The sequence below is a fragment of the Apium graveolens genome, chromosome 11, assembly GCF_009905375.1.
Source record: "Apium graveolens cultivar Ventura chromosome 11, ASM990537v1, whole genome shotgun sequence".
NCBI classification, from domain to species: domain Eukaryota; kingdom Viridiplantae; phylum Streptophyta; class Magnoliopsida; order Apiales; family Apiaceae; genus Apium; species Apium graveolens.
Window position 1 is genome coordinate 140,649,159 of NC_133657.1, and position 72,089 is coordinate 140,721,247.

Genomic DNA, 72,089 nt, shown 5'->3' on the forward strand with positions numbered 1-72,089 from the left:
AGAGAGATATCTCAAACTCATCCTTTTTAGTTTTTATTTACCTTCATTTGTTTTTACAGCACGGAAGCAACCTCGCTCGGTCTATTATTTACAGTCAGTTAGAGCAAAAAAAAATGCCTAAAAGCATCTTGAATGATTGTTGGGCATAATGGTGGCTAGATAATTAAATTAGTGATCATCTAAAACTTTGGACATGTAAAAGATTATATTTCAATGGAATTAATTATAATTGGCTATATTTTAAAAATAATATGTAACTAATATTTAATTTGTTATAAATCGAGTGGTTTATTTAAAATGATAATCAAATAATTTGACATATTGCTATAAATTTTAAGAGATTGTACTATTGAAGATGCACCAAAACCGTTTCATTTACATTATCTCCGTTTCTTCCCCAATATCCACTCATCCCCATCTCCCAGACCCCAGCAGCTCTCACCCCCTGGAAAGATGTATCTGCTCAACATCTTTACCTACAATCATAGTTGTAAAAATCGATAATCCGCACTAATCGGTTTAGGTACCAAATAGGGGATTAATCGGAACAAAAATCGGATATATTTAAATATTTTAATAATATTTAATATATTTATCTTATTTATAATGAAATATATAATTCAAAAATAATTTATAAATATTAATCAGATTTCAAAAAATAGATCGGCCAAATAATTTTTAAGGATTAATAGTAAATTAATCGGACATTTTTTTAAAAATCAGGGATTTTTAAAACCTACAATCCATGAGAAAAGACATCTCTTACAGAAATTTCCTCCTAGATTTTTGGTCAAGAAAGAAAATACTGATAGGAGCCACAGATAACCACTTCCCCAAACCTCAGTATTTTCACCAACATTCAAAGCTGTCAAAGCCTCTACTCAACAATTCCATTAAGAAATAATAGAAATAATGACAAAAATAACATTTTTTTGGGACTAAGTGACAAGAATACCTATTTTCAATATTTTGGCCATTTTTACCAATCAAATACCCCTTCTCAGATTGGGTATCTCAATTTTTTTATTTTTTTTGTAAAAAAACATTTTAAAAAAAAAACAAAAAAAAAATAGTTGAAATACCCAATCTGAGAATGGGTATTCGGGCATATATCCAATCTGAAAAGCGTATTTCATATAACCAATCTCAAAAAGCGTATTTCAACTTTAAAAAAATAAAAAAAAATTGGTTGAAATACCCAGTCTGAGAATGGGTAATCGGGCATATACCAAATCTGAGAAAGCATATTCCAACTACCCAATCTGAGAATGGGTATTCCGTCAGTATTTTTGGCCGCATTTCTCAAATTTGGTATTTTGGTCACAAATTTAAAAAAAAAGTGGTATTTTTTTGCCATTATCCGAAATAATACTCGGCTGCCAATTCTCTCATGTACAACAGCAACATCTCTTTCTAATTTCCAACATTGACCAGGAGTTGATTTGGGTAGTTGGAGATATTCATAGTCACATTTAAAATCAAATCAGTATATATACCCTCCTGAATGAATGTCCCATACTTTAATTGATGTTTTAGCAGTTGACCAAATACCACAAATTTTAAACTCAAAGAAGGTTGGTTAACTGGAAATCGTAATCCTCACTCCTATGACTATAGGAGTATAGATGACTACAGTGTAAACGGCTAAAATGAAACCGTTACTCTAGACCTTGCATAAAGAAATAGAAAGAGTTGAAAACAACAGAAACACTTCCCCAAGCAAAACTGTAGTCCACCAGTACCTATTTGCCCGATATTCACTCAAGCAGTGCAAGATATCATTTAATTGAGAAATCAAGATAATTGACTACAAACATCAGGTGAAGACCAGCCACCACTAGTAAACCCTAATATCATGATCATTTGATAGGTATGAATATTCAAATAGGACAACATCTAAGAAGAGTAAGAAGGTCGTGCCATAGTGAAGAACTCATTACTCTAGATATATGTATGCAAAGTTTCCAAAGGATAGTAGAACAATCTTGTACTCCATGCTACTAATCTATTGAAAAACAGTAGGCATGCAAGAGAGCATCTGAAATATTTTGAAAAATCTAACTGAAGTAGATGGATATCTGAGGAATGTCAATATCATTGTCATCGTCGTCCTCGCAGGCTACCACAACATCAAAGTGTCGACGGTAAGGTGGGAGCTCCATTTTTGCCACTTCCCTTGCCAAATCCACAACCTTCTTATCCATTCGATCTTTGTGACGAGGAAACATGCTGTTATAGAGAAGACAACTTCCACATGAAATGCTATAGGCATTCAGACCCTTATCCGATAGCCATTTAAGAAGCTCCCTCAATGTTGGATTCCCATCAACGATCCACCTGTCCCACACAGTCCACTTCATGTCCCGGTGGTTAAAGACTTTAGGGGGGACTGGCTCAGCAATTGAAAACAAAGGTAGAGCCAAGTTTGCAAATGTGTTCCTATAGTCTTCCACTGTGTGCCCTCCATTCAGAACCTTGTAAAGCTCAAGGCAAACAAGACCTGTAGCCATCGCGGTGGAGGTTGCAATTGCAGGGATGATCCTTCCAGCAATAAATTTAGCTTTCAGCTTATCAACTTCAGGAATGCTATAATTTCTCGCCCTCATGTTGGCCAATGCAGCAATCATATCCATGTGGTGGTTAGTATCATCATCCTGAAAATGTCAAAAGGAAATTGTTATGTAAATTAACCAACTTGACTCATTCTCAGTCGCATCTTGCTAAAGTGAACTATTTACTTTTGAAGTTTTAATGATAAATATACCCTCTTCATTGCATACTAAACTATGATAAACACGACAAATAATTCCAAACTATAAAACACACTCTTATACTTAAAGGAGAGACCTTTTCAAACTGAATTGGTTTCATCTTAAACCCTGATGACAAACTCTTTCGACACTGCTCTAGCTTCATGATCAGTTCATTGATAACTGCACTGTCATCTATAGAAGAAGCAGAGAGGTTTGTGGCTTTCTCATCTGTTTCAATTTTGACACCTTTCTTTGGTTGAAATTCAGGAACCATCACTCTATCAACAGCTTCTGCCAATGCTTTGGGCTGCACGGCCCAATCAGGAATAGGAATGCCAAACGTCTCAGCTCGTAAAATGGAAGCAGCCATGACAAAATGCAAGTGAGTTGGATCAGAAGTAGTAAACTGCAGTGGTTGGGGAAACCGTTTAGGAGCTGACCAAAATGGAGCTCCAGTACTTGTTGAGGCATCTTCTGGAAAAGTAAAAATCAGCTGCTTTACACGGTTGGAGAAATAGTCTTCAAACCTGATGCCAAGAAACAATGTAAAAACAATGCAAACATAGGAGAGCAGCTTTTACATGAGGGAAAATATTGAAAACCTAAACAAAGCTGAACCTTATGCGTGCCCATGTAATGCAGTCCTGGAATGCGTCACATCTGTCCTTATCAAGGCACTCGAGAACACGTTCCAACTTGTCCCTGGCCTGAGCATCACCTGCATTCACTATAGCAGTGGTATATTCAGTTGTATTGAAAAGATAGGCATTTACTTCAGCAGGTGTTTTCTCTAGCAGGCCTTCGAACTCGGACCTGGCCCATGTCAGACAATGGTCAATGTTGTGAGGAAATGAGTGCACTGTACACATAGGTGCCTGTTTCTCTGGTGGATCTCTCGAGGCACCATAATTCTCTGTCAGATGAGGAATAACCATCTGAGTGTTACACTTGGCCCCCAAAGTTCCAGATTCCAAAAGTGGCTTTTGGAAATACAAGCATCTTTGATCAACATACAACCTAGCATTGACATTGTCAAGGGCATTCACAACTACACTCAGATTTTCCCAGTAGGCATCGTCAAAGACATTTTCAGTTTCGGGTCCCACACGATTCTGCAAAGCTTCAATATGTAGAGCAGGATTTATAAATGCAGCAGCAGTAGCAGCGACAGTTGATTTTGCCTGCCCAATATTCCAGTCACGAAACAGAAACTGCCTACTCAAATTACTCTTCTCTATTACATCATCATCGGTGACTGTTAGTTTTCCTTGTTTTCCGCAAGAAACACCCATCAAAGCCAAGTTTTTTAAAAACTCACAGCCCAATGCACCAGATCCAACAACAAAAACTTGAGCATCTTCGAGTTTCTTTTGCAGTTTGGCCCCTAAGACAGATATTTGTGCATCATAACGGCTATTCAGTGGTTGAAATTCACTATTTTCCAGTGGTTCAGTAGGAAGTGATTCAACCGAGTCAAAGTAGAAGAACTGTCAGAAAATAGCAGAAACACAACAGTAAAAAAACAAATTAAATATTACAAAATGAGAAATGCAATGAATAAGGTGCCAACAGATTACTAATATAATGGTACAGACCCAAAAAATAGATCTAACGTACACGTATGGTAATAAAACCATATCTACCCAATATCAAAAGTTAAAAGTATAAATGAAGCAATTAAGATAACCTGAAAAAGTGGATGAAACTTTCCCGAACATGCCTTCATAACCTCCTGACCAACAATTCCACCAAACATAGCCGCCATGGGATTCAGAACAGCACGAGCACCGAAAGAAAACTGTCGCAGAAGTTTTGGATTAATATTGTCTACTTTCCCATCCCCAAAGCCCTCATTAAGGGTACCAGCCATGGATATGAGCTTCTGAGCATCTTCTTCAGAACCAGCAACTGGAAAGCGTCCTACTTCAGATACAAACTTGTCGAGAGCTTGAAAAGCCAAGTGCAAAAGTGGTGGCCGGTCAAATTTGGAGAAATCACTCAGAAGATATTCTCCTGGATCTTTAAGTGCTTCCTTCAATGGCTTGAAATTCAAGACCTTGGGCTGCTTCACCTGAGTTACAATACCTCCTCTCTCATACTGTCCAAAATTTGTTGTGTCCTCTTCAAGGTTGAAAGAGTAGGGTCTTGCATTAATTATCTTTCGAGGCTTTCCATCATTGAGTTCTGTCATTCCTTTAACCTCTGAGAACACAACAAGGTCTCCATCCTGGAATTCTAGTCTTTCATCATCGACACATGATATAAGAGCAGGTTTATCGTTACTGATAGATGCAATAATGCCAGTGTGAGGTTCCTCTCCATCAACATCAAACACGGTAAACTCTGGGCCAAAATCACAGAACACATTACCAAATAGACCTCTCACTTCGGTCTTTATGAATGCAATAGGAGGTAGATGAGTATGACAGTAATCATTGAATTCAATTGCATCCTCCAAGTTGGAATCAGTAAAAACAACAGCCTGCTAGTCATTAAAAATAGTATTACTTCCAAAGTTATGAAGTAATTTTTTTCTTAATAATACACAAAATTTTACATTTATCAAATGCCTGGAGTGAATTTTACAATACATGTAAAGTTGAAATTACTACTGTAACACGTCATCATTCAACAGTCATCCTATGCAACCATCAAATACAGAGAGTTCTATGCACATAGATTTTAGATAAATTTTATCCATTAAAACGAACTTGACAGTGCAGAAGTTTGTATAGGCTGAAAAGGTAAGTTACTTCAAACAAGGTTTGTAAAATGTGAACTTGGTAATTTGTTTGACCTTGCAGATGACTGAATTGAAAATTACAAGGAGTCGACCATCACCCACGGAATAGATTATGTCGGCCACACTGTTTTGTAATTTGAATAGGGAGATGTAATATGGTAAGATCACGTTTACATTCACATTAAGGCTTGACATAGTATATAGGAGTACTACCAAGTACCTAGAATAGCACAAACAAAAACCCAACATTATGTAAATCAGAACATAAAAAAATCTTGAAATTATAAAATACAATGCCTGTGCTTGCTAGCAAACTCTATATGGTTACTAAATTAATCTAACAATCAATAAAACTTACTGAAAACTCGCTAAATTCCATTTAAATGTTTTTCCTAAGAATGTGCTGCTATTTCAGGCCAGAGGCCCACAGCATAGCATGAAACTGATATAATATATTTTTCAAATCATCTTGTGCTTATTATGCAGTAGCATTACTAGTGTCCAAACCTTAACATAGTTCTCCTCTACAGAGTAATTACACTTCCACTTGCAAATTCCACTAAAACAAGGTGTGATCTTTTGGTTTGATCCTTCAAATATCTTAATAAAATATTAAAATCAATTAACCATATGCAAAATCTCACAATTTTGGACCAACCAGCTGTTATAAACTAAAAGTATCCAGGCACCAGTTTATTAAGATGATACGCAATATCCATCCTTCAACTAAGATCTTCCGAGAAGTGATAGTAAGGTTTGTACAAATAGGTGATCTAGCTTGACATGTTTTACTAGCCATTCATTAAAATTGAATATTCATTTGCATTTGTGGCCTGAATCATCAATGTTTAAGCTATATTTTGATTACTCTTCTTCAGTATCAGTTACAAAGGTTGTATTTCTAAATAAGAGAAAGATGAGAACACGAGTAATGATAAAAGACAATTACACTCGATAAATAAAACTTGAAGTAATGCTTGATTATTTGATTTTATACATTTGTCTCTAGCAAAGCACTGTAAAGGCATTTCTCTTTACTAAAGATAAAATCCAGAGCAGAAGCAGCTATTTTAGTACTTGGACGTGACAACATCAGGTCACTATCAAAACTAAGTTCAATGAAGCACAAAGCATCAGTATCTGATCTCTTAAGAGTTAAGATTCTTCTACAAGACAGGAGCTAATACTTTTTCTTAATGACAAAGGCTTCTGTCGATACACAAAACAGTCAGAGGACTTCTGCTCAACGTAAAAATAAATTATCTTCACAACAGAGGCAACTATTAGGTTCTATAACTAGAAGATGTACTGGAATCCATTCGTGTCAATATATCAATACCTAATTATTCACAAGACCGTCTACACAATAGGAAATTTTAATATTTCATCATAACTACATCCAATAAGCAAGTTATATTTGACAAACTAGTTCAGTCACTTAAAATAATTACAGTTAAGAAACATCTTTAAGGTTGAAAAAACAACAAAGCTCATTTTCCATATATTCAAGAAAAATAAGAAATAACAAAGATATATTGTTTAGGTAAATATTGTCCAACATTTAACCTACAGATACAAATAATTCCAATTAATGAACTGTCAATTGCTCTTCAAAAAAGTTACCTGAAAGTCGGAGAGTTGCTCTTTAGTCAATTTATCAGTCAAAGTTGTAACGACAACGGCATTGTTAAGCTCCTGCAGCTTTTGAACAGAAGCAAGCGCCCTGTTCTTACCAACATCATTCTCTGTGAAAATAAAATTGCTAGACAAATCCCACAATTCAACATTGCCTTCATCATGCAAAGTCACTGACTTGACACCAGCAAGTATGAGATTCTTTGCTGCAAGAGATTTAAAGGAGACATTAAAGTTAACCATCTTATCCTCTTTCCGTTAAATAACAAGAAAATTATATAGCCTGTAAAAATAAATAATAAATCAAATCAAACTGAAATGATATTCATCCGAAAAAAAAAGTCTCAGAAATTTTTTCAGTAGGATATAGTAAACATACTCTAATAGCAACACAGGACCCGTAATCATGACACGTTGCACCATCACACAAACCTCCAAGTCATAGATAACAAAACTCAAAACCATACCACAATAATCTCCATTTAAACAATTGTCAGAACTCAGAAGTATAATAAGGATACACATCTCCATTAATACAATTGTCAGAAGTATAATAAGGACACATTATCTCCATTAAAGCAACTGTCAGAAGTATATTAAGGATACATTCATACAGTCAGATTTGAGCACCTAAAGGTAAATTCAATTGAAGTCTCGGCCCTAACCCACTGTTAACATAAACAATAACAACTGAAGTTTTGTTTTTTGTTGCAACTAAAAAAACACAAGGCAACATTCAACTACTACACCTCAAGGGGGACAATGAAGTTGAACACTATTAAGTTCATAAAATTCCTACAAAATGAGGACAACTGACATTAGCTAATTTATGAAAGTAAATGAAATGTTCCAAAACGTAGATACCACATGGTCAAAAACCCAATACAGTTTTGTTATGACATCCGTTCAAGCAATTCAACCATCAGTCACATGATAAGAATAAATTTATAAAAATAACAATGAGTAAACAAAAATAAATACAATTCAAATCTTTGCCATAACTTTAATAGCATACACTATGAACAAACAATCCATCTTAGGAAACAGCTTGTTTTAACTACTAAAACGGAAGTATACTAACATCACAACATAACAGCACTCAAGGCAAATAAGTTCAGCTACTAGAACTTACAGTTAAAAAAATACAGTTGAGCCCAAAGATTCAAAAAAAAATATCAATGTAATAAAATATGAATGCTATTAACCACCTCCTGAACAAAATGCATACCTATTTCAGCACCAAGACCATTCATGCCTGAAACAAGCACATTTGAAGCAAACAGACGCCTCATTGTCTCTCGTCCATACACAGCAAGCTGCCTACTATGAAGATCCTCATCAATCTCCTGTTGATTTCCATCATCCATTGTTACACTCGGTTTGTTAACGCTACTGCCTCCTCCTGTGTTACTGCCTTTGCCATTCTCCATACCTCCGTCCCCGCTCTTTGTTGTAGTTGTGTTAGTGCACGAAAACAAACAGGCCTTCTTAAGTAAACTATCTGATTCACTACCAGCGTTGACGTTATCACCGCCTACAACTGCTGCTTCAACCGGTCTCTTTCTAGGAAGCATATAGTGCAACAAACTGTTCAAATCACCATCAAAACAACAAGATATCATAATAGCATACATAAAATGCATATCAGACTTACAAATTAACACCAAAAACCAAAACCTAGCTTCGACAATCACAATTATAAACTAATTACATGTTTTTATATAATTGCATTTGTACTAATAACTACTCAAAACACCACAAATCACCATTCGATAACACATTATCACAATTGCACAGACGCACCAACGCACACACAGATATAAGATCAGACTATGAATCAACACAGTAAACCTAAACCGAACTTCAATATAGGCAGTGATAAGACACTTGTTACACATGTACACACTTGTTAGCAAGTGAAGCATATCAAAGTTCAATAAATTATTAAAAACACCAGATATCACCTTCGAAACAACACAAAATCACCTTCGCATACGAAAATGAAGATCAGACTACTAATTAACAAGATAAAACAAAACCTAAGTTCGATAATTGTAATTAGACACTTCGTCTATATTTGTACTAATACACACTTCTATTAATACACTCATAAACTTATAAACAAATCATATAGTTAAACAAACTACTAAAAACACCACAAATCACCATCAAAACAACACAAAATCATTTACTCATACGAAAAATGAAGATCGGACTACTAATTAACAAGATAAAACAATAACTAAGTTCGAAAATTACAATTACACACTTCTTCTATACTCGTACTACTACACACTTCAGTCATTACACTCATAAACTTATAAGCAAAGCATACAGTTCAATAAACTACTAAAATTCTAAAAACACCACAAATCCACATCAAAACAACACAAAATCATTTTCGCATACAAAAAATGATCATGCTACTAATTAACACGGACACGATAAACCAAAACCTAGGTTCAATAATCACATTAAGACACTTCTTCTATATTCATAGTCATACTAACACACACTTCTGTTAATACACACATAAACTTGTAAGTAGAGCATATAGTTCAATACTAAATCACCATCAAAACAGCACAAAATCACAATCGTCCACATAAAATAAGATCAGACTGCTAATAAACACAATAAACCTAATCCTAGCTCCGATAATCGCGGTTATATACACATATACACACAGTACAGCTCAACCTAGCTTTGATATTTGCAATTAGACACTTCATACACTCATACCAAGGCACACTTCTGTTAATACACACATAAACTTGTAAGTAGGCATATACTTCAATAAACTACTAAATTACTATCAAACAGCACATAATCACAATTGCAGACATAAAAATAAGGATCGGACTGCTACGAAACACAATAACCTAATCCTAGCTACGATATTCGCGATTAGATACACATATAAACACAGTACAGCTCAACCTAGCTTCAATAATTGCAATTAGACACTTCATATACTCATACTATGGCACACTTCTGTTAATACACACACAAACTTGTAAATAAAACATATAGTTCAATAAACTAATAAATCACCATCAAAACAACAAAAAATCACAATCGCACTTACAAAAATGAAGAACAGACTGCTAATTATCAAAATAAACGCGATTAGATACACAGATACGCACAGTATAGCTCAACCTAGCTTCGATAATCGCGATTAGATACTTGAAATAAACATACACGCACTTATGTTGATATATACATACATGTTTGTATATGAAATAGATAGAGGATGAGAAACGTACCGATCGGAGCTGCGAAGAGTAAGAGGAGAGAGATTGAGAGAGAGAAATTAGGGCGAGATGAAATAAAAGAAGCGGAGAGAGATGAGGAGAGGAGGTATTTATAGATGAATTTGGTTCGGGTCTAGGGTTTTGGGCCATAGTTATATGGAGTATTGTGTGTTCATTTTTAGAGAGAGAAAGGCCGAGAAAGGGAAAGTTCCAGAAGATGGGGAGAGAGAAAGTAGTGTGGTGGACTGTTTAGGTGAGATGGGAAGGGAAATGTTTGTACCGGCTGTAAATTACTTGCCTAATTTCGAAAACTAATACTAATTTTTTAAGATTAAATAATAATTACAAATATGTTAGAAATATATTATGATAACTATATAATAGATATGTGAGAAAGAGAGAGATTAAAAAGAGAATATTGTATTCATTCAAGTGTGTATCTTACAAGATGAGACTTGAGTCCTATTTATAGGCTCACTAGAACATAGGTAGAGAAATCCAAATGCCAAATACATGAACATAGGTAGAGAAATCCAAAGGTCAAATACATGAACATAGGTAGAGAAATTCAAAGGCCAAATACATGAACTTGAAAAACCAAAAGTCAAGAGTTATGACTTTGGAAAGTCAAGAGGTTGTTCTGGAGTATTCTAGAGACATCCATATTCTAACACTCCACCTTGGATGTCCAATTTTCAATAATCGTGCCTCGTTAAAACCTTTCTAGGAAAAAACTCATTGGGAAAAAAATCCTAGTAAAGGAAAAAGAGTACATCGATTTTGAAAAGTTTATTTCAAGTTCTTAAGTCGACGCATGCCAATCTTATGTACCAAGCTTTCAAAAACTGATGGGGGTAGCGACTTCGTGAATAGATCTGCAAGGTTGTCTCTTGAGCGTATCTGTTGGACTTCAATTTCTCCATTTTCTTGAAGGTCATGTGTGAAGAAAAACTTGGGCGAGATATGTTTAGTATTATCGCCTTTGATACAACCTTTCTTTAGCTGCTCGATACATGCTGCATTATCTTCGAACATTACTGTTGGTGTCATGTCATGATGCATGCCACATGACTCCCGAATGTGCTGACATATTGATCTCAACCAGACACATTCTCGACTAGCTTCATGGATTGCAAGAATCTCTGCATGATTAGAAGAGGTAGCAACTAGAGATTGTTTTACAGATCGCCATGAGATGGTTGTATCCCCATAAGTGAACAAATAACCTGTCTGTGATCGAGCTTTATCTGGATCAAATAAATATCCTGCATCTGCATAACCCGTTAGCACTGCTTTGGATTTATTAGAATAAAATAAACTCATATCAGTTGTGCCTCGAAGGTACCGAAAAATATGTTTAACACCATACCAATGCCTCCAAGTTGGGGCGTTACTGTGTCTTGCTAATAGATTCACAGAATATGCTATATCGGGTCGTGTATTATTAGCAAGATACATAGCGCGCCTATAACACTGAGATAGGGTAATTCAGGGCCGAGTATCTCTTCATTTTCCTCCTTTGGTCGGAACACGTCATTTTTCTTATCAAGTGATCGAACGACCATTGGAGAGTTAAATGGATGTGATTTGTCCATGTAAAACCGTTTCAAGATCTTTTCTATGTATGATGATTGATGCACAAAAATTCCATTTGGAAGATGTTCAATTTGTAATCCAAGGCAAAGATTTGTTCTCCCAAGATCTTTCATTTCAAATTCTGCTTTTAAGTAATCAACTGTTTTCTGGAGCTCTTCAGGAGTTCCGATGATATTCAAATCATCAACATACACAGCCACTATAGAAAATGAAGATTCTGTTTTCTTTATAAAAATACATGGACAGATAGGGTCATTCTTGTAATTTTCCCTTAGTAAATATTCGCTTAACCTCTTATACCACATTCGACCAGATTGCTTTAATCCATATATGGATCTTTGTAACTTAATAGAATAAAGATCACGAGAGTATAATTTAGATGCTTCAGGCATTCGAAATCCTTCAGGAATCCTCATATAAATATCTTTCTCAAGGGAACCATACAAGTATGCTGTCACAAAATCCATTAATAGCATTTCTAATTTTTCAATAACTGTCTGGCTAATAAGATAACGAAAAGTTGTAGCATCCATTACAGGGGAATATGTTTCCTCATAATCTATGCCTGGTCTTTGTGAAAATCCTTGAGCAACTAAACGTGCTTTATATCTCACAATTTCATTTTTATCATTTCTTTTTCGCACAAATACCCATTTATAACCAACGGGTTTAGTCCCTTCAGGGGTTCGGACTACAGGTCCAAAAACTTCATGCTTGTTAAGTGAGCTCAATTCATTTTCAATTGCTTCTTTCCATTTTGGCCAATCTTCCCTACGTCGACATTCTTCGACAGATTTTGGTTCAAGATCCTCGTCTTCCATCATTATATCAAGCGCTACGTTATATGCAAAATTTTCATCGATGATGATGTTATTTCGGTTCCATTTCTTTCCCGTGACAACATAATTTATAGAGATCTCTTTTATTTCAACATTTTCAGGTACCTGGTCCTCTTCTGGGGTTTGGTTATTCATGTCACGGGTCTCTTCTGGGGTCTCTCCTTGAGATTTTATTTCATCTATTTGGGCATCATCATATTTTGCTCCTTTTCTTTTCCGAGGATTTTTATCTTTGGAACCGATTGGTCTACCTCGCTTCATGCGAGGTCTTGACTTATTTGCCTTGTTAGTCCCTTAACAATATAGCAAGAATTACAGAAGGGGGGTTGAATGGAATTCTTGAACCTTTTTCTTGAAATAAAAATGTTCAACTCGATTATGGATATATTTGTTTTGATTAGCACAATGCGGAATGTAAACTTGAATGAATCAAAACATAAGTAATTAAAAATAAGAGTCTTTAAAAACTTTCTGGTGGATTTAAACAATTCCACCAGAGATATATATAATATATCGAGAGGACTCTGTGTGCAGAAATGCTCACAGCTGCTTACGAAATAGAACTGCTGAGAATACAGGAAATGCTAAAGATTGTGCTTACAAAGATTTCTCTGTTTTTATGTTTCTCAGCTATCTCAGTTATTTTTCTATTTGCTACTCTCTTGGTTTATATATTACCAAGATTACAAAGTCAAAAGAACTGAACAAATATAAAATCTAACAGTCTTGATCTTTACTGCTTTTCGTCCTCTATTACCCAGTTAATGGGCTTCCACAGTGTGTTTGTATCCAACTCGACGACTGTGTGTCAGCTTTCACTGTTCAACTGATGTTTGAATCTTGATATGATCATCCGTCGACTTTCAGATCATCCGTCGATGACTTAATTGATCATCTGTCGACTGCTATGTTAAACATCCGTTGATAGTCATTTGATCCTCCGTCGAAGCTTTGTTAATCATCCGTCGGTAGCTATTTTGGCACTTGACTTCATTTCACTTATACAGAATTACAAGACATTGCTTATGTACAGTTAATCAACCTATTCTGCATATCTAATTAAAGTCAACATGACTTATATGCTACTACAGATTCTATACAAAGGTGTATACATCACTGTGCTACAAACTTATTATTACATAAGCTACTCACTCGATGGATAATAAGTTAATCATCCGTCGGGACTATAATGAGTTATCCGTCGGGACTAAAACTCTTATCCGTCGAGTGCTACATAATTTCACTAAGTAAAATCTACTTAGATATTTTGTTTAAGTGATCATCAAGTACACAACATATTCACAACAATCTCCCCCAATTTATGTCTACTAGAATTGTAGCCATAAATTAAGAGACACTTGATGATTACAAAACATCCTTAACATATATCTTTAAAGATAAGTAGATAAAACTGAAATTGCTTCAATTTAAACAAAATGTACAAGGTTTGGCTCACAGTCAGTTCAAGATGCTCCTCTAGCCTGAGCAGATTTTTCTAGTTTCTTGAAGGTCTGGATCTTCTTCCAAGCTTTCTGTTGTTTTCTTCAATTTGATTCTGGAGCTGCCTGTGGAATTCTAATTCATCAGATTCTGAGAGATCTAACATTTCTTGCATCTCCAAGAGAGTCTCATTGATAGAGATACTCAATTGGTCTTCTAATCTGAAGAATCTTCTCACACCCTTGTCATCCATGAATTCCATCAGCCAGTAGGGCCTTAGATGCACTCTTCTCCCTGTGTAAGGGATGATAAGAGTCTTGGGAAGTGCATCTTTGGCTCTAACACTCCTTAGCTCTTCAATCTTCTTCAATACTAATCTTCTTGCAGTTACATTGAACCCAAAGTTTTTCTTGAAGGATGAATAAACTTTGATCAACACAGCTTGGCTTTCTTGAAGTATCCTGTGAAGAGGCCACTGCATCTCCCTTCCTCCTTTGTACTTGAACACCAACCTTTCAGGTAGGTTTCTGTATGCATCAATTGCCCTTACCTCATCCAGCTCATCTAGATAAAGGTTTAGATCTGAGAATTCTTTGATGTCACATAAGTACAAGTAGTCTCCCCTGTTGACCTTGGGTTGAGCTTTGACTACTGACTTGGATTTGAGAGGTGACAACTTCACTTTCTTGACTGCCCTTGACTTTGTCCTTCTTGGCTTAGTAAGAATTGGCAAGTTGAAGTCAGGAATTGGTAATTTATCCTACTCTATTGGCTCATCCTTTGGCACAATAGGCTCTCCATGTATGTTCCTGTAGGGGTCCACCACCCTTATATTTTCAAATACCACAGAGGGCTTGGATGATTGAGTTTTAGCTTGAGTGGATTCCTTAGGAAATTGATCTTCCAATTCCTTGTCAATAACATCCAATTTCCTTTTTGTTCTTTTAGCCAGTTCTTTCTTTCTTGGGGATTTCTTCTGTTCTTCAATCTTCTTCTTTGATTCAGTAGCTTGAGATGGTTGAGAGGGAATTTGTTGAGAAGAATTCACAGCCTGTAGCTTGGCCAAGATAGCAAACTGTTCTTTTTTTTTGTTTAGACTTCTTTGCATCTAGAGCAACTTGCCTTTTTTCCTGCTTCAATCTGGCTTTTTCTTCTTTCTTTGCATGAGCAAATTGTGGATGTCCAGCTACCACACAAATTTCCTTCCCATTTCTGAATATCTTTGCAATTCTCTTTCTTGAGGCTGAATCAGCTGGATCTTTGTAGAAGACAATAGATCTTGACATAAGCTTCTTTTCATCAAGCTTGGGTGTCTCATACACAGTATCCATAGGGTTCTTCAAAGATGACTTTGGATAGTTTGCCCTTGGTTTAAGAATTATCTCAGCCTTTGTAGTCTTGATGCAGGAAGATTGTCCTTTCTCCAGATAGTTCATGCTCATCTCATTCACACTGATTGGCTTGACATGAGAGTGATGGATGGCTGACTGAACTGGTTCCTTGACTAATTCAAACTTTTTCTGTATGTCCTCATCAATCTTTTTCCAGTTGATCAGAGTCAACTTTCCTTTATCAGCATCTTTCAAATTTTCTGCTGCTGCATTGATAAGATTTATACCATCTGCAACTGGTGGCTTGGAGATAGTAATTGAAGGTACAATTACTTTGCTGATTTGAACTAGAAGATTCTCCCCCTCAGTTGGTCCTTTCTCCCCCTTACTTGATTCTCTCCCCCCCTTTTTGTTATTATCAAGTGGAGGAGTTAGGCCTTGTGCTTTAGCCAGTTGCATAAGAAGATTTGTCTGAGTCTGTTGATTTTGAAGAAGTAGAGCCACTGAATTCTCAATAACTTGAACTCTGTTCTCCAACTTGGCTATCTTCTTGTCAGAATCTGATTCTCTCCTTAATCTCAGTAATAGATCTTGCATGGTACCATATGGCATTACTGAATCCACCTTCTCAGAGTTATAGGTCTTCAAGTCAGCTATATCCCTTTTCAATTCATCCACACTGAGATTCTGTCTTAAATGCTGGATCTTCATTAGATGTAGAGAGTCCAGGTGAGCTTGAAGAACATCCTTGGTACCAGCATCTGAAGTTTCCTGAAGGGCCTGTTGAATAGCTATTACTTGTTTGACCAAAGACACCTCAAATTATCCTGGTGTAGATTCCTTTGCCCATGCCCATTCAGGTAAACTTTAAGCAGAACTTGGGCCTTCAGCTCCCCCTAAGTTCAAGCTTTCATCCAAAGAACCAGAGTCATCATCATCAGAATCTACTCCAAATTCTTCAGATGGCTCTCCAGCTTGAGAAGGCATTCTGTTCACAGCAGCTTTGTCTCTTTGAAGAGATTCTGTGGTGTGCACTAAATTCAAAGTCTGCTCTGCCTCCACATTGCTCTGAGCAGCCAACAATTGATAGGCTGAAACAGGGTGAGTAAAAGTGTCAGCATCCAAGGAAATGTTATCAATTACAGCTTTGTAATGTTGCCGAAATTGTCTTTCCTTTTCAGCATCATCCACAATCATTGACTCACTAGCAATGGCTGGTTCCATCCTTATTTCTCCAGTACCTGCCTTTCTCTCATATTCTCTCTTTTGTTGCATCAGGGTCTCACCCTGGCTCCCCACCCTCACACCCTCACCTTCACCTACTAAGGTGGGACTCCTCTCACTTACTTTTGCCAATCCTGAATGAATGGATTGCTGAGATTCACTCTTTTCCCCTCCTTTTGCCTGGGAGCAACCCAGCCTCTCACTCAATGCACTCTCCTCTCTCAGTCCTAAGAGTGATTGTATTACCACTAAATCTTCTGCACTTGAAATTATTGAAGTTTGAAGTTGTGCAGAGACACTCGACGGATAAGTGATATCCGTCGGGTGAGTGGTAAAACTATCCGACGGATAACTGCTGTTACGCTTATCCGTCGGGATACAATCACTACTCGACGGATGAGCAATATCCATCGAGAGAGTAGAAATGAATGAGGTGGGAAGAGAAACTATTGTTGACTCTGTGTTGATTGAAGTTATTTGAGGCACAGATGTCACAATAGAATCTGAAAGAATTGGCAAGTGAGCCAACAAATCATCTAAAAGATGATGCTCACTTGCACTAGATTTTGGCTTCCCCAACAGAGTTAAAGAAGGGGAATCAGGAATTGAAGTGTTTATCATGTCCACTTCCAGTGAGTTAGTTGGTGAGTATTGTGTTTCAGTGGCTTCTATAATGAGAGATTTTGGTTGTGACTCCACATTTATTGGAGCCACATCAATCTGAATTTGAGAAGGTACAGGGACTGTGTCTTTAGCACCAGTTTGCACTAAGTGTGTGCCCTGTGCATCCCAGTTGTTTTGGATTTCTTCTTTCTAGTGTAAGTTTGGGGTGAGCTTGTGTCCCTAACCCTCTTGGCCTGTTCTCTTGGATGAGAGCTTTGTTCAATAGCCACATCCTTTTGGGAGGATACATCTAGAAGTGAGCTTTTGTCCTTTTTAAGCACTGCAGTTTGTTGGGAAACTGCAGTGTGGCTAGGCTGGGATTCACTCAACTCTCCAACCTTATCCTTGGGGTTTCTTTGATGTTCACCCCTTCCCTCACCTATCTTACCCTCCTTCACACTCCCCTCTTTGGCTTTGGTAGATTTTTCAACTGGTACCTTTTGAGAGATACCAAAGGGGGTTTTCTTTGATTTGGATTTAGAAATTGCAGTTGTTTTAGCAGCTTTGGTAGGCAACTGTTTGGTCATTGTCATAGTTGCCATAACTATGCCTGAAGTCAAAGAAATAGAAGAGATTGGAATAGTTGAGGGTATGGATGAACTTACCTCACTTACCTTAGGTGTCAGCATTACAGGAAAATAGAACATTGGCACATCCCTGTGATGGTTGGCTGTGTTCAAGTCTGCAATGATTCTTCTCTCTTGAACCCAACAAGCTAATTTGTTGTTTGGGTTCTCAAGCACAATCTCTTGACAAAGATGGTTAGCCAAAAGCATAAAAAATATAGCATAGTAAACATTATTTCCTCTTTTGGCTAAGTCACCTAATTTAAAACCTAACTCATACACAATAAGGTCACTGAAATTGTAAAATTTATCTGTAACTAGCATGTATAGCATGTTAAGCATGGAAATGTTCACAGAATCAAAATTACTGATTTTTCCAGAAAAGACTTTAGTTACAACATCACACAAATAACTCCATTCCTTCCTAAGACCTAGTCTTCTAATCTCACTTAGCTTATTAGTAGGAAGTGCATAATGCATGGAATTAAGCATATTGATCAAATCAGTGTCAGTGTGTGGTGAAGTTACATTATTATCAGGAATCTTGAAACATGCTTTTATCACATCACTATTGATACAGAATTCATTACCTTTGATGGTCAGAGTGATGGTTTTGTCAGTAGAGTTGTAGATTGCTGTTGTCCACATCTCTTCAACAACTTCACAATAAATTGTGGGTGATTCCAGCATGGCAAAACTTAACTTGCAGTTCTTCACGAGGTCCATCATCTTGTGATAGTCCTCTGATTGCTGAATACCCTTATTGACCAAAGCAGTGAAGTTGTTCTTCTCATAGATGAACCCAGTCTGTGACATGATCTTTACTACGGGTGCGATTGTTAGAGAAGAAAAGCTTGAAGAGAAAGAGGATTTTTGCTTGAGAGAGAATGAAATAAACACAGTTGAATTTGAGAATGATAAAAGAAAATGATTAGAATGAAATAAGCTTTTATACTTTGCACAAAAACAACGGATAAAAATAATAAAGAGAAGTAAATTATCCAATAGAAATTGCCTAAATTAGCCGTTTTAAAATAAACTGTAAAAATTTCACCCATTATCCATCGTGTAATGCTTACAAACTGTAAGTATACTCGATGGATAATGTTCAGGAAATTAACGGTTAAGATTTAGACACTTCGACGGATGAGGATAAACTGTTATCCGTCGAGTTTTAAAAGATTCCAGAAAAATAATTGATTTTATTATTTACAATTTGTATATCGACGGATGACTCAACTCGATGGATAACGGTCATCCGTCGAGATGCAAATTTTGACTTAGCCAAAATTTCATCCAAGACTAAAAAATCAGTTAAATTTCTGGCTACTTTTTAACTTGCAAAATAGTTCAGATAAATTCAAGAGTAATTAAGCATACCTAACTCACTTACCAACCTAGAAAAGGTGGATTCATCTAGTGGCTTGGTAAAAATATCTGCAAGTTGCTTCTCACTTGGAACAAAATGTAACTCTACAGTACCATTCATTACATGTTCCCTTATGAAATGGTACTTGATGTCTATATGCTTTGTCTTTGAATGTTGCACTGGATTTTCAGTGATGGCAATTGCACTTATGTTGTCACAGAAAATAGGAATCCTTTCAACTTGCAAACCATAGTCTAGCAATTGTTTTTTTATCCATAAAATTTGTGCACAGCAACTGCCAGCAGCAATATATTCAGCTTCAGCTGTAGAAGTAGAAACTGAATTTTGCTTTTTACTGAACCAGGACACAAGCTTGTCTCCTAAAAATTGACAGGTTCCTGTTGTGCTTTTTCTATCAATTCTGCAACCTGCATAATCTGCATCTGAATAACCAGTTAGATCAAAACCAGAATCTCTAGGATACCAAATGCCAAATTTTGGTGTTCCTGTGAGATATCTGAAAATTCTCTTAATAGCTATCAAGTGAGACTCTCTAGGATCAGCCTGAAATCTAGCACACAAATATGTAGCAAACATTATATCTGGCCTACTAGCTGTTAAGTACATAAGTGAGCCAACCATGCCTCTATAACTTGAAATATCCACAGACTTTTCAGTAGTATTTAGTTCAAGCTTAGTTGCAGTAGCCATAGGAGTTTTTGCAGATGTGCAATCCATTAGATCAAACTTCTTTAAAAGATCAAAAATATATTTAGTTTGACTAATGAATATTCCATCACTAGCTTGCTTAACTTGTAAACCAAGAAAGTAAGTTAGTTCTCCCATCATACTCATTTCATACTTGCTTTGCATCAGTTTGGCAAACTTTTTACAAAGTTTCTCATCTGTAGAGCCAAAAATAATATCATCTACATAAATTTGAACAAGTATGCTAGAGCTATTAACATTTCTGAAAAATAAAGTTTTATCTACAGTACCTCTTGTGAAGTGATTTTCCAAAAGGAACTTTGATAAAGTGTCATACCAGGCTCTAGGTGGTTGCTTCAGTCCATAAAGTGCTTTCAGTAGATAATAGACATACTCTGGGAAATTTGGATCTTCAAAGCCAGGAGGTTGACTTACATACACTTCTTCCTCCAAATCTCCATTCAAAAAGGCACTTTTGACATCCATTTGATAGACCTTGAAATTGGCATGGGTTGCATAGGCTAAGAAGATTCTGATGGCTTCAAGTCTTGCAACAGGAGCAAATGTTTCATCAAAATCTATCCCTTCTTGCTGACAATAGCCTTTAGCAACCAATCTTGCTTTGTTCCTTACTACTATGCCATTTTCATCCATCTTGTTTCTGAATACCCATTTGGTGTCTATTGGATTCTTTCCTGTAGGCTTGGGTACCAGCTTCCATACTTTATTCCTTTCAAATTGGTTTAGCTCCTCCTGCATAGCTAAAATCCAATCAGGATCTAACAAGGCTTCTTCTACCTTCTTTGGTTCTTCCTTAGACAGGAAGCTGTTATATAGACATTCTTCTTGAGTTGCTCTCCTGGTTTGAACTCTGGAAGAAACATCACCAATAATCAGTTCAAAGGGGTGATCTTTTGTCCATTTCCTTGGTTGAGGTAGATTAGCCCTAGACGAAGAGACCTCAATGTTTTCTTGATGTGTGATTGAGTTTTGATTGCTAGAAACTCCCCCTGAGTTTATGGATCTTTGATTTGAGATAGGGGTACTTTCTATGGGTGACCTGCCTTGACTTCCTGCTCCTTTTGATAACCCGACGGATGGTGAATTTTGAGTACTGACGGATGAGGCAGGTTGTCTTCCGACGGATAATACAGATTGCCTTCCGACGGATGAAGCATTATGTAACTCGACGGATGTTGAGTTTTGTGCTTCATTTGTGGTAGATTTGTCTGCATTATCCTTAGACACTGTTTCTTGATCACTCTCATCATCACTTTCATCACTGACCATCTCAACATTGTCGAATTTGAGGCTCTCATGGTAATCTCCATCTTTTAGTCCTTCAATCTTTTTGTCATCAAACACAACATGTATAGATTCAACAACAATGTTGGTTCTTAGATTGTAGACTCTATATGCTTTACCAACAGCATATCCAACAAAAATTCCTTCATCTGCTTTAGCATCAAACTTCCCATTTTGATCAGTTTGATTTCTCAGAATATAGCATTTACAGCCAAAGACATGAAGAAAGTTTAGAGTTGGCTTCTTGTTCTTGAACAATTGATAAGGTGTCATGCATCTTGCTTGATTAATCAGAGAGATGTTCTGAGTGTAGCATGCAGTGTTTACAGCTTCAGTCCAGAAATAAGTTGGTAATTTTGATTCTTCAAGCATTGTCCTTGCAGCTTCAATAAGAGATCTATTCTTTCTTTCCACTACTCCATTCTGTTGTGGAGTCCTTGTTGCTGAAAACTCATGCAAGATCCCATTTTCCTCATAAAATACTCTCATGACATAGTTCTTGAACTCAGTTCCATTGTCACTCCTGATTCTTCTAACTTTGAAATCAGGATGATTGTTAACTTGCCTTATGTGATTGATGATGATTTCACTAGCCTCATCTTTGGACTTTAGGAAATAGGTCCAAGAGAACTTTGAGAAATCATCTACAATTACTAGGCAAAATCTTTTCTTTGAAATTGACAATACATTGACTGGTCCAAACAAATCCATGTGAAGCAGTTGCAGAGGCTCTTCAATTGCTGAATCAAGTTTCTTCCTGAATGATGCTTTAATCTGCTTCCCTTTTTGGCAGGCATCACACAGTCCATCCTTTGTAAACTCCACCAGAGGAATGCCTCTAACTAGCTCTTTCTTTACCAGCTCATTCATGCTCTTGAAGTTCAAATGGGATAGCTTCTTGTGCCATAGCCAACTTTCATCTTGACTTGCTTTACTAAGAAGACAAGTTACAGATTCTGCTTTAGTTGAGTTGAAGTCAGCTAGGTACACATTTCCTCTTCTCACACCAGTGAGAACCACTTTGTTGTTTTGATTATTAATCACAACACAGGTTTCTTTGTTGAAGGTTATTGAGTTGCCTTTATCACAAAGCTGGCTGATACTCAACAGATTGTGTTTGAGACCATCCACTAAGGCAACCTCTTCAATGATGACATTGTCCTTTGAAATCAAGCCATATCCCACAGTATAACCTTTGCTGTCATCTCCAAAAGTGATACTTGGGCCAGCTCTCTCTTCAAACTCTGTGAGCAGGGTAGAATCACCAGTCATGTGTCTTGAACAACCACTATCCAAGTACCAAAGAATCCTTCTGTTTCCCTGCACACATCAAAATTAAATCAAGTTGATTTTGGTACCCAAGTTTCCTTGGGTCCTGCCTTGTTAGCTTTCTTCTTCTGTTTCTTAGGTCTTAACTCATTTGACTTAGGAATTTCAGATTCTTCCTTAGTCATTTGGGTTGGGCCTTTGAAACCACTAGATGCAATAGAATTATCATGCATGTTATGGCTAACAGGAAATGGCATGCTTGGTGCAAACATGTTATTCCAGTAAGGCATGCTAAATGGCATTTGAGGCATATTGTATGCAGCATAATATGGATTAGGTGCAAATGGCATATTAGCAAACTGTGCATTCATGTTCTGTGTAGGCATAGCATTAACAGGCATGGGAGGCACGACATTCATGTTAGAGAATTGAGGCTGAACAGACATGGGAGTAGGCATGGCAGATTTGCAATTAACAGACAAATGATTTACACTACCACACTTGACACAGATTTTTCTAGGAGCATATTTGTCAGGTGTGTAGTTATTGTGTTTGTTAATCCCTATTTTACCATTCCTATTGTTTTTCCTTTTAGTCTCTATTTTTACCTCTATCTTCTCAAGTCTGTCACTTAACTGTTTGACAGTCATGTGATCAACATTAGCCTTCTTCCCTTTCTTGGCTTGACTTGACTCTCCTGAAACAAAGTTCTTAGAAACAGACCCATACTTATCATTTAGCTTGGTTAATTTGGCTTTGCTAATGGGTTTGCTTACAGCCGATGGATGAGGATTTTTATCATTCGACGGATAACACTTTTTGTTATCCGACGGATAGTCCTCATCATCCGTCGAGTCTACATTTGTCAGCAACCCATCTACCAAAATATGTTCTAGTTTCTCCTTATTTTTTTTCCAGGATTCATCACAAAAAGACTCAATTCCTTGAACCTTGGTGATTTGAGCATGAACATCTCTAGATGTTTTCCATGCTTTAATCACCTCTTGTTCACGATCGAGCTGCTTCTTTAAAATTTCTTCCTTTTTCAAGGACTCAGTTAATTCCTCCTTGGCAATTCTACACTCAATTTTAGTTTTTCGAACTCAACAAAATGAGACTCAAGCACATTATTCCTCTCACTCAAAAACAAGTTGTTTTCTTTGATTTTAGCATTTTCTTTAGTGAGGGACTTAAGTGTAACACGCAAATGATACAATTCTGTAGACATGTCATTTATTGCATCATTACACTCAGCTTTAGATAAATGTGCAAGGTTTGTAGTGATTACCTGATTGCTTGAGGAACTTGTCTCTGTTTCATCAGACTTGGCCATAAGGGCTAGATTGACATAACTGACATCCTCATCTTCATCCAAACCATCAGCTGCCCAGTCATTCTCTTGTGTAATAAAAGCCCTTTCCTTCTGTTTGAGTAGATCAAAGTATTTTTGCTTATAATCCACAGACTCAAACCTTTTCTTACTGGAATTTGACTTTCTACACTCATTTGCAAAATGCCCTGCCAAGCCACATTGGAAACACTTGAATTTTGATTTATCCACCATGTTTCTATTTGGCTTGGCAGCTCCAAAGTTCTTCTTGAACTTGAGCTTGGCAAATCTTCTTAAAAGGAATGCTAGGTGCTCATCAATGTCCTCCATGTCATCTTGGCTCAATGAATCTTCACTTTCTGCAGCTAGCCCTTTACCCTTGCTTTCACAGGCCTTTGAAGTTGATTCCACAGCTTCCATCTTCACTTCCTTCTCCTTTTCCAGATCAGCAACTAGTGTAGTGGATCCTCCTTTCTTCTTTCCTCTCTCCATTCTTTCATCTTGCTCTATTTCAAGCTCATAGGTCTTCAGAATGTCATACAGTCTCTCCAAAGTAAACTCCTTATAATCTTGTGAGTTTCTCAATGAGACTGTCATTGGTTTCCATTCCTTTGGAAGAGATCTGAGAAATTTCAGATTGGAGTCTTTAGTCTGATAGACTCTTCTTCCATGCAATTTAAGAGCATTTAGTAGCTTTTGGAATCTACTAAAAATGTCAGTGAGTGACTCACTTTCTTCATTGTGAAAATGCTCATATTGCTGAATCAGGAGCTGCATTTTATTTTCTCTTACTTGCTCAGTACCATCACAGATTATCTGTATTGTGTCCCAAACTTCCTTGGCAGTCTTGCAGTTGATAATGTTATCAAACATGTCTGCATCCACACCATTGAACAAAATGTTCATGGCCTTTTTATCTTTCCTGACTTGTTCAATATCAGGATCAGACCATTCATGCCTTGGCTTTGGAACAGATGGTTCATTTCCTGTTGCAGCTCTCATTGGAACATGAGGGCCTCTTTCTATGCAGTCCACATAGGCCTCATTTTGAGAAAGCATATGAAGATGCATCTTTACCTTCCAATGATGGTAATTATCTTTATCAAGAAAAAGAATCTTGACTCCAACATCTTTCTTGTTCATCTTGCTGAATTGTTTTGATCTTTAAACTCTTTGTAGATTAGGAGCTTGCTCTGATACCAATTGTTAGTCCCTTAACAATATAGCAAGAATTACAAAAGGGGGGTTGAATGGAATTCTTGAACCTTTTTCTTGAAATAAAAATGTTCAACTCGATTATGGATATATTTGTTTTGATTAGCACAATGCGGAATGTAAACTTGAATGAATCAAAACATAAGTAATTAAAAACAAGAGTCTTTAAAAACTTTCTGGCGGATTTAAACAATTCCACCAGAGATATATAATATATCGAGAGGACTCTGTGTGCAGGAATGCTCACAGCTGCTTACAAAATAGAACTGCTGAGAATACAGGAAATGCTAAAGATTGTGCTTACAAAGATTTCTCTGTTTTTATGTTTCTCAGCTATCTCAGTTATTTTTCTATTTGCTACTCTCTTGGTTTATATATTACCAAGATTACAAAGTCAAAAGAACCGAACAAATATAAAATCTAACAGTCTTGATCTTTGCTGCTTTTCGTCCTCTATTACCCAGTTAATGGGCTTCCACAGTGTGTTTGTATCCAACTCGACGGCTGTGTGTCAGCTTTCACTGTTCAACTGATGTTTGAATCTTGATATGATCATCCGTCGACTTTCAGATCATCCGTCGATGACTTAATTGATCATCCGTCGACTGCTATGTTAAACATCCGTTGATAGTCATTTGATCATCCGTCGAAGCTTTGTTAATCATCCGTCAGTAGCTATTTTGGCACTTGACTTCATTTCACTTATACAGAATTACAAGACATTGCTTATGTACAGTTAATCAACCTATTCTGCATATCTAGTTAAAGTCAACATGACTTATATGCTACTACAGATTCTATACAAAGGTGCATACATCACTGTTTTACAAACTTATTATTACATAAGCTACTCACTCGATGGATAATAAGTTAATCATCCGTCGGGACTATAATGAGTTATCCGTCGGGACTAAAACTCTTATCTTTCGAGTGCTACATAATTTCACTAAGTAAAATCTACTTAGACATTTTGTTTAAGTGATCATCAAGTACACAACATATTCACAACATGCCTTGATAATTTGTCCTTCAGGGACTTCAATTTTTGCAGGAGCATTTGCAGCTGGTATGTGTGACTTAGTCACTCTATTGATATAATTGAATGCATCAGGCAATTGATTTGCTATGCCTTATAAATGGATTAGTCTTTGAACTTCTAGTTCACATTAGTTTGTACGAGGATCAAAAATGTTCAATGTTGGTGCATTCCATGTAATTTCTTTCTCCAGCTGCTTATTTTCTCCCCCTGATTTAGGGAAAATTTTAATCTCTCCCCCTAATTTTAAAAAAACATTTTCATCAAAATGACAGTCTGCAAATTTTGCAGTAAATAAATCACCTGTCATTGGTTCAAGATATTTGATTATTGAGGGAGATTCATAACCAACATATATTCCTAATTTTTTTTGAGGACCCATCTTTGTGCATTGTGGTGGGGCAATTGGGACATATACAGCACACCCAAATGTTCTAAGATGGGAAATATTAGGCTCTCTTCCGGAGGCCAATTGCAAGGGAGAGAATTTGTGATAGCTTGTAGGTCTGATGCGTATAAGTGCTGCTGCATGTAAAATGGCATGTCCCCAGACTGTAACTAGGAGGTTTGTTTTCATAATTAATGGTCTAGCAATCAATTGGAGTCTTTTAATAAATGATTCTGCAAGACCATGTTGTGTATGAACATGAGCTACATGATGTTCAACACGTATCCCAATTGATGCACCAAACTCATTAAAAGCTTTTGATGTGAATTCTCCGGCATTATCCAATCGAATTGTTCCAATATTATAATCCGGAAATTGTGCCCTTAATCGGATTATTTGCGCAAGTAGTCTCGCAAACGCTAGGTTATGAGATGACAATAAGCACACATGTGACCACCTTGTTGATGCATCGATTAATACCATGAAATATTTAAATGGTCCACATGATGGGTGAATGGGCCCACATATATCACCCTGTATTCTTTATAAAAATTTATGAGATTCTGTTTCAATTTTTGCTAAGGAGGGTCTGATAATCAATTTTCCTTGAGAACATGCAGCACAAGAGAATTCATTAGATTGAAAAATCTTCTGGTTTTTCAATGGATGCCCGTGTGAATTCTCAATAATTTTTCGCATCATAATTGATCCAGGATGCCCTAGCCGATCATGCCATATAACAAAATTTTTTTTGTCAGTAAACTTCTGGTTTACTGTGGCATTTACCTCAATATTTCGAATATTGGTATAGTATAATCCGGAAGAAAAGGCTGGCAATTCTTCTATAACACATTTGCTACCCGAAGTGATACTTGTAATATAAAGAAATTCCCCTTTATTCACCGTTTCAACGTGATATCCATTTCTGCGAATATCTTTGAAACTTAATAAATTTCTTTGTGGCTTTGGGGAGAACAACGAATCATTTATAATAATTTTTGTTCCTTCGGGTAGTAATATAGTAGCTTTTCCGGAACCTTCGATCAATTTTATACTCCCGGAAATTATGCATACATTGCCTTCATATTTATTTAAAGAGGTGAAATATTTTTCATTTTTAAGTATAGTGTTGGTCGTTGCGCTATCTACAAGACAAATATCTTCCTCTTTTGTTATATGCCCAATGCGAGAATGTAAAATTTCCATATTGCTTCAATAACAGATAAATATATGATTAGTAAGGATAATCATAAAGAGATACAATCATATACATGCGAATGTAAAATAAAGCAAATAAGTACATCAAGCATTTTGTTTATCATCAAGGGTAGTGATGCCATCATGAGTCTCATAAAAATCAGCGGTATCCAAATAAGTCATTGTTAGGAGATTGTCTGCATGTTCATTATCTTTGAAAACTAAATTTGCTTCAACATTCTTGCCTTTGTCCTTCGGGGACGCTTGATAAAGATCAGCTAGGTGTTTTGGCGTACGGCAGGTACGTGACCAATGACCTTTCATTCCACATCTGTAACATTCATTTTCAACAATCCCCTTTCTTTTATCAATGTTTTTCTCCAACTTCTGGTTGGGATTAGATTTATCATGCTTGAAAATAGGGTAATTTTGGATTTGAGATCCACGACCACGGGTTCCTTGTCCATGAGCAAAACTACGTCCACGTCCACGATTACCACCTCGTCCATGCCTGCCACCTCGTCCACGCCCATAATTGTATATTGCCGCATTCGCTTCAGGGAGTGGACGAGATCCTGTGGGGCGAGACTCATGATTCTTCATCAAAAGCTTATTATTTTGTTCAGCAACAAGAAGACAAGAAATCAAATCCGAATATTTTGTAAAATCTTTTTCACGATATTGTTGCTGGAGGAGTACATTTGAGGCATGAAAGGTTGAGTAAGTTTTTTCCAACATATCTGCATCAGTAATATTCTCTCCGCACAGTTTTAATTAAGAACTTATTTTAAAAAGTGCGGAGTTCTATTCACTGACGGTTTTGAAATCTTGCAGCCTCAAATGCATCCAATCATAACGAGCTTTTGGAAGAATCACAGTCTTTTGATGATCATACCTATCTTTTAAATTTTTCCACAATTCAAGTGGATTTTTCACTGTAAGGTATTCACTTTTAAGCCCTTCGTGGAGATGGCGGCGAAGAAAAATCATAGCCTTTGCGCGGTTTGATTTAGATTCTTGATTTCCATCTTTGATGGTATCCCCAAGGCCTTGTGCAGCTAAATGGATTTCGATATCTAAAATCCATGATAAATAATTCTTTCTGGTGATATCAAGAGCCTCAAATTCAAGTTTGGTGAAATTTGACATATTTGAAAACTATAAAATCATGTTAACATTACATGAGTAAAAAAATAATAATAAAGTAATAATAAGATCTCATCTTATGCAAAGCAAATTCAATTAATATAAAGCAAATATAACACAATTCACATGTTATTCACATAAGAATATAATATAAAATTTAGGCAATCTAGAGCAATGCATGTCCAGGAAACTCACACACAAAAAAAAATCATTGTCAAAAATGAAAAGGAAAGAAAAATAAATAATCTCATCCCGCATTAAGAGAAAGCTGAAAAACAAATTTAAGAAATTTGTAACTAATACAAACTTGATATGACTACACAACCAAATAATATTATCTCAAACTTAAATTAAGATACATCCTTGTTAAGAAGCGTATTTGTTCAATTATAAGCACCAGAGCTCTAAATATTGAATACTTGTTTGGCTAATCAATTAAACCAGATGACAAGAATCACAAAGTAACATTACAAAGTCACAATATCTTTGTAAAAAGAACTGTTATATACTTTAATTCAGAAACAAATAATGAGACTTCAAGTGCAAAATGTGCAAGCGAAATTAATTAACTGTATGCATATAACAATATACATAAACAATGATTGATAGATGCATGTGCTATAATGCAAAATACCGCTGGTATAAACAAAAGTCAAGATGAAAAATGAGAGAGCACTGTGATAAAATATGAAGCTGTAATATTCAAAAGAACTTGCACACTTCAAGAACCGGAATACCCAACTGGCAGAGAAACTTGATCGTGCTGATAGCGTGTTAGAAATATATTATGATAACTATATAATAGATATGTGAGAAAGAGAGAGATTAAGAAGAGAATATTGTATTCATTAAAGTGTGTATCTTACAAGATGAGACTTGAGTCCTATTTATAGGCTCACTAGAACATAGGTAGAGAAATCCAAAGGCCAAATACATGAACATAGGTAGAGAAATCCAAAGGCCAAATACATGAACTTGAAAAACCAAAAGTCAAGAGTTATGACTTTGGAAAGTCAAGAGGTTGTTCTAGAGTATTCTAGAGACATCCATATTCTAACAAAATACTCTTTTTCAAATCATTTTTAGGGTAGTTATAAATAACTAGGCATGTGCTTGTTCTAAATACGAATAAATTATTATTATTTTTAAATATATTATGTATTTTTTCGTGAAATATGCAATAAATAAGTTACATGATTATTGATCTTGACTGAAATTTGTATTGTTAGATTAATAATCTCCGAGGGAAGTATGTCATCTTCTGAAACTAATGACTCCAAAGTTTGTTCAACTACTTTTTCGCACAGACTTGTTCAAAATACGAATAAATTACTATTTTTTTTGAAAATATATGATGTATTTGTCTGTAGAACGTGCGATAAATAAGTTACATGATTATTGATCATGACCGGAGTATGTAATATGAGATTAATGATCTTCGAGAAATATGTCTTGTGAAACTTACGACCTTAGAGTTTGTTGAACTTTTTTTCTTATATATTTGATATTTGTTAAATAATTTTAAGCCTTTCAACATTATATCACATATATCTTTAAAAATTTCGAACGAATCTTTGTTTACGTTTAGTTTTATAATAGTTCTTCGTACCATTCGAATTAAAAAATAATTTGTACTCTTCGTACACAGAAATATATTTGTTTCCCTAAAAATAATCTTTCTATTTAATGTATTCACTCAAAATAATAAAATTCAAATATTGTGTCGTAATCATGTTTAGTGTGAAGACTATATAAAGATAAATAATATATATATATACATAGTTATAAATTATTAATATTAAATGATGAAATATTAATAATTATACGTTCATTATTAAATTAGATGTAACTGATACATGTATATTAAATAAAAGGTCATTAATACATATAATTATGATGGGTAATTTAGTAATTTTATAAGGAATAAAATGTCTTAGTGTACCCCTCAGTTGCTCTATTATATATACTAGAGAGACAGAGAGATAGATAGATAGATAGATTATAAAAACTAAAAGGGTGTATTTAATTTCATTTAAAAAAAATTAACATATTAATTGTGACGGACTCAACCCCGGGGTCAGGAGTTGACGTCACCAAATACTAATACCAAAATATAAACAACAAGATTATTATTAATATATACTAACTTGACCCCAAACCAAGATCCGATCCAGGTTCAAGTGTGATTCAGGTTCACACTATTACAAACCAATTATTCAACATCTAACACATTCTAACTTTATTCAGCAAGTCATCAGACCGCACATGGCCTGACAAACACTACCTCAGAGGAGCCGGGTCCTGAATGGACAGGAACACGGGCATGTCTGACTGGTCTTCTAGGCATCTGCGATATATACATAACAATTTACAAGGGTGAGCATAATCGTTCAGCAGTACCAATATATGAATAACAGGATAAAAACAGTAATGTAAACAATAATAGGAACAGAGCTGTAATCATGTCATCAACATTATATAATGAAAATCTGAGATAACTGGATATCACTGACTAGCATGCTTTATCAAAACAACGTAGTAGTGTGCTGTGTAAGTACCAGAGTCCAATTTTAGCATGCTATTCACATTTATAAAACCGTTGTATCAACTACTTATGCCATTACGGGAATCACAAATCCAAATCAGATACGTAACGGATATGTGAAGACAGCTGATCAGGCTATCAACATCAGACGGCTCTAACTGCCATCCCATTTACCTGTTCCGGAACTCAGAGACTAGCTAGGTCTCTGACCTGCTGGACTAATCGGTTATATATTGCGCGCAACCGAATTAGCCTCTTACGCCACCTCAATAGTCCTACTCTGGCCCCTATGTATCTCATATCTGACCGTTTTATCCAGTTTTCCAAACACTTGTACCTATCTCATTTTCAAAATCATTCGTTCTACCAGCACACATATAAAATCCAGTTCGCAAATCATTTTATTCGAGATAGGTACCTTTCAAAGTTACTTTTCCCCAAAACAGATTTAAAACAGTGATTTATAACTACAGGGGATACGTAACTTAAAATGTTTATGTTCCATTACGAGAATAAAACATTTAACTATTCATACGTACTGAACCATCAAAGAATGGTCAAGGGTACTTGCCCTGCAATGCTTTACAAAATCCTAAGTAGCTTTCACGCTGACTTCGGTCCTGGGGAAACTCGACTGGGATATACAAATACAGAGTACCCTAATCAGTTATACCGACATGCTTGATATCCTCAAATCCTAATAACCCAATCCGATAACCCGACTCGTATAGTTATTATACACATAATCACGTAATCACGTAATCCGAACACAAATAGAGGTAACACGTATAAAATAAATATGTACGTTTTAAAAATATATTTTTAGAAAATTTTGGCAGCAACTCCTTTGTTTATAAGCCTACCCGTCGATTACAATCGACGTCAACAATCACAACAATCCACAATATCGACTTCAACATTTCCATACAACTTATACCAAAACACAATTCATAATTAATTATTTAAGTCCGAAAGTATTTTACGTAAGTCATTTTATTTATTTATAAGATTTAGGACTCAAAACAACGTCATCACCGTCCACCGCCTGCTCGTTATGAGCCATCGCGGTACGACGACAAAATTCTCGGTGTACCCGATAATTCGGATTCCAACCAAAAATTTCGCTGATACATTACTAAATTTTTTTCCCATATAAATTCATTTTTTATCACGAATATTACTCAAAATTCCCTGCAATACATAAATTATAATTAAAATCTGCACAGTCCAAATCAACAGCGCACCGGTGGCCCAACAAGGCCCAAATCAAAAACCTAACTGCATAAACAGGCCCAACAGTAAAGGCCCGAAAAAAAATATCAGTCCCAACTGCAAGCCCACAACACAGAAAGCCCAACAGAATCACCACAGAGATGTACAACAAAGAAACATGGCCACAAACGCGGCCACCGGCGCAGCCACCGCCACACCATACACACAACACAGACACACACACACAACACAAACGCACGCACACAACATACACACTTACACACACAATCAAGCGCACACACACACAATAAAGCATACACACATAATCATATACACATTTACATGCATATATATATATATAAATTGAACCAGCCAAGCCAAATAAGCGGCGGCTCACCGGAGGAAACAAGCCGAAAAAACGAGAACGACGGCGACCGGAAGCACTGAGAGAAAGAGGGAAAGAGACACGAACAGGAGAGTAGAGGAGAGAGGACAAGAAGAGATTTTTATGAGAGAAAACAGAGAAAATTCGAGAGAGAATCGAGAGAGAAACGAAGAGAGTTACAGCCGAGGCCGAGAGAGAGACAAAGGAGAGGTGATGTTTTAATCCCCCAAATTACCAGTTGTTGACACGTATCCTTTAATTAGGATACGTGTCACTCTCTTATTCCCACCAAACCGAGTCGTACAAGGTTAATTACATCCCGCAGTTATTATTTACGAACCGAGTTCGCGAGAAACAACTTTGAAAATTTATTGAAACAACTTTAAAATTTTATAAATATGCTGAACTTAATAAAAACATAAATTTCATAATTTTAAAACAATTTTTAAGGTGCACTTTATACCCGCTTTTTAACAATCAAACGAAACGACGCGCGGGTGAAACGAATCCCGAAAATTTCCAAAATAATTTTAAAATTCTCAGAATAATACGAACTTAATAAAATATGAGTTTTATGATTTTTGAATATTTCCATAATTAAATATGAATTTTACAAATAAACATGATCAGAAAATTATTTAAAGATAAATAATTAGTGAAATATTGATTTCTCAATTTTATAAAGTCCTAAAAATAATTATTGAAATTGTAAAATTATAAAACAAATTTTAAAAACAATACAAATATTTATGGAATTAAAACTGTAATAAAATCACTTTTACAAGTGAAATAAAATCGTATAATTCACTAATAAATCACATAATCCAATCCTCATATCAATATATCACAAATAAAGAAATAACAATCAACAACTGCTGCCAAAATCAATACACCCATTTATTTAATTATTTATTCTTTTATTACACTTTTAAATATTAAGAATAAAAAGAAAAATACACGAGTCGTTATATTAATAATAATTCATGAATTTTTAAAAATTGTCCCTGATTTTAATTTTACTTAGAGTTTGACGGAAATTGAAAATCTAGTAGTTTCTTGTTGATTTAAGATAAAATTAGTGTCATGGGTCTCAAATTGGTTACGAAAAATGTTCGTTAATGACGTGAGATGAGTGAGTTGATAATTTAGCCTATTTTTTGGCGGGATTGATGAAAATATTTTAGGGTTCATTTTACTAAATTTTGTCAATATTAAATGTATCATGACTGATTAACATATGTCATGTATAATTTGAGAATCAACTTGAGATTCAATTTTGAATAGTGGGATTAATCTTATAACAAATGCTACAAAAAATTTAAGATTTAGTCGGATTTCAAAAGGCACAAAAACACAACAAAATCCATCACTTTAATAAATAAAATAAAAATATTAAGACTTTTTAGATACTATCATTTTTAAATGATTATTTTTTTATATTTAAAAAAGAGGTCAGTTTAATAATGAAAAGTCATACGACATTTACAGATGCAAACGAAATTGAATAGATACTTAAACATATCATTGTTGAATCATTACTTCTTAAAAGGTAACCAAACAATTTTTTGAATATAACGGAAATATACCAGCTGTTTTGAGAAACTGATCGTACATGCGACCCCATGAAATTTTTTATGAGTGAATCAAAATTATGAAAATCCTCCAAATATATAATTTCGGGCATACAAAATACCAAAACATATCAAAAACAAACTAACTCTCGTGAATATAGACTAAAATTTATTGAAAAAAATGAAATTTAAATATAAAAAAGAAAGACAAAAAAATGATTAAGGCTTTTTACCAATAAAAATGGGTGGAAACCCCCTAAATAAAATATTACGAAAATATTAGGAAGACTATTAAATGGAGAGAGAATATGAGGGGTTTTGTACGAATTTTTACCAGAGGATAATTAAATAAATAAGTAAAATCATAATTAATTACCGTCAAATTTTTAAGGATTTTTAAAATTTTAATTGAGTATAACATGATTTTAAAAACATTATAAGAATCATGATCGGAAACACTCATATTTTAATGAATTTTCGAACCCAAACTAAATACATATGAATATTTAATAAATTTTAAATTTTGGTAAATAATAATATATTCAAATTAATTATCAAATAAATTATAATAAAATTTTAAGTGTATATAATATGTACTTAAAATTTATGCAAAAAAAAATTATATGCTTAAAATAAATAAATATAACAACATGTATATAATACGTTGCTAACATGATTTAAATCTAAGATATTTATTAAGATTTTTTCTACAATATTATTATATATAACTGATTAATATATACAAGACATGTTATCTGACAAACATTGTTAAGTAACCTTTCGGTAAAATTATATGATGTTACATCATTTTCAAGAGACTAGTTATTTGGCCTCTTATATTGAAATATAAGTAATGAGCAACAAAATTTTGCTCCAAAAAACTAGTTAACGACTCCTTAAAATTAAAAGTCTTCTCCGATTTCTTTATTTTTAATAAAGCTACATTCATCCCTTAGAGCACCTCTCAAAGTCTCTTACTACATTATTTATAAATATTATAAATAAATATGTTTAAGACATTATAAGAAAAGATAATTATAACAAAACTCTTTATATATGTTATTCATTGTTATTATAAAATTAAAATTATGGAGGGAAAGAAAGAGAAAGTGCAAAGAGGGATAAAAATAATAAAATAGAGGGAATAAATATTTTAAACATAAAGATAAAATAAGGGATTAGATAGGTTTTCTTAAAAATAAGGTAGGAGGGGGGCATGATAAAATTTTAATGGACAAATGTTGTGCAAGACTAAGCCACCTTGACAAACCTAAGGATAAGCAGTTTGATAATCTCATTATATTATGTAATTGTATTTCTTGAGTCTGTAAAAATGCTAAGTAGATTAGACTGGAAGATTTTTATCTAATAACCATCAAGCTAAGGATAAACTCTGGAAGAAGATCAATCATGATCATGCCTCAGAGAGAAGTGTAGAAGTTTGGAGTTGAATAATGTTGTTCTAGGAAAAATGTTCTAAGTCAGATATCGACAAGTCACAAATCAATGAATATAGAGAAGTATGTCGAGAAGTCTAAAATGGCTTGTAGAAAAGTCCCAAGAGATATCGACAAATCAATCTACATGTAGAGAATTTGAGATATCGACAAGTCAAAAAGTTCATATAGAGAACTGGAGATATAGACAAGTCAAAAAGTCTATGTAGAGGACTGGAGATAGTGACAAGTCAAAAGCTTATGTAGAGAACTGGAGATCTCGACAAGTCATTTTACTTATAGAGAACTGGAGACCTCGACAAGTCAAAAGCCTATGTAGAGAACTGGAAATATTGATAAATAGTTTAACTTATCAATATGTGATATCTCTACACAATAAAAAGACCTCGATAAATAAATTCGGAATTCAGAATACATACAACTTGAAGATCCAATATTATCAATCTAAAAATAATTATATCACTGAATTGAAAAGCCTACAATACAGCTTGAAGAATACAAGATCAATGTTCAAGATGAAATGGACAAAGGAGGGTCACAGACCTAATAGATTCCGCACAGATATGTTGTACTAAAAATAGAAATAGACAAATGAGCTTTGAAAAATGTGTTAGCCTATCTTGGTGCAAGTTCTGTAACCCGTGCATGATGATTTATAAAACATGTCACGGGTGCTTTGTTTAGGAGCAACAAATAGATCAGGAAAATCTTGTAATTCTCTCAAGTGAAGTAGTTGAGTTCTTATTTTCAAGAACACAGATTTGTAGAAAAGCAAATTTGATTTAATACAAATCAAGTGATTTTTTGATAAATTACTTGTGTGTTTACATTAGTTTTTTATCATTAAAATTTCATCTAGCTATTTATTTCCATAAGCCACAAACACTCACAGTTAAATCAAGAAAATAAGAAAACACATTCACCCCCATGTATTGCACTTTATACCTAACAATTGTTATCAAAGCAAAATCTGAAAGTAAATATATTAGATCTTGGAAGTATGAGTGCACAAAAACTTAGTAGTATCCAGATCCATGTCTTTGACAAAGTATAAACCAAGTGTAACAAGTAGAATAATCAACGAAGCAAATACATTTTCCAGAGAAACATATCAAGCTGTATTTTGTAAGTATTTCTCTGTAGTTTGTTTGTTCAACTTGTAAAAGCAGCTGTGAGCCATTCAAAGTTTCATAGAGTTCTCAAACTGATATATATATATATATATATCTGATGGATACATTCTAATCCACCAGAAAGTTTTAAAGCTTGTGTTTTATTACTTAGTGTTTTGATTTCTATTATTTTTCTATTCCGCACTAAAGCAAAACAAACACTGTTATATGTATTAAGTTAGAACTATTTTAAAATCTTGAAAAGAAGCCAGAATTACATTCAACCCCCCTTCTATAATTCTTTTTGTATTGTTAGGGAATAACAATTGGTATCAGAGCAAGCTCTTGAAGTACAAAGAGTGTAAATATCACAACAAACAACAGGATGAACAAAAAGGATGTTGGAGTTAAAATTCCATTTCTGGACAAAGATAATTATCACCACTGGAAGGTGAGGATGCACCTACATCTTCTTTCCCAAGATGAGGCCTATGTGGACTGCATAAAGAGAGGTCCTCATGTACCAATGAGAGCTGCAACTGGCAATGAGCCATCTGTTCCAAAACCCAGGCATGAATGGTCAGACCCTGATATTGGGCAAGTCAGGAAAGATAAAAAGGCCATGAATATATTGTTCAATGGAGTTGATGGTGATATGTTTGATAACATCATTAATTTTAAAACAACCAAAGAGGTTTGGGACACAATACACATTATCTGTGATGGTACTGAGCAAGTAAGGGAGAACAAGATGCAGCTTCTGATTCAGTAATATGAGCATTTTCACTGTGAAGAAAGTGAGTCTCTCACTGATATATTTAGTAGATTTCAAAAGATACTAAATGCTCTGAAGTTGCATGGAAGAGTCTATCAAACAAAAGACTCTAACCTCAAGTTCCTTAGATCTCTTCCAAAGGTGTGGAAGCCAATGACAGTCTCATTGAGAAATTCACAGGATTACAAGGAGTTCACCTTGGAGAGACTGTATGGCATCCTGAAAACCTATGAGATTGAAATAGAGCAATATGGAAGGATGGAGAAAGTAAGGAAGAAAGGAGGGCCCACTGCACTTGTTGCTGAGTTAGAGAAGGAAAAGGAAATAAAGGTGGAAGCTGTTGAGTCTACATCAAAGGTCTGTGAAAGCAAGGGTAAAGGGTTGGTAGCTGAAAATGAAGATCAATTGAGCCAAGATGACATGGATGATATTGATGAACATCTAGCATTATTATCCAGAAGATTTTCCAAGCTCAAATTTAAGAAGAATTTTGGAGCAGCTAAGCCAAACAAAAACATGGTTGATAAGTCAAAATTCAAGTGTTTCAAATGTGGTTTGGCGGGTCATTTTGCTAGTATATTTAGAAAGTCTGATTCCAGCAAAAAGAAGTTTGAGCCTGTTGATTATAAACAGAAATACTTTGAGTTGCTCAAACAAAAGGAAATGGCTTTAATCACACAGGAGAATGACTGGGCTGCAGATGGATTGGATGAAGATGAAGAAACAAGCTATGTCAATCTAGCCCTAATGGCCAAATCTGATGAAACAGAAATAAGTTCTTTAAGCAATCAGGTAATCACCACTAACCTACCACATTTATCTAAAGCTGAGTGTAGTGATGCAATAAATGACATGTCCACATAATTATATCACCTGCGTGTTACACTTAAGTCCCTCACTAAGGAAAATGCTAAAATTAAAGAAAACAATTTGTTTTTAAGTGAGAGGAATAATGTGCTAGAGTCTCAGTTTATTAAATTTGAAAAATTGAGAATTGAGTGTAAGATTGCTAAGGATGAATTAACTGAGTCCTTGAAGAAAGAAGAGATTTTAAAGAAGCAGCTTGAACGAGAACATGAAGTGATTAAGGCATGGAAATCATCTAGAGATGTTCATGCTCAAATCACTAAAGTTCAAGGTATTGTGTCCTTTTGTGATGCAGCGTGGAAGAAGAGTAAAGAGAAGTTGAGTCCATTTTGGTTAAAGGATTGTTTACAGATGTGGACTCGACGGATGATGAAAATCATCCATCGGATAATCAAAAGGATTATCCGTTGAGTGACAAGGAGCCACATCCGTCGGCAGTGAGTAAACCAGTTAGCAAACTAAGCTAGCTAAGTTGATTGAGAAATATGGATCAATTTCTAAGAACTTTATTCCAGGAGAATCAAGTCAATCCAGAAAAGAAAAGAAAGTAAATGTAGGTCATCTGTCTATCAAGCAATTGAATGACAGATTAGAAAAGATTGAGGTTAAAACATAAAATAAAAAGAAAAATAATAGAAATGGGAAAGTATGAATTAACAAACATAACAACTACACACCTGATAATAGAAATGTGATAAGGGCAACTCAGTTACTTTCAATTCAGAAGCATGCGTTGTGACAAAAAAAGAGCAACAAAGTGGTTCTCACTGGAAAGAGAAAAGGAATGTGTACTTAGCTGACTTTAACTTATCAAATACAGAATCAGTAACTTGTCTTCTCAGTAAATCAAGTGAAGATAAAGTTGGCTATGGCACAAGAAACTATCTCATCTAAACTTCAAGACCATGAATGAGCTTGTCAAGAAAGAACTGGTAAGAGGTATTCCTCAAGTAGAGTTTACTAAGGATGGATTGTGTGATGCCTGCCAGAATGGAAAGTAGATGAAAACATCATTTAGAAAGAAGCTTGATTCAAAAATTGGAGAACCTTTACAATTGTTGCACATGGATTTGTTTGGACCAGTCAATGTGTTGTCCATTGTTAGGTCACACAACATTTTAGAAGGGGGTTGAATACAGTGTTTATTACAATCAAATCGATTTCGAATACAAGTAACAATAAACAGATATATTCAATATAATAAACTATGTTACAATAGAATTGTTATCTCTCAGTGATGAACAAATATCACTAAGAGCTGCTAGGTTACAATGTATGATCTTCTCGATAATGATAAATTATACAAAAATATACAAGTTAATAGATTTGATATTTCCTGTTTGTTAAGATCTGAAAACTAAACATGAAACATATTAGACATGACATCTCAAATATATCTAACAATCTCCCCCAACTTGTAAATTATGCAAAAATATACAAGTTAATAGTTTTGATGATTTCAAAAACATTTAAGTTCAAATGCAATAAGAGTTTAATAAGACTATTAACTACAACTTACGGTCCTTGTAGCTTTACCAACATCACTGTATCAATCTGAATCCATAATGATTCTTAACAAAATCTTTTACCAGCTTATCTTCAGTTTTTCTCAGAACTTCAACTAACTTTGCTTTGACCTGCATCAGTTCTTCATCTTTACTGTCACCAATTTGATAAATGGTTGTTCTGAGAGCTTGAATTGATGTTCTTTCAAGTCCATTACCAAGTCTGATAACTTTAGAATGTGAAGAATTTTCATTATAACATAAGCATCTTCCTTTCAGAATAACTTCCACCTTAGCAGAGTTCTTCAACATAGGAATTTCTCTTCCATCATCTTCAGTAATCATTGGTATATACTGAAAAACTTTTGTACTAGAGATTCTGAGAAGATCTCTTATAGCCTTCAAAATGTATTCTGACCATCTTCTTGTAATATCAGACTTTACTTCTAGAAGATAATGAATATGTTGAACCTCTCTGACAAACTTCTTTAGCACATCAGTATCAGCTAGTCTGTAGGTTCTTCCATTATTGAGAAATAAGATCAATTTCTCTTTTAGATTTTCCTTATCATGAGCATCTATCACAATTTGAGCAGACATCACTTTGTCAAGGTGCTTTTGTTTGATTTGTTCATATGGGTTGTCTGTCAACATGAAAGGATCTCTTAGAGTAACTTCTACTCCTGTTTGTATCTTCTCTTCATTAAAACCTAATACAGCTCTATCTCTTAGTTGCTTGGCTCTCAACCCAAATGTTGCGAGTTGATTAATCATAAGATTGGACTTTGGTTCAACTGGAGTAGCTTTTTTCCATAACAGCTTCTTCTTATCAGCAATTGTCATCTTTTTCAAATCAACTTGAGCAATGTCAGTAGTTGATGTCTTGATAGCTTGATCAGAATTTGTTGTTTCTTTTGTAACTTGTTGTTCTTCATTTTGAACAACTTGAGCAGTGTCACAGGTTGTTTTAGATTCTTCAGTTATCTTTCTTCTCTTCAGAATTTGAACAGTTTCATCTTCTATCAAATCATTATCATTCATTGTAGTTTGATAGACATGAATAGAAGAACTTATCTTTTTCTGAATCTTTAAAGGTTCACCAACCTTTTCTTTTCCTTTTGACTTAGGATCAATCTCAGTTTGTGATCTAGTCTTGGACTTTGAAGCCTCAGAATTTGTCTTTTCTTTGATCACAATGCCTTTTTCCTTAGGCCTTGGAGGTTTATTTGCATCAGAAGCTTTAGCTTAAGATTTGTCTTCTCAGCTGCAAATCTAGCTTCTTCCTCCTTGAGAGTTTCCAAATCCATTCCTGGATTTTGTTTCAGAAATAATCTTCTAGCTATCTCCTCATCAAGTGTCTAGATTATAGGATCTTTGTAATAAACAGTAGTCTGCTTCCCCTTTAGCTTCAGAGTTTGTAAAAACTTCTGAGAGTCTTTAGATCCTGACTGAATCAGAATATCAGAACTTGGCATCGGACTTTGCTTATCAGAACTTGACTTGTTCTGTGTAGAAGATTTGCTAACATCAGAAATTACTTTCTGTGAATATTTTTCTTGAACTTTCCTTGACCTTTGCTCTTATCAGAGTTTCCCTGGTCATCACCTTTGTCATCCTTCTTCTTCATTATTTGAGTAGGTGAGCATTTGGACTTAACTACCTTCTCCCCCTTTTTGGCATCATCAGGAAGTAAGAGAGAGAGAAGAAGTTCAACTGAAGATTGGATTTCATCCAATTGAGCTTTCCGAGAAGCTTGATTTTGTAGGACCTCAGTAATTTGGGCCTGTTGCTTCTCTTGAATCTTCTCAATGGCTTCAACTTTCTCAAGAGTAGGTCTGATATATCTGTTCTTGTCAAGCTTGATCTGTAGATCTAGCTTATCAGCATTTTCCTTTAGTATATCAACCTTATCATGAGTAATATAATGTAGACCATGAAGACTTCTTTTACTCATAGCTGTAACCTTGAGTTGAGTCTTGAAATCAGAATTTGACAATAACTCATCAGCTTTTGACACATGCTCTGTCAGAATTTTGGTGCTTGGAATAAAATCTGATTCATTCCACTTCTTGGTCCACTCAACTCCCCTGTGAGTTTCTTCCCAAGGTACAGGAGCATCCTGTTCAACAAATTTCTTGACCAATTTTTCCTTTCCCAAAATTGGAGCTGGTGTCTCAACAGAAACACTGTCTTCAGAACTTATGGAAGATTCATTATTTTATGACAACACAAGAGTGTGTGATGCAACTGGAGATTCAGGAACAATTTCATTTAAATTCTGAGCATCAGAATTTATCTCCAGAGCTGGTGTAGATGGTATCTCAACATCTAACATTGGAGAATGAGTTGGAGATTGCTGAGCTGCTGTAGATGGAGCTTCCAGATAAAGAACAGTTGGTAAATTCAGATTATGAATATCTATTTCAGAAGTTGTAGCTTGTTCTTCAGCATCATCTGTAGCTTTAATAGTAGAGACAAGAGGTGTTGACACAGTATCTTAAGCTTGAGTAGGGAATGGCAGAGCTTCAATTACCACAGGTTCTGATGAGATCAGAGATTCCTGATCCCCTTCATCAGCTTCAGTTGAATCCTCAAATATAGGCTTGGCCTTGTACCTTTCTACCCTCAATTTCTTCAGTCTCCTTGGTAGTGAAGGAGTTGCTGTTGCAGCATCAGAACTTACAGATTTCATCTTCAAAGTATCAGAACTTTGAGCTGCAGTTTCTTTCTGAGAAGTAACATCCTCAGCTTCAACTGTCACAAGTTCTGATGTATGAACCTGTGCTTTAACTGTTTCCTCTTCACTATCAGATTTATCTCTGAGAATCATCTTCCTTCGCTTTTGTGGAGGTTGAGGAACAGACTTTGTCATCTTAGAAGGTTTGGAAGATGAAGGCCTGATTGTATGTGCTGATGGTTGAGATGATTGTGTTGGTTTGAAGTATGTTCTGATAGTTGGTTGTGGTTGTGGTTGAGAAGTGTGAGGTGTTTGTGTAGTGGTGGTATGTGCTGATGGTCGAGGTTCAGATGGTTGGACATTAGGATATAGTGCAGTGTATGTAACTGGATCATAGGTTATTAATGCTTGTTTGACAGATAAAGGAATTTGGAGGGGTCTTAACACAGCCTTCTTATTATCAGTAGATAATAAGTCATTAAAAGCTCTTTAAGCTAGTCTAAATGGTGGAATTAATTCACTGGCTAATTGGGGCTTATCAGAATAACAAACACTATAGATAAGCTGACATAATCTAGCAAAATAGACAGTATTCCTATCTTTTGTCATCCAATCCCCAATAAAGCCTAAAACAACACTTGCATAATCAAAATCAGTTTGATTAATGAGAGCATACCCGATTTGTTGACTGAGTATATGGATTGCATCGAAATTAAAACATTTGTTGGAGAAGGCCTTTGTAATGCAGTCAAAAAAGAAACTCCATTCCCTACTTATGTAAGGTCTCTTCAATTGACCCAGCTTTGCCAATGTCTTTTCATACCCCAGACTGGCCATCATATGTTGAAGAACTGGCTCCTCAACAGTTGTATAAGCGCAGTTCTCAGGCAAGTACAGTGCTTGGCGTACTGTAGCCAGAGTCACTACATGCTCATCGTCCCCTGTTGAAAAGATTATACTTGGGGACCCTTGTGCACCACTATCATCATAGATTCCACTTCTCCAAAATTCCAGCACTTGAGTTCCAGAGATTACTTCAGGTTGGGTTAAAGCATCCCCAATATCAGAATTAGCAAGGAAATCCTGAATAAAGTAAAGTTCCGATGGAGCTTCATCATTGCTAAGAATAGACGAGTAGTTGTTAGGAACAAACTTAGCTCCATTGAAAATCAAGTCTTTTGGTGCCATCTCTATAAGAAATTGAGTGAGAAAGATAGTGTTTGCAAGGTGTTTGATAAAAGTCCTGTAAGAAAACGCTTCAGAGGATATTAGAGAGAGAGAGAATAAAAGAAATTAAGAATAGAAAAGTAAGTAAAAGATTAAAAAATCTTTTAACTCCCATATATATATACTCTCTCCACTAAACAGTTATATTTTTGAAGCATGGCAGACAATTTACACCTGGAAATGTGTGAACAGTCAGTAAAAAGTTAAAGCAGGAGTTAATGGGCACGGGAAATAAGCAATAATTACCGTGCACATGCAGTTTTTCAGGACAAACACGTTTACCACTAACCCTTAATGATTATGACTGTTTTTATCTCACCTAAATATATTCTGATTAAATATGACTGTTTCAGTATTTACCACAAATAAGTCAAGTAAAGAATAATGCCACGTAAGCATCAAGGATTCCATCAGGATTTAATATCAGAACTTAACTATTATCAGAACTTAACAATCATCAGAATGTGGCTTATCAACTCAAAAAGTGAATATCTTTTTCTGTGATTCTTCATACAAATACTGACTTGTTTTCTTCAGAGTTTAATCATCAGAACTTCCATCAGAACTTGTCCTCAGAATTTATGCAAATGACACTTAACTGTTTGTCAAAAACAACTTAATCACCACAGTAATTTTCATCATTCATATGGAGTTATAGTGTGTGCATTCAGCAGAATATCAGATAAAGATTAAAGTCTGATAAACTTCAGTACATCTTAGAAATAAGGCATAACTAAGAAAATTGCTTAAAATTTGTCATCAATCATGAAGTCTACTATAGAACAAATTTATGCAAGAGTCCACCTCAACTGTTTGTGCTCATTTTATGCATCTTTTAAAATTCCTTTTTACAGTGGCTTCTCAGTGTAAGTGAGTCACAACTGCTTATCAGAGTTTGTGCTATTATCAGAGTATTTCTCCAGTAATCAGAGAATGTGAAAAGTCACCAAGAAAAATTTATTTGCTTTTCTAATGCATATTACTTAATACCAGCAATGCACTTGGGTCTTCCCTTTCACATATTTACTCTAGATCTCAAAGGAGTACCTGACTTTTCTTTTCTTTTCTTTTCTTTTGATAAGTGAGGCTTATCGATATTTAGTTCATCCTTAAGATTTACTGACATCAGAATTTGACAGATAAGAAGCAAGAACCTAGTTTGTGACTTAGTAATAAGATACACAAAGTAAACTTGACTAAGCTCAATATCAGAATTTTCTTGTGTTAATGAGTTTCCACATAAACAACTAATTCAAACATGGGATTTCTAGTATGTTAAAGACTATTAGGCCAGCATCTAGTACAGTTATCCTCATGGATTGAATTATCACAGAACATTCAAAACACTTATAAGAGTATATAGATCCACATCAGATAACAATCATCATTTAATGAATTTCAATTTAAGCACAGATTATATAAAGATAAGACAATCTGTAAACACTGATCATAAGGTCTGATGCATGAGTACAAAAACTAAGCAGATTTAGAGAAAGAACCTGAAACCATTCCAAGTTCATTTACCAGTCCTGTAAAAGTAGCTTCACATAGCGGTTTTGTGAAGATACCTGCTAGTTGTTGATCTGTTGGAACAAAATGTAATTCCACTGTACCTTCCATCAAATGTTCCCTTATGAAATGGTACCTAATGCTGATGTGCTTTGTCATTGAGTGTTGAACTGGATTACCTGTCAAAGCAATAGCACTTTGATTATCAAAGTAAATAGGTATTTTTGAAAATTCTAACCCATAATCCAGTAACTGATTCTTCATCCAAAGAATCTGTGCACAACAGCTTCCTGCATCAATATATTCTGCTTCTACAGTTGATGTGAAAATTGACATCTGTTTCTTGCTAAACCAAGAAACCAATCTGCCTCTAAGAAATTGGCAGCTTCCGCTAGTGCTTTTCCTGTCTATTTTGCATCCTGCAAAATCTGCATCTGAGTAAACTATTAGCTTAAAATCTGATTCTCTTGGATACCACAATCCTAGATCAGTTGTACCCTTGAGGTACTTGAAAATTCTTTTCACAGCTATTAAGTGAGGTTCTCTTGGATCAGCCTGAAATCTTGCACAAAGACAGGTAGCATACATGATATCAGGTCTACTTGCAGTTAAATAGAGTACAGAGCCAATCATACCTCTGTAGTTAGTAATATCTACTGATGAACCAGTATCTTTTTCTAACTTGGTTGCGGTGGCCATGGGAGTAGATGCAGTTGAACAATCTTGCATTCCAAATTTCTTCAGTAAATTTCTGGTGTACTTAGATTGACAGATAAAAGCGAAGAGTTTTTAGCACATAAATGCAGCGAAAACGTAAATTTAAATCTTAAAAAAACCGAAACCCTCCGCAGGATCCATGTGAAAAATAATATTTAATTCGTAGTTCAGTATGTTTACCTTAAGAAGCTTTACGTTAATGGAAAGATGGAGGTCTTTAATGGCGATCCAAAAATGATGAACAGAGATCCTTAACAGTTGCTCCTCAAGTGTGAAGCACTCCACCGGTATCCACCAAGAAAACGATGTAATGAAGGAGGAGGAGATTGAGAGAATTAGGGTTTTGTAAATCTTTTTGGTTGAGGCAAAAATAGGGTCTATACTAGTATATTTATAGGCAAAATTTTCAGCTAAAATTTTTTCCATAAAATATTATTATTATTAACCCTTTATTATTCTCACTAATAATTAAAACACCTTTTAATTATTAATCCTTTTTCTAAACTCTTTAGAAATAATTCTCTTACTTGATCTAATTTCCAAAAATTAAATTCTTAATTAATAATATTAAGAACCTTTTCTTAATTAATTTATAATCAATTAAATCTCATTTAATCAATTATTAAATTTGCCAATTAATTATTTATTTTATAAATAAATAATTATCAACCATTATTAATTAATTCCTCCACAATTAAATCATTCTCTTTTATGGTGTGACCCTGTAGGTTCAATATTAAGCCGGTAGTAGAAATAAATAATAATAAAACTATTTTATCATTATTTATATAAATTCTCTAATTCATTAAATATGATTAATTAATTAATCATATTTATTCTACATCGTGAGGGATACTTCTCAGCATATCGCGACTATCCAGATAATACGAATTCACTGCTTAGAATACCAAAAACCTATTCAGTGAGTAGTTACCGTACGATCAATTCCATCCACCCTGCAATGTCACGATTAAATACAAGGCATGGAACTTGTGTCAAGCCTATCTTATTTAATCACTTGCTTTCCCATTCACTATGCTTAGTTCTATTTAATGTAAATTAGAAACTCCTTTCTAATTTCATTCACTCTGGCCAGAGATTCCTGAACTAGCATAAGTGGATCAGCATTGAATATTCTCTTCCTTCACTGGAAGGGGTAGATCCTTTATTGATCATACACTATCTTCGTGTACAAATTCCTATACCCAGTAGAGCCCTTATAATTGTCCCTTGAGACTAAGAACTAAACCAAAGCATAGTTCAGTGTACACAAGATGACTATGATGACCTCAAGTCTAAGGATACTTGTACAACTATCGCTATGTGAACAACTGCTGACACGTGAGTGAACTCCATCAGTTGTTCAGCTGTGTGAGTCATGTTCAGTGAACTTATTCTATAATAAGCACCTACATACTAGCTATAGTGTCACCACACAAATGTCTATGAGAATAGACATCCTTCATAATGAAGCAAGCATAGTATGTACCGATCTTTGCGGATTATTAATTATCAGTTAGTAATCCTACGACCAGGAACTATTTAAGTTTAGCGTTATCATCTTTTAGGTCTCATTATTATGATCTCATCATAATCCATAAAAAGCTTTACTCTAAACTGTGGTATATCTTATTTAAACATTTAAATAGATAGAGCCCACAATAAAAACAAAATAAGTCTTTTATTAATATCAATGAAATCAAAAAAGATTACATAAAAGTTATTCCTAAATCCTCATACATGATTGGACTTAGGACATATCTCTTTCAATCTCCCACTTGTACTAAAGCCAATCACTCTGGTATCTAATACCCATCTTGTCTTTATGACGATCAAAGTGACTTTGAGAAAGTGGCTTTGTGAGTGGGTCTCCTACGTTGTTATGTATGTCAACTCTCTCGACGTTGACATCTCCTCTTTCAACAATCTCCCTAATCAGATGAACGTGCCGCATGACATGTTTGGAATTTCTATGATACCTAGGTTCCTTGGCTTGTGCTATTGCTGCGATGTTATTACAATACAACACAATAGGCTCTTCAACTCTAGGAACAACTCCCAACTCAGAAACAAATTTCCTCATCCAAACGGCTACTTTTGCAGCCTCACTTGCAGCTATATATTCTGCTTCCGCTGTGGAGTCAGCCGTTGTAGACTGTTTGGAACTCTTCCAATTAATCGCACCACCATTCAGAGTAAACACGTACCCTGACATGGATTTGCTATCACTTTTTGATTGAAAACTAGAGTCAGTATAACCCTCTATTTTCAACTCAGATTCACCACCAAAAACAAGAAAAATGTCCTGAGTCCTTCGCAAGTACTTAAGGATGTTTTTCACTGCTTTCCAGTGGTCTTCACCTGGATTAGACCGATATCTGCTCATCACACTAATTGAATAAGCAACATCAGGCCTTGTACACAACATCGCGTACATGATAGATTCTATTGCTGAAGCATAAGGAATCTTACTCATACACTCTCTTTCCTCAGGTGTCTTAGGAGACATTTTTTCGGAAAGGGACACTCCATAGCTCATCGGTATGAGACCACTTTTGTAACACCCCCAAATCCGGGGTCGGGGATCCAGGTTGTCACGAGTTTCATTTCCCTTATCAATACTTAATCTTAACAGTCAACCAACTACTGCGAACTGTGACCCCACAATATACACACACACACCACAAGTTATAGTCTCAGAGATGAATACCAAAAATAACACAAGTCATTTTATTCCACAATTATAAACCATTTCACCTTAAAAGGGGTTTCTGAATAATTTATAAATTCTTTGCCATTATTACAATTCATAAATATACATAAGTCTGGTACATCGAAAGTTGAAAGCCTAGCCTATTGGTAGATCCTACCTCAGCTACACGGCATCAATGCCTACAGGAAACTGCGGAACGTTTCCTATCTGCTCGCGAATTGGGAGCTTGATCTTGTTCATCTTGTCTATCTGTTATTGTGTGATGAAAGAAGAAAGCAAGGGTGAGCAGCAAGCCCACCAAAATAATATGTATAATAATTAACAATATATGAGCCTTCTCATAGTACTCATGAAAGTCTTGGTCAAAAGAAATGAACCAAGTTTGATATCTTAATGCGATGAAGTCGCAAAATATTAAGTATATATACATATATACTTTTCAAAATCTTGGAAGTCCTCTTCCATGCATAATATACACAGAGTTCCAGTTTATAACTGTATAAAAATATCGTTGCAAGGTGATCTCATATATCTACCCTTGTCTCAACGTTTTTCTGAAAATCTTTGATATGCATAAGATAATCATTAACTAGATATAAGTTAAAAATATGAAGTTACAAGATACCCCAATATACTTATATCTTTTCTAAATATTACTTGAACTACCACCGTTCAAGTTATAATCAGTTCAAAAGTTCATCACATGGATGAGACTACAAGACAAGATGTGAATAGATTAAATCTTTGAATATCATTATAAATAATGAAGTTATGAGATACTTCATTAAATCCCGATATATATACACCTATATATATACATTTCATACACTCCTTGAAAACCTCTGTTATGAAAATTATAAACAGAGTTGCAATATCCAATGAATTTGGAAAGGAGAAAACCTTGGCATAAACCTGATATCTTGCTGATCAGGCAAAGATACCAATAAGTAACCTTTTCTACTAGTAGATGGACGAATTCCCCACTGGTCATCACCCTGGTCACAATAGGACCTTATGCTGGACTGCCACTCAGCCACTTTCGCATTTGATGGACTCCCACTGAGCCACTTACACTATCATGGACGCCCACTGAGCCCATGTTGCTTATGCCGACTCGATAGATGGACTTACTTCCCGAACGTTGGGTAAGTAATCAATTCATTTACCAAAACAGCAACCTCGTTGCGAATATAAAATACACCACAGAGCCGGATCCCTCAGGTTTTGAGCGAGTATTTAAATCCCCTTTAAAAGGAAGATCTTAAATATAAAAATGAGTTTTGGGATCCGCTCTAACTTTTAAAAATCATTTTGAAGACTCGAAAACACTTTAAAGAGTGTTTGGAATACTGCTGATTTAATAAAGTAAATCAGTCCCGATATATTAGAAAATATCTGAATATTATTATTTAAATAATATTCCCATATTGATAATCCTTATAAAAATAATTGAAGTAGAAGCTGTAAAACTTATACTTGAAGCGAGTATTAAATAACCAAAGATATACTTATATGAAAGTACTATCTTTATTTGAATAATAAAAAAATAAGTTTGATTATCGAACATTATTCTTTAATAAAATGAAGAATATTAAATAATACGCGGAGTCATAATACCTCGAATGAATATTATAAATAATATTCATTAAATAAATAAAGGAGTCATACATCCTCAAATGAATATTCAAAATAATATTCAATAAATAAATAAGCTGAGTCATAAGCCCTCGAATGAATATTCGAAATAATATTCAATAAATAAATAAGCTGAGTCATAAGCCCTCGAATGAATATTCGAAATAATATTCAATAAATAAATAAGCTGAGTCATAAGCCCTCAAATGAATATTCGAAATAATATTCAATAAATAAATAAGCTGAGTCATAAGCCCTCGAATGAATATTCGAAATAATATTCAATAAATAAAATAAAGTTATCGAATAAAACTTATTCGATTAATAGTTTTGAAAACTATAACCATATATATATAAAATATATATATTATACTCGGGAACATCGACTCCCGGTTTAGAAATATGTTCACTTTTTTATCCCCTATACTAAGGGTAACTCAAATACCGCTTATCTCTAGCATATGTATTATGCAACTATAAGCATTTTAACCAACAGATATATAATTCAAGAATATGAAACAGGCATGCATATATACCATATCACATGCTACAATATATCGCAAGAATTTGCTAATAACAAATATGCATTTATCGCAAGATCATGCATATACAGATATACATCACAACAACAGTTATACGGGTAGAAAACTTGCCTGAGCGACTGGGGGTTACAATGGCTCGGGACGAGTCTGGTAACCTATAAACAACAAGTTGGAATTAATCCAAAGTCACTTGAGAATCTATACATTAACCAACTTAGACTCTAACGCTCGCTTTGCGCTTACTAATTCTCTTAAGTCACTCGAGTACCCTCGGCTCCACCATTTTTAATAATTTAACCATTACGAGTTTTAAGGCGATTCCTTCGCGAGTGTCTTACCAACTGCCTATTACACCTTACATAAATGTTTCATACTTCAATTAGTCCTTTAAGGTCTTTAACCTATGTTTCAAAGTAAGGAGAGGGGTAAGGGTTCGTTCGCGAAACGTCGTTACTTAAAATGGCCGTTTCTCCTAAACCGTTCATCGGAATCCAACGAACCACATATCAAAATGAAGCTCGTAACATGAACTATCTAAAAATGGCAATGGTAAAAACCTAGCAGTGATTTCAAGGGTTCTGATGTTAAGAATAAAAACAGTCTACGGTAAATCGGGCATTATGACGGCTATGTTTACGCGATTACCCAATTTTAAACCACTCCAAATCATCTCACAATCAACCCACAATCACAACCCAATCAAAACTCCATCCATACTTTATCATAACAGCCCCAACAACTCAACATTAACAATTTATACTATTCTTTATCATGAATTTAAACTACACTTAAGTTCATTAATCAACAACCAAGATTTTCAACTCCAAAAACATCCCAAAACCAACTAATCTCTACATACACAACCATCAAGCCTCTCATGAACTAGAATACTCATATTATGATCTTAACATTCAATAACAAAGCTTGGTTAAGAGATTATACCTTCCTTGAAGCTTCTTAACACAACACAAGAGCTTTGAATGCCTAAAGAACCTTGATCCTTGCTTGTATAACCTTAAACTTTCATAAAAATTCAAGAAAACTAAAGTTATTTCTTGAAGGTTACTATTCACCATCTTCTTCCTTGATTTATTGGAAGATATTGTGAAGGAATTAGGAGCTTAAACTTATAGGATATCCATATCTATGTACAAGGAACCTTAGATAATTACCTTGTGATTTAACAATGCTTGGAACTTGATTTTTGGAAATTTCTTCTTTGAAAAAGAAGAAAAGCCGAGAGCAAGCTTGAAAGAAAGAGAGATTTTTATGTTTTTTCTTTGATTTGATTCTTTGGTTGGTTGTTTTTGATTTGTTTTTGGGTAATTACCTTTCTAACCTTGACTTTGTGTGGTTATAAACCAACCACATCTCCTTCCTGTCTATGTCATGCTTATGTCATCATGTGATGTCATCCTCCCCTCTTTGTCCTCTTCTCATTGGTTGGATGACATCATCCCCTCTAATCTCTTTGATTAACTTCCTAATTGTTTGCCTAATGACCGCTGATCTGTTATACGGTTCGCTTAATTTTCGTTTTCGTTTATCGTTTGAGGGATCATACCCGGGATCTTATTACTTGGGTTTCCTTAACCTTTCTCAATACATTTTAATCCTTTTATGATCCTCTCTTATAATCCTTTAATTTAAATCCTTTTTATCCTGTTACCTTATACTTAATTCTTTCCGTATCTAGTGGATTTCCGGGAAAAATCAAAGTGTTCGGAATTGGATTCTGACGATCTTTACATACACTTATATACCATATAGAGTACTAATAAAATCTCAGAATATCCATAATAGAACCCCTACATAGTGTGGCATGTAAAGTTTTCTCATTCAGCTAAAACACTATTCATAAGGGTTACAAAAAGTTCAAAATTTTGGGGTTATTACAGTCTCCCCTCCTTAAAAGGATTCCGTCCCGGAATTAGATAGAAAATGAATAGGGATACTCTCTTAGCATTGCACTTTCTAACTCTCGAGTAAATTTTCCCACATTGTGGTCCTACCACCAAACTCTGCCTAGTTTAATAACCCTTCTCCTAAACACTTGTTCCTTTTCACTCTATAACCCTTCCTGGTTGCTCCATATAGGTTACGTCGGGTTGCATGTCTATGCGCTCATATGCCCCTATTTATCTGGCATCCGAATTACACTTTCTTAACATTGATACGTGAAACACGTTATGAACTTGCTACAGGTTCGGGGGTAGGGCTAGCTCGTATGCTATCTTCCCAATATGTTTTAGTATATCCAAGGGTCCGACACATTGTGGACTTAGCTTTCCTTTCTTTCCGAATCTCATCAATCCTTTCCGAGGGAATACCTATAACCGCACTAGGTCCCCTACTTCCTATTCCTTGTCCTTTCGTGTCAAATCAACATATGTATCATGTCCATCTTGGGTTACTACCAGCCATCCTCTGATTAGATCTATTATATCCCTGGTCCTTTGGACTACTGCGGGTCCGAGCATCTTGCGCTCTACAACTTCATCCTAATATAAGGGAGATCGACATTGTCTTCCCTCAAGGATCTCATAAGGCGATATCTCAATACTGACATATGATCTATTATCGTAAGAAAACTTAATCCGTGTTAAGTGATCATTCCAAATTCTTCCAAGTCTATTGCACAGACTCTTATTATAGCTTTTTGCGCTATAGCTTTTGCTTCTCAATACCCACTCTTTTCCAGTTCGTAATCGTTACTACCTTTCATTCCTAATATTATACTGGTTATACTTTTGCTCGTTAGGGTTCTATAACCTTTTAATAACCACGTCAACCTTAGTATCACGAATGTGTTTCCATTCCGAATACTACCACAACTTTATTACTCCTTTTTTTTCAGCTGTTTCTATTTCCCAAAGTTTGATCAATCATATAGAAGTAAATGAATTTATTAAGAGATCACTATGATCATGAACACTTGTTATATCGCATAGTTAGTACAGAAGGTGGCCAGCCTTTAGTACTTGACAAGCAATTAAACAATAGATGGTATCCTACTAGGCTTCTATCACACAGATAGATAGTCATTCGGCAATACCTCCCCTTCTGGAAGGGTTGTTCTTCTCAGCTTACATGAAATGAAAAGAAGAGAAAAGAACGAACTGAAGAGAATTGTGTATTCATAAAAATTTTATTGCCATAAAATATCTGGCTTGGAATCTACCTCTGAACTATAGAGGTCTGTCATAGGAGAACAAAACATATATATTTATATCAACATCAAGTGTTATAACATCGTATTTCACATGCCTAAATATTTTCGCTATTCCGTCCATCATTCTATGGACCCAGGCTCTTCCTCGAGCTTATACACAATCACCTTTGAAACTCCCTCGATATCGAAAATTGAATCTGGGATCTCATTCTAGACATCATCGTTACTAGAATTCTATGCTTGCACCGCAACCTTCCTCGTATAGTAATACGACTCTCTATTCATAAGAGGGAATAAATATTCAATATATAGATACTCTACTTAATTAGTCTATCAATGATAACTTATACACTACCACGACCCGATTAGTGGTACTCAATCTCAACATCCACTCCAATACAACTCTCACGGTTGTAATCAGCTCATTACTCGCAGAATCATTGCTGCATTAATATGGTCCACTACTGACCTACTGTCGTCATTCACGTTCCATGAAATCTTAATATCTAACCATACGGAGTCCATACATGTCGTATCAAATCCTTCTAAGGAGGTAACATAATCACCATTCATGATTCATGAAGAACACTCCTGATTCTGACATACATACATGACATGAAGCAGATAAAATTGCAGAAGAGTTTCGCTCAAAGCAACGATAGCAGGTTAATACCATTCTTAATCATATGCCTTCAATAGAAGACTTAACTCAAAGGTTTGTTTGGTCCTTTTTGGAATATGGTCCTGGCTTATTCTCAAGATAGTACCTTCTAAGATAGATAGCCCGCTCATGGCGATTACACAAATTAAACCTTTACCAAACTACTATTACGGTTGGGTATTGCACAGTCATCAGAAGGAATGTCAATCTTCCAAACCATAATACAACCTTCACAGCTTTAACCATCATCACTGTATTCCTTTGGCCTATAATTATCCTCTTACCTTTAAAGTGTTGGCCACCTCTTTGGCCTTTCCTGATAGTAAAATTTCCTTACAGTCAATGTCATTTTAACCACCTCCAAATAAATTTTCTACCTCATTTCAATCACAGCTTATGTGAAGATGTTTTCCTTAAAATCTGATGAGTAAAAAAAAAATATCACCATTTTTCTATAAGTTATTACCTCAGTCTTTAGAGGTTAATCACTGTCGCAACTGACTCTCGATCGTACTTAGATCATCTTTTGTCTTAGGTCCTAATTTCCCTGAACAATTTCGACCTTTACTGGTTCGATCCATACTTTCTCGTGGTTTAACACGTGCCCCACTTGGAATTATTATAATTACGTTATATTTCCTTTATTAACATTTTTATTCTTGAGAATTTCGAATATTTCCTTTCTCCTTGTAAAACTTCTAAGGTTATCCTTGAATCATTCCTCCTGTATTCCCTAGATACAGGGCATATCAAGATACCATTTATTAATACCAGAATCATTGTCTATATACTTCTGAAAAATTTCTCCACTGATTCTTAAAGGTTGTTATTACCTTAATCCTTTCCAATTCATACTGTCAAAACTCATACTATCCCTATTAAGGGTGAAATGCCAACCTTTATGCATTCCCCTAGGATTCATTTTAAGTTACCGATGTTCTATCCTTAATTCCACCTTTAAAAAGGTACATGCATCATTCCATGGATAAATCAAGTCATATATCCCTGATAAGGGGGTCTTATTCAATCATTCCCACCTCGATAGTATATTTCTAATTTCACAATAACATCTGTATTAAAAAGGGGGTCAATCAATATGGCCTCCAAAAGATAACAACGGTTATCCGCTTGTCTTGCCTAGTTTGGTAACGATAACAAGGATGTTCTGGAAGATATTGGTCGTGTTCAACGTGAACCTCTTCTTAATAATTCCTTATTTATTTTTGTTGTTTATCTCAACAGTCACCTCAATGTTGGGATATCTTTCATACCTGGCGTCTCCCTTTCTGGGTATCAAGCCACCGGTCTTACACTTCACATCCTTGAAGGTCACTTCCTTCATCCAATTTTCCTAATTTCTTACTTCCTTGTATCCTCAGTCTACCCGCGTCTCATTATTTATCCTTCGAATTATCTCAAGGTTTCCTTGAATCCTCCCAACTTACAGGGAATAAAATATATGTATCTCTTATGCCTTCAACCATCAATTTTAACTCATGGTGAATCACTCTCATCCTGACAAATGCATACTTTTCTATTTCTATTGCTACGAGTCTTTAGGGTTTCCTTATACCCAACTCCCTTATCATACCTCAAACTCTATTGCCTTTATATTCCTTTCCACTTCAGTTTCTTTTTATTTTCCTTTCTCTTATCATTATTTCACAAACCAATCACAACATAAGCATTGATTTCAAACATCCCGTCATTCTGGATTCGTGTCCTCAGAACGAATCTTGACAACTTTTACAACTTAGATTCATAATTCATCATACTCGTCCGCCTTTGTTCTGGCTCTAAAGCTTTTACACTATCTTCATAACCTTGGGAAGTACTTTCCTGTAAACAATTGACTGAACTTAAATCAGTTTATTATAATCTCTTGCTCCATGACTTCCTTGGCCTTTCACCAGCGGGTGGCCTCTCTCTTAGGAGGGTAAGTGACAAAACAGTCTTTTGTGATTCGTCAATCATTTAGAATCTCAAATGATTCCTGTATTTCCTTTAGCCAGGCTCTTTCCTCGACTGGGTCAGCTTGTTCCTTGGAACTCTGAGAGCTTAGCGACTTAAAGAACCTGAAAGAATTTCTCACCGCATTGTTTCCTCAGGGTGGTGGTTGGGGATAATAGTCTAAGTTCTGTCTAGACAGGTCCATAAATTGCCGTATAGGAGTACCGTCTCAGGTCTCCTTTCCTTACTCGACTTTCTGTTTCCTTAGTATGAAATGTTTCATCCTTCTCCCATACTTGGGGTTATTTTATACATTTTAAATCCTCATTTTCCACTTCATTATGTTCTGGGTTCCTTTTTATCTTGATGGCGACCTCCCTGACTATCACGTTCAGGGTTTGCTCTAAATCTTATTCCTCAAACTAGCTTTCATTTAAGATTTCATCTTTAAGCTCCTGAACGTTTGGAACTCAAATTCTGTAGGAATACCTCATTATTCCCTTATCATTTTTCTCGGTATTAATCTTTTATCTAATTGTTGGCTCTCTGCCTTCATTCATCACTTTTCTGGCACAATATGTTCTTTTCCGATAATTCGGTCTGTATTGCAATCTCAAACAGCTTTTCGGTACCGGCTCCGGTTACCTTCACTTCTATTTCTATTTTCTCAAAATCTCTTATAAACTCTCCCAAAGACATTATTATCTTGAGTCTCTTTTTATACTAAGGGCATTAGCCACCATTTTGGCTTTCCCTGGATGATAAAGAATCTCATAATCGTAGTCCTTGATTAGTTCTAACCATCTCCTCTGGCGCATGCTGAGCTCTTTCTACGTGAAAATGCACTAGAGCACTTATGGCTTGTGTAAATCTCGCACTTCTCTCCATACAAGTAGTGCCTCCAATATTTAGGGCAAAACTATTGCCACGAGCCCAAGCTCATAGGTGGGGATATCGAATTTTATATTCCCTTAATTTTCTTGACGCGTACGCGAGTGCCTTGTTGTGCTTTATAAGAGTACCCTAATTCCTTATACGAAGTGTCAATATAAACCACAAAATCTCCTTTTTTCCATCCGGCAACGCCAACATAGGGGCCGTCACCAACCTTTGCTTCAGTTCTTAAAAGCTATTCTCGCATTTCTCTGTCCATTCGAACTTCTCAGTCTTACGAGTAAGCCGCGTTAAAGGGGCTACTATCTTCACAAACTTGAACGAACCTCCGGCAGTGACCGACCAATCCTACCTCTGGTAGTCGCCCTAACCATGGTTATCAATTCCTCAGCGGTCATCTCTTCAGTCTTGTTAGGATCCTCCACGAGATCCTTCTCAACAACAATCCCTTCTGGGACAACATCCTCAACCGCTACATCCTCAATATGAATATCATCCGGTCCCTCATTAGGGTGTTCCATTGGATCCACAATTCGATCCCCAATCAGTAGTAAAACATCATCGCGCTGTTGCTCCTCAACCTCAGGGTTCGGAATCCCGCTACTATATACGATAACGAACTACGCTTCTATCACGATATTTATAAGGGTTCCCATAAGGGTTTTAACTGTCAGTACTACATTAGGTAGTCCGACTATGAACTTGGCAAGAGTTCTTATTTATCTTAGTGAACTTATTATCTTAACGTCACTTCATCTCTGAGGTTTATAACGCTTAGCTCTGATACCACTTCTGTAACACCCCCAAATCCGGGGTCGGGGATCCAGGTTGTCACGAGTTTCATTTCCCTTATCAATACTTAATCTTAACAGTCAACCAACTACTGCGTACTGTGACCCCACAATATACACACACACACACCACAAGTTATAGTCTTAGAGATGAATACCAAAAATAACACAAGTCATTTTATTCCACAATTATAAACCATTTCACCTTAAAAAGGGTTTCTGAATAATTTATAAATTCTTTGCCATTATTACAATTCATAAATATACATAAGTCTGATACATCGAAAGTTGAAAGCCTAGCCTATTGGTGGATCCTACCTCAGCTACATGACATCAATGCCTACAGGAAACTGCGGAACGTTTCCTATCTGCTCGCGAATTGGGAGCTTAATCTTGTTCATCTTGTCTATCTGTTGTTGTGTGATGAAAGAAGAAAGCAAGGGTGAGTAGCAAGCCCACCAAAATAATATGTATAATGATTAACAATATATGAGCCTTCTCATAGTACTCATGAAAGTCTTGGTCAAAAGAAATGAACCAAGTTTGATATCTTAATGCGATGAAGTCGCAAAATATTAAGTATATATACATATATACTTTTCAAAATCTTGGAAGTCCTCTTCTATGCATAATATACACAGAGTTCCAGTTTATAACTGTATAAAAATATCGTTGCAAGGTGATCTCATATATCTACCCTTGTCTCAACGTTTTTCTGAAAATCTTTGATATGCATAAGATAATCATTAACTAGATATAAGTTGAAAATATGAAGTTACAAGATACCCCAATATACTTATATCTTTTCCAAATATTACTTGAACTACCACCGTTCAAGTTATAATCAGTTCAAAAGTTCATCACATAGATGAGACTACAAGACAAGATTTGAATAGATTAAATCTTTGAATATCATTATAAATAATGAAGTTACGAGATACTTCATTAAATCCCGATATATATATACACCTATATATATACATTTCATACACTCCTTGAAAACCTCTGTTATGAAAATTATAAACAGAGTTGCAATATCCAATGAATTTGGAAAGGAGAAAACCTTGGCATAAACCTGATATCTTGCTGATCAGGCAAAGATACCAATAAGTAACCTTTTCTACTAGTAGATGGACGAATTCCCCACTAGTCATCCCCCTGGTCGCAATAGGACCTTATGCTGGACTGCCACTCAGCCACTTTCGCATTTGATGGACTCCCACTGAGCCACTTACACTATCATGGACGCCCACTGAGCCCATGTTGCTTATGCCGACTCGATAGATGGACTTACTTCCCGAACGTTGGGTAAGTAATCAATTCATTTACCAAAACAGCAACCTCGTTGCGAATATAAAATACACCACAGAGCCGGATCCCTCAGGTTTTGAGCGAGTATTTAAATCACCTTTAAAAGGAAGATCTTAAATATAAAAATGAGTTTTGGGATCCGCTCTAACTTTTAAAAATCATTTTGAAGACTCGAAAACACTTTAAAGAATGTTTGGAATACTGCTGATTTAATAAAGTAAATCAGTCCCGATATATTAGAAAATATCTGAATATTATTATTTAAATAATATTCCCATATTGATAATCCTTATAAAAATAATTGAAGTAGAAGCTGTAAAACTTATACTTGAAGCGAGTATTAAATAACCAAAGATATACTTATATGAAAGTACTATCTTTATTTGAATAATAAAAAAATAAGTTTGATTATCGAACATTATTCTTTAATAAAATGAAGAATATTAAATAATACGCGGAGTCATAATACCTCGAATGAATATTATAAATAATATTCATTAAATAAATAAAGGAGTCATACATCCTCAAATGAATATTCAAAATAATATTCAATAAATAAATAAGCTGAGTCATAAGCCCTCGAATGAATATTCGAAATAATATTCAATAAATAAATAAGCTGAGTCATAAGCCCTCGAATGAATATTCGAAATAATATTCAATAAATAAATAAGCTGAGTCATAAGCCCTCGAATGAATATTCGAAATAATATTCAATAAATAAATAAGCTGAGTCATAAGCCCTCGAATGAATATTCGAAATAATATTCAATAAATAAAATAAAGTTATCGAATAAAACTTATTCGATTAATAGTTTTGAAAACTATAACCATATATATATAAAATATATATATTATACTCGGGAACATCGACTCCCGGTTTAGAAATATGTTCACCTTTTTATCCCCTATACTAAGGGTAACTCAAATACCGCTTATCTCTAGCATAAGTATTATGCAACTATAAGCATTTTAACCAACAGATATATAATTCAAGAATATGAAACAGGCATGCATATATACCATATCACATGCTACAATATATCGCAAGAATTTGCTAATAACAAATATGCATTTATCGCAAGATCATGCATATACAGATATACATCACAACAACAGTTATACGGGTAGAAAACTTGCCTGAGCGACTGGGGGTTACAATGGCTCGGGACGAGTCTGGTAACCTATAAACAACAAGTTGGAATTAAACCAAATTCACTTGTAAATCTATACATTAACCAACTTAGACTCTAACGCTCGCTTTGCGCTTACTAATTCTCTTAAGTCACTCGAGTACCCTCGGCTCCACCATTTTTAATAATTTAACCATTACGAGTTTTAAGGCGATTCCTTCGCGAGTGTCTTACCAACTGCCTATTACACCTTACATAAATGTTTCATACTTCAATTAGTCCTTTAAGGTCTTTAACCTATGTTTCAAAGTAAGGAGAGGGGTAAGGGTTCGTTCGCGAAACGTCGTTACTTAAAATGGCCGTTTCTCCTAAACCGTTCATCGGAATCCAACGAACCACATATCAAAACGAAGCTCGTAACATGAACTATCTAAAAATGGCAATGGTCAAAACCTAGCAGTGATTTCAAGGGTTCTGATGTTAAGAATAAAAACAGTCTACGGTAAATCGGGCATTACGACGGCTATGTTTACGCGATTACCCAATTTTAAACCACTCCAAATCATCTCACAATCAACCCACAATCACAACCCAATCAAAACTCCATCCATACTTTATCATAACAGCCCCAACAACTCAACATTAACAATTTATACTATTCTTTATCATGAATTTAAACTACACTTAAGTTCATTAATCAACAACCAAGATTTATAACTCCAAAAACATCCCAAAACCAACTAATCTCTACATACACAACCGTCAAGCCTCTCATGAACTAGAATACTCATATTATGATCTTAACATTCAATAACAAAGCTTGGTTAAGAGATTATACCTTCCTTGAAGCTTCTTAACACAACACAAGAGCTTTGAATGCCTAAAGAACCTTGATCCTTGCTTGTATAACCTTAAACTTTCATAAAAATTCAAGAAAACTAAAGTTATTTCTTGAAGGTTACTATTCACCATCTTCTTCCTTGATTTATTGGAAGATATTGTGAAGGAATTAGGAGCTTAAACTTATAGGATATCCATATCTATGTACAAGGAACCTTAGATAATTACCTTGTGATTTAACAATGCTTGGAACTTGATTTTTGGAAATTTCTTCTTTGAAAAAGAAGAAAAGCCGAGAGCAAGCTTGGAAGAAAGAGAGATTTTTGTGTTTTTGCTTTGATTTGATTCTTTTGTTGGTTGTTTTTGATTTATTTTTGGGTAATTACCTTTCTAACCTTGACTTTGTGTGGTTATAAACCAACCACATCTCCTTCCTCCCTATGTCATGCTTATGTCATCATGTGATGTCATCCTCCCCTCTTTGTCCTCTTCTCATTGGTTGGATGACATCATCCCCTCTAATCTCTTTGATTAACTTCCTTATTGTTTGCCTAATGACCGCTGATCTGTTATACGGTTCGCTTAACTTTCGTTTTCGTTTATCGTTTGAGGGATCATACCCGGGATCTTATTACTTGGGTTTCCTTAACCTTTCTCAATACATTATAATCCTTTTATGATCCTCTCTTATAATCCTTTAATTTAAATCTTTTTTATCCTGTTACCTTATACTTAATTCTTTCCGTATCTAGTGGATTTCCGGGAAAAATCAAAGTGTTCGGAATTGGATTCTGACGATCTTTACATACACTTATATACCATATAGAGTACTAATAAAATCTCAGAATATCCATAACAGAACCCCTACATAGTGTGGCATGTAAAGTTTTCTCATTCAGCTAAAACACTATTCATAAGGGTTACAAAAAGTTCAAAATTTTGGGGTTATTACAACTTTTGGAGTTTTCCATGCTAAACCTTTTAAGCACTTTCTGGATGTATGTACCCTGGGTAAGACCTATCATTCTTCTAGATCTATCTCTATAGATCTTCATACCGAGAACATAGGATGCTTCTCCCAAGTCCTTCATGGTGAAGTTCTTTGATAGCCATACTTTGACTGATTGTAGCATCGGTATATCATTTCCTATAAGAAGTATGTCATCCACATACAATACAAGAAATGTTACCGCGCTCCCACTAACTTTTTTGTAGACACATGGTTCATCTATGTTTTTGATAAAACCAAACTCTTTGATTGTCTCATCAAAACCGATGTTCCATCTACGAGAAGCTTGCCTTAAATCATATATGGTTCGCAGCAGCTTACACACTAGGTGTTCATTTCCCTTGGAAAGAAAACCCTCTGGTTGTGTCATATACACTTCCTCCTCAAGTTCCCCATTGAGGAAGGCCATTTTCACGTCCATTTGCCAGATCTCATAGTCGTAGTAAGCAGCAATCGCAAGCAAAATCCGAATTGATTTTAACAGGGCTACAGGCGAAAAAGTTTCATCAAAGTCAATCCCTTGCCTTTGTTTGAATCCTTTTGCCACGAGCCTGGCCTTATAGGTCTCCACCTGGCCATCTGCTCCAATCTTTCTTTTGTATACCCACTTGCACCCAATAGGCTTAACACCTTCAGGCGCCTCAACCAGAGTCCATACTTGGTTGGTGTACATAGATTCCATTTTGGATTTCATGGCACTATGCCATTTCTCTGAGTCAACACTACTCATAGCCTCATTATAGGTCACAGGGTCGTCATCATCAATGATTGACAACTCATTGTCATTCTTAATGACAAGGCCATAATACCTCTCAGGTTGGCGAGACACTCTCCCTGTCCTACGAATGGGTTGTTCCACATAAGGTTGTTCAGTCTGAACATGTGTTTTCACTTGATCCGTAGTAGTTTGTGCTTCTTGAACTTCATCAAGTTCAATTTTGCTCCCACTGTTTCCTTCAAGGATAAACTCCTTTTCCAAGAAGGTAGCATGTCTGGAGACAAACACCCGATGATCGGTGTAAAAGTAATACCCCAAAGTCTCTTTAGGATATCCCACAAAATTACATTTTACGGATCGAGATTCCAGCTTATATGGGTCAACTTTCTTGACATAAGCTGGACATCCCCAAATCTTAACGTGTTTAAGACTCGGTTTCCTTTCTTTCCATATCTCATATGGTGTTTGAGGAACAGATTTGGAAGGCACCGTATTCAGTAAATATGCTGAGGTTTCCAATGCATAACCCTATAGGAATACTGGAAGATTCGCATAGCTCATCATGGACCGAACCGTGTCTAACAAAGTTCGATTTCTCCTTTCAGATACCCCATTTAACTGTGGAGTATATGGAGGAGTCCACTGGGAGACTATACCATTTTCTTTGAGATAATCTAGAAACTCTCCATTCAAGTATTCACCACCTCGATCTGATGAAAGAGTTATAATACTGTGTTTGGTTTGTTTCTCCACTTCATGTTTATATTCTTTGAACTTTTCAAAGGCTTCAGACTTGTGTTTCATCAAATACACATATCCGAATCTAGATCTATCATCTATGAAAGTAATGAAGTACGAAAATCCACCCATGGATTGCGTAGACATTGGTCCACATACATCTGTGTTGGATTTTTAACGCAGCGGGGGCATGGCAAAACACTTTTACACATACAAAATCCAAATAAAAGCATACAGATCATGAATAAAAATTCGAGGGATCGAATCTAACCTTTTAAAATAATTCGGAGACAACGATCAGAGATCCTTAGCAGTTACTCCTCAAGTGTGAAGCACTCCATCGGTATCCACCAAGAAAACGATGTTAAGGAGGAGGAAGGAGGTGGAGAGAATTGGGTTTTCCAAACTTTTTGGGTTTTCGGGTTTGATGTGGGTTAGAATAAAATTAGGGTCTATAATAGTGTATTTATAGGCAAAATTTTCAGCTGAAATTTTCTCATAAATATTATTATTATTATCCCATTTATTATTCTCATTAATAATTAAAACACCTTTTAATCATTAATCCTTTTTCTAAACACTTTAGAAATAATTCTCTCTCTTGATTTAATTTCCAAAAATTAAATCCTTTAATTAATAATATTAAGAACTTTTCTTAATTAATTTTAATCAATTAAATCTCATTTAATCAATTACTAAATTTGCCAATTAATTATTTATTTCATAAATAAATAATTATTAGCCATTATTAATTCATTCCTCCACCATTAAATCATTCTCTTTTTATGGTGTGACCCTGTAGGTTCAATATTAAGCCGGTAGTAGAAATAAATAATAATAAAACTATTTTATCATTATTTATATAAATTCTCTAATTTATTAAATATGATTAATTAATTAATCACATTTATTCTACATCGTGAGTGATGCTTCTCAACATATCGCGACTATCCGGATAATATGAATTCACTGCTTAGAATACCAAGAACCTGTCAGTGAATAGTTACCGTACAATAAACTCCTTCTACCCTACAATGTCCCGATTAAATACAAGGCATGGATCTCATGTCAAGCCTATCTAATTCAATCACTTGCTTACCATTTACTATGCGTAGTTCTATGCAAATTAGAAACTCCTTTCTAATTTCATTTACTCTGGCCAGAGATTCCTGAACTAGCATAAGTGGATCAGCCTTGAACATTCGCTTCCTTCACTGGAAGGGGTAGATCCTTTATTGATCATACACTATCTTCGTGTACAAATTCCTATACCCAGAAGAGCCCTAATAATTGTCCCTGAAGACTAAAAACTAAACCAAAGCATAGTTCAGTGTACACAAGATTACTATGATGACCTCAAGTCTAAGGATACTTGTACAACTATCACTATGTGAACAACTGCTGACACGTGAGTGAACTCCATCAGTTGTTCAGCTGTGCGAGTCATGTTCAGTGAACTTATTCTATAATAAGCACCTACATACTAGCTATAGTGTCACCACACAAATGTCTATGAGAACAGACATCCTTCATAATGAAGCAAACATAGTATGTACCGATCTTTATGGATTATTAATTACCAGTTAGTAATCCTATGACCAGGAACTATTTAAGTTTAGAGTTATCATCTTTTTAGGTCTCACTATTATGATCTCATCATAATCCATAAAAAGCTTTACTTTAAACTATGGTATATCTTATTTAAACACTTAAATAGATAGAGCCCGTAATAAAAACAAAACAAGTCCTTTATTAAAATCAATGAAATCAAAACAGATTACACAGGAAGTTATTCCTAAATCCTAATACATGATTGGACTTAGGACATATTCCTTTCAATCTCCCACTTGTACTAAAGCCAATCACTCTGGTATCTAATACCCATCTTATCTTTATGACGATCAAAGTGACTTTCATAAAGTAGCTTTGTGAGTGGGTCTGCTATGTTGTTATGTGTGTCAACTCTATTTCAATACAACACAAGAAATGTTATCGCGCTCCCACTAAACCTTTTGTAGACGCATGGTTCATCTACGTTTTTGATAAAATCAAACTCTTTGATTTTCTCATCAAAATGAATGTTCCATCTTTCGAGAAGCCTGCTTTAAACCACATATGGTTCGCAGCAGCTTACACACTAGGTTTTCATTTCTCTTGGAAAGAAAACCATCTGGCTAATTGCCAGATCTCATAGTCGTAGTAAGCAGCATTCGCAAGCAAAATCCGAACTGATTTTAACAGGGCTACAGGTAAAAGGTTTCATCAAAGTCAATCCATTGCCTTTGTTCGAATTCTTTTACCACAAGCCTGGCCTTAAAGGTCTCCACCTGGCCATCTGCTCTAATCATTCTTTTGTATCCCGTATACATAGATTTCTTTCCGGATTTCATGGCACTATGCCATTTCTCTGAGTCAACACTACTCATAGCCTCATTACAGGTCACAGGGTCGTCATCATCAATGATCGACAACTCATTGTCATTCTCAATGACAAGGCCATAATACCTCTCAGGTTGGCGAGACACTCTCCCTGATCTATGAATGGGCTATTCCACAAAAGGTTGTTCAGTCAGAACAGGTGTTTCCACTTGATCCGTAGTAGTTTGTGCTTCTTGAACTTCATCAAGTTTAATTTTGCTCCCACTGTTTCCTTCAAGGATAAACTCCTTTTCCAAGAAGGTAGCATGTCTGGAGACAAACACCCGATGATCGGTGTAAAAGTAATACCCTAAAGTCTCTTTAGGATATCCCACAAAACTACATTTTACGGATCGATATTCCAGCTTATCTGGGTCAACTTACTTGACATAAGCTGGACATCCCCAAATCTTAACGCGTTTAAGACTCGGTTTCCTTTATTTCCATATCTCATACGGAGTTTGAGGAACAGATTTGGAAGGCACCTTATTCAGTAAATATGCTGAGGTTTCCAATGCATAACCCCATAGGAATACTGGAAGATTTGCATAGCTCATCATGGACCGAACTATGTCTAACAAAGTTCGATTTCTCCTTTCAGATACCAATCTGGAGGAGTCCAGTGGGAGACTATACCATTTACTTAGAGATAATCTAGAAACACTCCATTAAAGTATTCACCACCTCGATCTGATCGAAGAGTTATAATACTATGTTTGGTTGTTTCTCCACTTCATACTTATATTCTTTGAACTTTTCAAAGGCCTCAGACTTGTGTTTCATCAAACACATATCCGATTCTAGATCTATCATATATAAAAGTAATGAAGTATGAAAATCCACCCATGGCTTGCGTAGACATTGGTCCACATACATCTGTGTGTACCATTCATAGCAAATCTGCAGCCCTCTCTCCATGTCCACTAAATGGAGACTGCAGTGCCACAATGAAGTGAGATTTTCATCATCCCTTTTCTTTTATTAGTTTGTTCAATCTGAAGCAAATTATGTCACATATATATACAGACCATTATTTAAAGCACCACGTCCATAAAGAATATTATCTCTAAGAATAGAACATTCATTATTCTCAATAATAAATGAAAATCCAGCCAAGTCTAACATGGGAATAATATTCCTCACAATCGAGGGAACAAAATAACAATTATTTCAAACAATAGTCTTGCCCGTAGGAATATGTAAATGAAATGATTCTACATCTTCAGCAGCAACTCTTGCTCCATTTCCCATCAGTAGAATCACCTCCTCTTACTCAAGAGTCCTACTTCTCCTTGGTCCCTGCAACAAATTGCAGATTTGAGAACCACAGGCGGTATCTAATACCCAAGTAGAAATTTGATTTAATGACATATTCACTTCTATCATGAACATACCTGAATCAGAAGCGGTAGTCTCACTACCCTTCTTCTTCTTCAATTCTGCAAGGTAAACCTTGTAGTTCCTCTTCCAGTGCCCCGCCTTGTTACAGTGAAAGCAAACAACTTTGCTCTTGGGGTCTTCAGCTTTTGGTGGAACCGGCATTTTCTCACCTACTTTCTTCTTCTTGGAAGGGTTCCTCTTCCTTTTCTTAGGATTGGAACCTTCACCAATTAGAAGAACATAACTCTTCTTAAGGGAAAATTCGATTCCGCAGTCTTCAACATGTTGTGGAGTTCAGGCAGGCTGACATCCAACTTATTCATGTGAAAGTTCACAACAAACTGCGAGAACGAACTCAGAAGCGATTGCAAGACCAAGTCTTGGCCCAGCTCCCCATCCATGGCATAACCAAGTTGTCCAAGACGTTCAATCAAATTGATCATCTTAAGTACATGGTCATTCATAGATGATCCCTCAGACAACCTACAGCCGAACAGCTCCTTCGATATCTCATATCGAGCTGTCCTCCCTGCCACATCATACAACTCTTGTAGATGTACGAGGATAGTGTGAGCATCCATATGCTCATGTTGCTTCTGTAGCTCAATGTTCATGGAAGCTAGCATGATGCATTGAGCAACATTTTCATCATCTATCCACTTACGATACACAACATGTTCATCATTATGTGCATCACTAGCAGGTTCAGTAGGCTTAGGTGAGTCAATCATGTATTCCAGCTTCTCAATCCTGAGAACAATTCTCAAGTTTCGAAGCTAGTCAGCATAATTAGGACCAGTCAATTTGTGAGCATCCAGTATGCTCCTGAGTGATAGTGCAGAAGACATAACGTACAAAGTAAATCTGTAAATGATAAACACATAACAACACTTAGCAAATATTCGATTTCATTTTAAAACACTATATGAATCGGGTCTTTATTCATAAGTGGCTCCCACTAGTTTATCTAATTTATTCAACCCCTACGTGAAAAATTAAGCATTCATAATACTAGTGGGAATAGGGATCCTACATTCCATTACACGACCCCGGCTGTAACACGAACCGCCATGTAATGTTCAATAGGCAGACAACTCTTGTCAATTATATCTCATGTTATTCCCTAATCAAACTTTAGCCTCTTGAATAATTGAGTCTCGGCTGTAGCATGACAAACTCAATATTCTAAGTCAAGTCTAACCCAACATTCCGTACAGTTGAATCAGTCCCCAAAGGCCCATGGCTGTAGCACGTACCGACCTTTAGATTCTTATTCAATGTACACATCTCTATGTAATAGACAAGTATTTCTTATTTCGAAATCAAAGCCCTCGGCTATAGCACGAACCGACAATGATTCAAAAATAAGAACTACTTTCTATCATGTTGGAAGGCTATGACCGACACAAGCCCATTGTATCATTGGCCAATTACTACTTGATATTATTTAATTTTAGAGGGATTATATTACGTTACAATCATAATCATATTATAAAGAGATTCTTCCTTTTAAATTAAATATTTTAAATCAATAATCAATAATCAGATGATTCCCAGATCGGGTGGAGCATTGTCAAGAGGCGTCACTTAATAACCCTTTCTTACAGATAGAAATCTGTTGTTGACAGAATCATCCTTTCTCTCATATCGAAAATTCATATTCAATTACATGTTTCACAAACACAAGAATCTCATGATTGTATTCATAATATTGTTATTACGGTTATAAAACAATTTCACTATACTAGGTTGTCTAACAAACGCCTTATGTTCATTTAAGTTCACCTAAATCTATCATCGCATGATAAACTAAGCATATATCACATATATCAACATGAATAAACATCAAGGTAGGCATGTTATATCATCTAGCACATTAGTCTAAGCATTATACATCTCTATGTATCACATGAAGCATTTAAAAGCAATTAAAACAGTCAAAAACAGCTTTAAAACACTTCATGGAAATATAAATAGTTCAAAACTTTTATATAAACTAAAATTGATCACTCCATTAGATCCGTCTCGGAAAAACGAATCCAACGGTATATTGCACGCCTAAAACGGAGTTACGAAACTCCCAGAAAATCAATTTTAAAATCAACAGACGGGCTGTAACGCATTACAGGAACGCGTTACAAGCACTGTAACGCATTCCGGTACTGCGTTACAAGGGTGTAACGCATTCCGTGAATGCGCCACAGGTGTGTAACGCATTCCCGGAATGCGTTACACCCCTATATATATATATATTTTTTTGTTTAGCAGCCGCCTGTTTCCTCGGTTTGCGCGCCTGACACCTCTGTACCGTGTCTGTCTTTCTCCGTGCAACTCACAGCAGCAGTACATCAAGTAGATGACAGATATATACATACATACAATTCATATATATATATAATTATTTATATATCTTTATTTAATTAAGAATTTAATTGAAACAACTTCAAAAATTCATAATAAAAAATCTATACATCCTAAAATTATGAAAAAAAATACCCAGACGATCTACAACACTTGTAGAACCCAGATCAACATTCAAAATTATTCTGAGAAACGATTTATCATCAGACAAAATTAATCCATGATATAACTTGTAAAAATCATAATTAATTCATACAAGCACATAAAATTCTGAAATTTTTACCACAGATCTATATGCATACAACCTATGCTCTGATACCATTGTTGGATTTTTAACGTAGCGGGGGCATGGCAAAACACTTTTACACATACAAAATCCAAATAAAAGCATACAGATCATGAATAAAAATTTGAGGGATCGAATCTAACCTTTTAAAATAATTCGGAGACAACGATCAGAGATCCTTAGCAGTTGCTCCTCAAGTGTGAAGCACTCCACCAGTATACACCAAGAAAACGATGTTAAGGAGGAGGAAGGAGGTGGAGAGAATTGGGTTTTCCAAACTTTTTGGATTTTCGGGTTTGATGTGGGTTAGAATAAAATTAGGGTCTATAATAGTGTATTTATAGGCAAAATTTTCAGCTGAAATTTTCCCATAAATATTATTATTATTATCCCATTTATTATTCTCATTAATAATTAAAACACCTTTTAATCATTAATCCTTTTTCTAAACACTTTAGAAATAATTCTCTCTCTTGATTTAATTTCCAAAAATTAAATCCTTTAATTAATAATATTAAGAACTTTTCTTAATTAATTTATAATCAATTAAATCTCATTTAATCAATTATTAAATTTGCCAATTAATTATTTATTTCATAAATAAATAATTATCAGCCATTATTAATTAATTCCTCCACCATTAAATCATTCTCTTTTATGGTGTGACCCTGTAGGTCCAATATTAAGCCGGTAGTAGAAATAAATAATAATAAAACTATTTTATCATTATTTATATAAATTATCTAATTCATTAAATATGATTAATTAATTAATCATTTTTATTCTACATCGTGAGGGATGCTTCTCAGCATATCGCGACTATTCGGATAATACGAATTCACTGCTTAGAATACCAAGAACCTATTCAGTGAGTAGTTACCGTACAATCAATTCCATCCACCCTGCAATGTCACGATTAAATACAAGGCATGGAACTTATGCCAAGCCTATCTTATTTAATCACCTGC

The 72,089-nt window shown here is 35.3% G+C and overlaps 2 protein-coding genes across 2 annotated transcripts; both read right to left on the minus strand.

The window, feature by feature from the left end:
* Nucleotides 1–1,756: 1,756 nt before the first annotated feature.
* LOC141697270 (ubiquitin-activating enzyme E1 1-like) lies at nucleotides 1,757–10,636 on the minus strand. The gene is made up of 7 exons (XM_074501558.1): nucleotides 10,401–10,636; nucleotides 8,360–8,718; nucleotides 7,120–7,337; nucleotides 4,441–5,235; nucleotides 3,372–4,240; nucleotides 2,848–3,280; nucleotides 1,757–2,654 (listed from the first exon to the last, which is right to left on the minus strand). The coding sequence occupies exons 2-7, from the start codon at nucleotides 8,703–8,705 to the stop codon at nucleotides 2,058–2,060; spliced, it is 3,258 nt and encodes a 1,085-aa protein (XP_074357659.1). The 5' UTR covers nucleotides 8,706–8,718; nucleotides 10,401–10,636; the 3' UTR covers nucleotides 1,757–2,057.
* Nucleotides 10,637–27,969: 17,333 nt separating this feature from the next.
* On the minus strand, nucleotides 27,970–29,013 carry LOC141695957 (uncharacterized). Its single transcript, XM_074500158.1, has 2 exons — nucleotides 28,681–29,013; nucleotides 27,970–28,551 (listed from the first exon to the last, which is right to left on the minus strand). Exons 1-2 carry the CDS (start codon nucleotides 29,011–29,013, stop codon nucleotides 27,970–27,972), a joined length of 915 nt encoding a protein of 304 aa, XP_074356259.1.
* Between the last annotated feature and the right edge of the window lie 43,076 nt (nucleotides 29,014–72,089).

Excerpts from the sequence above, each read along its gene's own strand:
- LOC141697270 (XM_074501558.1), bottom strand. The coding sequence starts at position 8,705 with ATGCTTCCTAGAAAGAGACCGGTTGAAGCAGCAGTTGTAGGCGGTGAT. Across the intron at positions 5,236-7,119 it reads AGCAACTCTCCGACTTTCAG|GCTGTTGTTTTTACTGATTC; the intron begins GTAACTTTTTTG and ends AATGACTAGCAG. Across the intron at positions 3,281-3,371 it reads ATTACATGGGCACGCATAAG|GTTTGAAGACTATTTCTCCA; the intron begins GTTCAGCTTTGT and ends TCTTGGCATCAG.
- LOC141695957 (XM_074500158.1), bottom strand. The coding sequence starts at position 29,013 with ATGTCAAATTTCACCAAACTTGAATTTGAGGCTCTTGATATCACCAGA. Across the intron at positions 28,552-28,680 it reads GGCTGCAAGATTTCAAAACC|CAACAATATCGTGAAAAAGA; the intron begins GTCAGTGAATAG and ends GTACTCCTCCAG.